This window comes from Hordeum vulgare, chromosome 2H (assembly GCF_904849725.1).
Source record: "Hordeum vulgare subsp. vulgare chromosome 2H, MorexV3_pseudomolecules_assembly, whole genome shotgun sequence".
NCBI lineage: Eukaryota > Viridiplantae > Streptophyta > Magnoliopsida > Poales > Poaceae > Hordeum > Hordeum vulgare.
The window spans coordinates 167,828,498-167,900,586 of NC_058519.1; positions in this window are offsets into that span (position 1 = coordinate 167,828,498).

Below are 72,089 nucleotides of genomic sequence, written 5' to 3' on the forward strand. Positions count from 1 at the left end.
GTGATGGACTAGACCCAAACTAATAGACGTAGCATGTTGATCGTGTCATTTTGTTGCTACTGTTTTCTGCGTGTCAAGTATTTATTCCTATGACCATGAGATCATATAACTCACTGACACCGGAGGAATGCTTTGTGTGTATCAAACGTCGCAACGTAACTGGGTGACTATAAAGATGCTCTACAGGTATCTCCGAAGGTGTTAGTTGAGTTATGGATCAAGACTGGGATTTGTCACTCCGTGTGACGGAGAGGTATCTCGGGGCCCACTCGGTAATACAACATCACACACAAGCCTTGCAAGCAATGTAACTTAGTGTAAGTTGCGGGATCTTGTATTACGGAACGAGTAAAGAGACTTGCCGGTAAACGAGATTGAAATAGGTATGCGGATACTGACGATCGAATCTCGGGCAAGTAACATACCGAAGGACAAAGGGAATGACATACGGGATTATACGAATCCTTGGCACTGAGGTTCAAACGATAAGATCTTCGTAGAATATGTAGGATCCAATATGGGCATCCAGGTCCCGCTATTGGATATTGACCAAGGAGTCTCTCGGGTCATGTCTACATAGTTCTCGAACCCGCAGGGTCTGCACACTTAAGGTTCGACGTTGTTTTATGCGTATTTGAGTTATATGGTTGGTTACCGAATGTTGTTCGGAGTCCCGGATGAGATCACGGACGTCACGAGGGTTTCCGGAATGGTCCGGAAACGAAGATTGATATATAGGATGACCTCATTTGATTACCGGAAGGTTTTCAGAGTTACCGGGAATGTACCGGGAATGACGAATGGGTTCCGGGGGTTCACCGGAGGGGGGCAACCCACTCCGGGGAAGCCCATAGGTATTTGGGGGGGTCACACCAGCCCTTAGTGGGCTGGTGGGACAGCCCACCAAGTCCTATGCGCCAAGGAATAAAAATCAAAGGAAGAAAGAAAAAAAAAGGAAGAAGTGGGAAGGGGGAAGGACTCCCTCCCACCAAACCAAGTAGGACTCGGTTTGGGGGGGGGGAGAGTCCTCCCCCCTGGCTCGGCCGACCCCTTGGGGTTCCCTTGGACCCCAAGGAAAGGTCCCCCTCCCTCCTCCTATATATATGGGGCTTTTAGGGCAGATTTGAGACGACTTTCTCACGGCTGCCCGACCACATACCTCCATAGTTTTTCCTCTAGATCGTGTTTCTGCGGAGCTCGGGCGGAGCCCTGCTGAGACAAGATCATCACCAACCTCCGGAGCGCCGTCACGCTGCCGGAGAACTCTTCTACCTCTCCGTCTCTCTTGCTGGATCAAGAAGGCCGAGATCATCGTCGAGCTGTACGTGTGCTGAACGCGGAGGTGCCGTCCGTTCGGTACTAGATCGTGGGACTGATCGCGGGATTGTTCGCGGGGCGGATCGAGGGACGTGAGGACGTTCCACTACATCAACCGCGATCTCTAATCGCTTCTGCTGTACGATCTACAAGGGTACGTAGATCACTCATCCCCTCTCGTAGATGGACATCACCATGATAGGTCTTCGTGCGCGTAGGAAATTTTTTGTTTCCCATGCGACGTTCCCCAACAGTGGTATCAGAGCTAGGTTCATGCGTAGATGTCTTCTCGAGTAGAACACAAAAGGTTTTGTGGGCGGTGATGTGCGTTTTGCTGCCCTCCTTAGTCTTTTCTTGATTCCGCGGTATTGTTGGATTGAAGCGGCTTGGACCGACATTACTCGTACGCTTACGAGAGACTGGTTTCATCGTTACGAGTAACCCCCTTTGCTCAAAGATGACTGGCAAGTGACGGTTTCTCCAACTTTAGTTGAATCGAATTTGACCGAGGAGGTCCTTGGATGAGGTTAAATAGCAACTCATATATCTCCATTGTGGTGTTTGCGTAAGTAAGATGCGATCCTACTAGATACCCTTGGTCACCACGTAAAACATGCAACAACAAAATTAGAGGACGTCTAACTTGTTTTTGCAGGGTATGATTGTGATGTGATATGGCCAATGATGTGATGTGATATATTGGATGTATGAGATGATCATGTTGTAATAGAAATATCGACTTGCACGTCGATGGTACGGCAACCGGCAGGAGCCATAGGGTGGTCTTTATACTAACATATGTGCTTGCAGATGTGTTTGCTATTTTGCTAGGATGTAGCTTTAGTAGTGATAGCATAAGTAGCACGACAATCCCGATGGCGACACGTTGATGAAGACCATGATGATGGAGATCATGGTGTGGCGCCGGTGACAAGAAGATCGTGCCGGTGCTTTGGTGATGGAGATCAAGAAGCACGTGATAATGGCCATATCATGTCACTTATGAATTGCATGTGATGTTAATCCTTTTATGCACCTTATTTTGCTTAGAACGACGGTAGCATTATGAGGTGATCTCTCACTAAAATTTCAAGACGAAATTGTGTTCTCCCCGACTGTGCACCGTTGCTACAGTTCGTCGTTTCGAGACACCACGTGATGATCGGGTGTGATAGACTCAACGTTCACATACAACGGGTGCAAAACAGTTGCGCACGCGGAACACTCGGGTTAAGCTTGACGAGCCTAGCATGTGCAGACATGGCCTCGGAACACATGAGACCGAAAGGTCGATCATGAATCATATAGATGATATGATTAGCATAGGGATGCTTACCACTGAAACTACTCCCGACTCACGTGATGATCGGACTTGGGATAGTGTAGGTGGATCATGAACCACTCAAATGACTGGAGAGATGTACTTTTTGAGTGGGAGTTTAGCATGTAATTTGATTAAGTTAAACTCTAATTATCTTGAACATAGTCTAAGTCCACTTTGAACATATTTGTGTTGTAGATCATGGCTCACGCAAGTGTCATCCTCAATTTTAATACGTTCCTAGAGAAAGCTAAGTTGAAAGATGATGGAAGCAACTTTGTAGACTGGGCTCGTAATCTTAAGCTAATCTTACAAGCTGGAAAGAAGGATTATGTCCTTAATGCTGCGCTAGGAGATGAACCACCCGCTACGGCTGATCAGGATGTTAAGAACGCTTGGCTAGCACGTAAGGAGGACTACTCAATAGTTCAATGTGCAGTCTTGTATGGCTTAGAACCGGGACTTCAACGTCGCTTTGAGCGTCATGGAGCATTTGAGATGTTCCAGGAGTTGAAGTTCATCTTTCAGAAGAACGCCCGGATCGAGAGGTATGAGACCTCCGATAAATTCTATGCTTGCAAGATGGAGGAAAACTCGTCTGTCAGTGAACATGTGCTCAAAATGTCTGGGTACTCAAACCGTCTAGCTGAACTGGGGATTGAACTCCCGCAAGAAGCTATCACTGACAGAATCCTCCAATCACTGCCGCCAAGCTATAAAAGCTTTGTGTTGAACTACAACATGCAAGGGATGAACAAGTCTCCCGGCGAGTTGTTTGCGATGCTGAAAGTCGCAGAGTCTGAACTCTGTAAAGAACATCAAGTGTTGATGGTGAGCAAGACCACTAGTTTCAAGAGAAACGACAAAGGCAAGAAGGGCAATTCGAAGAAGAGCGGCAAGCCTGTTGCCAATCCGCCGAAGAAACCCAAGGCTGGACCTAAGCCTGAAACAGAGTGCTTCTATTGCAAGGGTATGGGTCACTGGAAGCGCAATTGCCCCAAGTATCTGGCAGATAAAAAGGCGGGCAAAGAAAAATCAGGTATATTTGATATACATGTTATTGATGTGTACTTAACCAGCTCTCGTAGTAGTGCCTGGGTATTCGATACCGGTTCTGTTGCTCACATTTGCAACTCGAAGCAGGAACTGCGGAATAGACGGAGGCTGGCGAAAGACGAAGTGACGATGCGCGTAGGAAACGGTTCCAAGGTTGATGCAATCGCCGTCGGCACCGTGTCACTTCAACTACCATCGGGATTAGTGATGAACTTAAATCATTGTTATTTAGTGCCTGCGTTGAGCATGAACATTATATCTGGATCTTGTTTATTGCGAGACGGTTACTCTTTTAAATCTGAGAATAATGGTTGTTCTATTTCTATGAGTAACATCTTTTATGGTCATGCACCGAATGTGAGAGGATTGTTCATATTGAATCTCGATAGCGATACACATGTACATAACATTGAGACCAAAAGAGTTAGAGTAAACAATGATAGCGCCATATTTCTGTGGCACTGCCGCTTGGGTCATATTGGTGTAAAGCGCATGAAGAAACTCCATGCTGATGGACTTTTGGAGTCACTTGACTTTGATTCACTTGACACGTGCGAACCATGCCTCATGGGCAAGATGACTAAAACTCCGTTCTCTGGAACAATGGAGCGTGCAAGTGACTTGTTGGAAATCATACATACCGATGTGTGTGGTCCAATGAGCGTGGAGGCACGCGGCGGATATCGTTATTTTCTCACCTTCACTGACGATCTAAGTAGATATGGTTATGTCTACTTGATGAAGCACAAGTCTGAAACATTTGAAAAGTTCAAGCAATTTCAGAGTGAAGTGGAAAATCATCGTAACAAGAAGATCAAGTTCCTACGGTCTGATCGTGGGGGTGAGTATCTGAGTTTCGAGTTTGGTACTCACTTAAGACAATGTGGAATTGTTTCGCAGTTAACACCGCCTGGAACACCACAGCGTAATGGTGTGTCCGAACGTCGTAATCGTACTTTATTAGAAATGGTGCGATCTATGATGTCTCTTACTGATTTGCCGTTATCGTTTTGGGGTTATGCATTAGAAACAGCTGCATTCACTTTAAATAGGGCACCATCGAAATCCGTTGAGACGACACCATACGAACTGTGGTGTGGCAAAAGGCCAAAGTTGTCGTTTCTTAAAGTTTGGGGATGTGATGCTTATGTCAAAAAGCTTCAGCCTGAAAAGCTGGAACCCAAAGCGGAAAAATGCGTCTTCATAGGTTACCCAAAAGAGACAGTTGGGTACACCTTCTATCTCAAATCCGAGGGCAAAGTGTTTGTTGCTAAGAACGGAACTTTTCTCGAGAAGGAGTTTCTCTCGAGAGAATTGAGTGGGAGGAAGATAGAACTTGACGAGGTTGTCGAACCTCTCATCCCTCTGGATGGTGGCACAGGGCAAGGGGAAACCTCTTTCATTGCGACGCCGGTTGAGGAGGAAGTTAATGATGATGATCATGAAACTCCAGTTCAAGTTTCTGTTGAACCACGCAGGTCGACGAGATCACGCGCTGCTCCAGAGTGGTACGGTAATCCCGTCTTATCAATCATGTTGTTAGACAACAATGAACCTGCAAATTATGAAGAAGCAATGGTGGGCCCAGATTCCAACAAATGGCTAGAAGCCATGAAATCCGAGATAGGATCCATGTATGAGAACAAAGTGTGGACTTTGGAGATACTGCCTGAGGGCCGCAAGGCTATTCAGAACAAATGGATCTTTAAGAAGAAGACGGACGCTGACGGTAATGTGACCGTTTATAAAGCTCGACTTGTGGCAAAGGGTTTTTCACAAGTTCCAGGAATTGACTACGATGAGACTTTCTCTCCCGTAGCGATGCTTAAGTCCGTCAGAATCATGTTAGCAATAGCTGCATTTTTCGATTATGAAATATGGCAGATGGATGTCAAAACGGCGTTCCTTAACGGTTTCCTTAAGGAAGAGTTGTATATGATGCAACCCGAAGGTTTTGTCGATCCTAAAAATGCTGACAAAGTGCGTAAGCTCCAGCGATCCATTTATGGACTGGTGCAAGCATCTCGGAGTTGGAACAAACGCTTTGATGAGGTGATCAAAGCATTTGGGTTTATACAAGTGGTTGGAGAATCTTGTATTTACAAGAAAGTGAGTGGGAGCTCTGTGGCGTTTCTAATATTATATGTGGATGACATATTACTGATTGGAAACAACGTAGAGCTTTTGGAGAGCATAAAAGGTTACTTGAATAAAAGTTTCTCTATGAAGGACCTAGGAGAAGCTGCTTACATTCTAGGCATTAAGATCTATAGGGATAGATCAAAACGCCTGATAGGACTTTCACAAAGCACGTACCTTGATAAAGTTTTGAAGAGGTTCAAAATGGAACAGTCCAAGAAAGGGTTCTTGCCAGTGTTACAAGGTACGAGATTGAGTAAGACTCAGTGCCCAGCAACTGATGAAGATAGAGAGCATATGCGCTCCGTCCCCTATGCTTCAGCCATAGGTTCTATCATGTATGCGATGCTGTGCACTAGACCGGATGTTAGCCTGGCCATAAGTATGGCAGGTAGGTTCCAGAGTAATCCAGGAGTGGATCACTGGACGGCGGTCAAGAATATCCTGAAGTACCTGAAAAGGACTAAGGAGATGTTTCTCGTGTATGGAGGTGACGAAGAGCTCGCCGTAAAAGGTTACGTCGATGCAAGCTTTGACACAGATCCGGACGACTCTAAGTCGCAAACCGGATACGTATTTATTCTTAATGGGGGTGCAGTAAGCTGGTGCAGTTCCAAGCAAAGCGTCGTAGCAGATTCTACATGTGAAGCGGAGTACATGGCTGCCTCGGAGGCGGCTAAGGAGGGTGTCTGGATGAAGCAGTTCATGACAGATCTTGGAGTGGTGCCAAGTGCACTGGATCCAATAACCTTGTTCTGTGACAACACTGGTGCCATTGCCTTGGCAAAGGAACCAAGGTTTCACAAGAAGACCAGACACATCAAACGACGCTTCAACCTCATCCGCGACTACGTCGAGGAGGAGGACGTAAATATATGCAAGGTGCACACGGATCTGAATGTAGCAGACCCGCTGACTAAACCTCTTCCACGGCCAAAACATGATCGACACCAGAACTGTATGGGTGTTAGATTTATTACAATGTAATTCACATGGTGATGTGAGGGCTAGATTATTGACTCTAGTGCAAGTGGGAGACTGTTGGAATTATGCCCTAGAGGCAATAATAAATGTATAGTTATTATTATAATTCCTATATCAAGATAATAGTTTATTATCCATGCTATAATTGTATTGAATGAAGACTCATTTACATGTGTGGATACATAGACAAAACACCGTCCCTAGCATGCCTCTAGTTGGCTAGCCAGTTGATCGATGATAGTCAGTGTCTTCTGATTATGAACAAGGTGTTGTTGCTTGATAACTGGATCACGTCATTAGGAGAATCACGTGATGGACTAGACCCAAACTAATAGACGTAGCATGTTGATCGTGTCATTTTGTTGCTACTGTTTTCTGCGTGTCAAGTATTTATTCCTATGACCATGAGATCATATAACTCACTGACACCGGAGGAATGCTTTGTGTGTATCAAACGTCGCAACGTAACTGGGTGACTATAAAGATGCTCTACAGGTATCTCCGAAGGTGTTAGTTGAGTTAGTATGGATCAAGACTGGGATTTGTCACTCCGTGTGACGGAGAGGTATCTCGGGGCCCACTCGGTAATACAACATCACACACAAGCCTTGCAAGCAATGTAACTTAGTGTAAGTTGCGGGATCTTGTATTACGGAACGAGTAAAGAGACTTGCCGGTAAACGAGATTGAAATAGGTATGCGGATACTGACGATCGAATCTCGGGCAAGTAACATACCGAAGGACAAAGGGAATGACATACGGGATTATACGAATCCTTGGCACTGAGGTTCAAACGATAAGATCTTCATAGAATATGTAGGATCCAATATGGGCATCCAGGTCCCGCTATTGGATATTGACCGAGGAGTCTCTCGGGTCATGTCTACATAGTTCTCGAACCCGCAGGGTCTGCACACTTAAGGTTCGACGTTGTTTTATGCGTATTTGAGTTATATGGTTGGTTACCGAATGTTGTTCGGAGTCCCGGATGAGATCACGGACGTCACGAGGGTTTCCGGAATGATCTGGAAACGAAGATTGATATATAGGATGACCTCATTTGATTACCGGAAGGTTTTCAGAGTTACCGGGAATGTACCGGGAATGACGAATGGGTTCCGGGGGTTCACCGGAGGGGGGCAACCCACTCCGGGGAAGCCCATAGGTATTTGGGGGGGTCACACCAGCCCTTAGTGGGCTGGTGGGACAGCCCACCAAGTCCTATGCGCCAAGGAATAAAAATCAAAGGAAGAAAGAAAAAAAAAGGAAGAAGTGGGAAGGGGGAAGGACTCCCTCCCACCAAACCAAGTAGGACTCAGTTTGGGGGGGGGAGAGTCCTCCCCCCTGGCTCGGCCGACCCCTTGGGGTTCCCTTGGACCCCAAGGCAAGGTCCCCCTCCCTCCTCCTATATATATGGGGCTTTTAGGGCAGATTTGAGACGACTTTCTCACGGCTGCCCGACCACATACCTCCATAGTTTTTCCTCTAGATCGTGTTTCTGCGGATGGTAGAACAAAGTATTGTAAATCTGAAATAAAAATGACAAAAAGCAAACATGAAACAAAACTTAAAGTAAACGGTGTTCAATGGTGGAAAACAAAGCCTAGGCTTCATACTTTCACTAGTGGCAACTCCCAACAACATTAACATAATCTAATCGCATGATATTTCCACTAAAACATGCAATGGAGACGTACTTGAAGGTCATTCCTTTGTGATCAAGAGAGGACGAGAATTATGTAGGGCTACAAAAGCACACCTCAGAGGTCGTAGTTCTCATCTATGGATTTCCCAATGTCACCGCGGCCATCCAAAGAGAGTACCACAATCACCACAACATATCTCAAGGATAGTCAAAGACAAGCACCAAGATACTCTCAATCTTCAATCAATTCACAAAAGAGGAAATCACTCATGAAAATATTCTTCTAATCCATGTCCAATAGGCCGCTCTCACCATGGTCTCGGGCATTATACTAGATAAAATCAAGTAAGTACATCAATCCAATACATAGAAGAAGGAGAAAGATCATGAGATCACCGTATAATAACATAGCATATGATCACAATCAAGATCACATCATGGGAGATAGAGATGACCACACAGCTACACGTAGAAGACCTCAGCCTCGAGGGAGACTACTCACACATGGCCATGGTGAGCAAGAGGTTGATGGAGAGGTGTAGTCCGGATAGGAGACGACGGCCGATGGCGGCCACGGCCCTTGGGGCCGGCGGCCCTTGTCACCCCTTCATCCTTGGAGATGATGCTGGTATGGAGGTGGTTCTCCACCCCAAGGCGGCTCCCTCGGAGGAGGAAATCTCGCAGCTCTTGGTGGCCCTCCAGAAATAAGGTTTTTGCTCTCCTTATATGAGTCGGGACGATCATCCTTGGCCCTCTGATGGATGCCCCTTTGATCCAAGGGCTCTTGGGCACCTCTAGAACCTTCCTAGGAACCCCTCTCAGCCCTAATGAGGTCCCCAAGTCGTGGCTTGGCCGAATCCATCTAATATGTTAAGAGTTGGACTCAATCACGTCATCGATTTCCGTAATCCTGTAATCAGATATTTGTCCTCCGGTTAAATGGGATTTCTGGAGCGTCTGAACATCAAATGGGCCGAATTCTATATCTAGAATTATCAGCATAAAATTCCACACAACTTTCACATCTATTATTCTTTCATTTGACGTCATCGTCAAGACGGAAACAGACGATCTCTAAAATCTGTAGGGGGGACAGATTTCAGGAAAGTCAGAGTTCCACTTCAACAAGGTTTCCTCTTTTATTTTTGATAGTTCCTACACATCAAAGTGTAAAACAAGAACATTGTGCACTTTTGCAACTATTAGTAGGTTAGTCCAAATAAATCATAAACTAAATATAAAAACAATTATCAAAAGCATAAAAGTAGCATGACACCATAAAAAATTATAGATACGTTTTGGACGTATCAATGATGAATAAAAATGTAGCTTCAAGTGACATAACGATGGATTGAGATGAAAGAGGGGAAGCCTTCGAGGGAATCCCCAAGCTTAGACGCCTGAGTCTTCCTAGAATATTACCTTGGGGTGCCTTGGGCATCCCCAAGCCTAGGCTCGTGCTGCTCCTTATTCCACTGTCCATCGCGATAACACCCAAAATTTGAAAACTTCAATCACGCAAAACTCAACAAAACTTCGTGAGATCCTTTAGTATAAGCAACACAAAAAAAATACTTAGGTACTGTTGTAAATTGATTGATATTTCTTTATTGCATAATAGGTACTGTATTCTAACTTCTTCATGACTTATGACCTCCGATACAATCCATAGCATCATCAAAACAAGCAAACTATGCAAGCAAAAACAGAATCTATCTAAAATAAAACAGTATGTAGTAATCTGTAATGAACCTATACTTCTTTATCTCCAAACCTTCCAAAAAATCAGGACAACCTGAGGAATACGTTTCGGTAAAATCAAAGAAATTTTGCACTAGACATCAAAGTTTCTGTTTTTGCACCGTATCAATTATACTTATCATACAAGTCATCCCAAAGGCTTTAATTGGCACAAACAATAATTTAAACACAAAAACAAAATCATTACATAGGCAATAATAATGTCATTACACCATAGCATAAAGTAGAAAGCAAAAAAAGTAAGATAACTATTGGGTTGCCTCCCAACTAGTGCTATTGTTTTATGCCCCTAACTAGGCATAATGCATATGATGAAGTGTCAGACCCCTTCATGCCTTTCAAAATTAGTTCCTCCAAAATTTTACATAATAAATCACCTTTGTAAAACCTACTTGAAGTGCTCAAGTGCTCATAGGGATTTATACAATCATTGCTCACGTCACTATCATCTAAGGGTTCTTCATATAAGACATGGATTTAATCACTAATAGGTTCCCTAACAGTGTTTTCTTGCCAATCTTCACTAAACCCTTCATTAATTCCTTTAGCAATCAATTCAAATTTATCACAAGTGTGGAGAAACAAAGATTGTTTTAATTCTTCGGGAAGCACATTCCTCCTCATATTCATATCAAATCCGTGATAGTCATTAGATTTCAACCTACGCATATCATCTTTATTAGGGAGGATTGCTTCTATGGGAGGACATTCATATTTTATTCCATAGAAGGTAAAAATTTATTTTGCTTCAGGCAAAATATAATCAAATATATGCATAAGGATAGTGATAGCAATTTCTTAATCTCGGGATCATGCAAGCTAGGGAGTCCCAAGAATATCCTTTGAAGCATAGGATGGAGATGCACAAGTTTTCTTTCCATTTTCAATATAAGCATGGTGATAGCATCCATATAAAAATTTGTTTGATCAAGTATAGATCATTTAATGAGAGGTGAAGCTAAATAATACTCAAAGAATTCTTAGATGACATGATTTCCAACAATGTTCCCACTACCCAACATGATAAATTTTAGAATTTAGAGTCGTGTGAGTGTTAGTAGTAGGGACTTGATCCATAGGAGGATCATGAGTGGAATGAATAAATTTTAGTCTCTCTTCATCCAAGTCACTGGTGCTATCTTCACTAGCGTCTCAACAATAACTTTGTCAAATTCACACACGGTAGCAACTCTCAAGCAAGCGTGACAAGCTAAGCAAGCAAAGGTAAATATTTTTGTATTTTGATTTTTCTTGAACCAAGCAAGATATAACAACAAATAAAAAATAAGAACAAGTGAATGATAATTTCTGTGAAGTTACTTGATAGTTGGTGATGATATTCCCGAGCAACGACGCCACAAATCCTTCCTGATACTTGTGATCTTGGTTGGGTTTTCCGTGAAGAGGAACGGGTTATCGAAGAACAATGCGGGTAAGTTTTACCTCGTTTATGAAACCAAGGTTTATCGAACCAATAGTAATATCAATCCTCAAACGTCTTCAGTGGCTGCACCCAAAAGAGCAAACAAATTGCACCAAACACGGGCAAGAGGGTTGTCAATCCCTTGATCTCATTATTTGCAAGCGAATGAGGTGTGTAGATAATTGTAGATAGTTGTGACTTGCAAAACAAAATAAAAGACAAATAATAACAGCATGAAATTATAAGTTTGCTGAATATAAGTGAATAGACCCGGGGGACACGGTGTTATCTAGTGGCATCTCTCATGAAAGCAACATATGGTGGGTAAACAAATTACTATTGGGCAATTGATAGAACAACTAATAGTTATGCGATTTTCACGGAAATGATCATGTGTATATAGACATCACCTCCATAATCAAATAGGTCGTCTCCTGTATGGACCTACTATTATTACTCCACCGATCGACCGCTATCCAACATGCATCTAGAGTATTAACTAAAACAGAGTAATGATTGGAGAACAATGACATGATGTAGACAAAGTAAGCTCAATCAATATGAATAAACCCCGTCGTTTTATCCTTAGTGGCAGCAACACAAAGACGCATATTATCTCCTTCTGTTACTGGGACATAGAAATTCGCCAGGTTGAACCCACTACAACGCACATCTACCACTAAAAAAGATCAAACTACTTGGCCAAAGCAATTCAATAGATCGAATAGATTTACGAAGCTATGATTTTCATGCAACTAAGAATCATAAAACTCAGAGAAGATTCAAATACTTTTCATGAATAATCTCAACATAATCCCACAATTCATCGAATCCCAACAAACGCACCATACAAAAGAATTACATCAGATAGATCAAAGCGAATATGTGATGATCATTGTATTGAAGATCAAGATCAAGAGAGAGAGAGAAATAGCCATCTAGATACTAACTACGGACCCATAGCTCTGTGTTGAACTACTCACACATCATCGCAAGGGCATAATGGTTTATGAAAAGGCCCTCTGTGATCGACCCCTCCCCCCTCCAGGAGAGTGCCGGAACAAAGCTCTAGATGGTGTCGCCATGGAACAAAGACATGTGGCGGCATAAAGAAGTGTTTCATGGATATCTTTAGGGTTTCTGGGATATTTGGGAATTTATAGGCCAGAGAACGATGCAAGTGGGGCCATAGGGAGGCAACAAGGCATCAAGTTTCCTCCCGAAGCTTCGAGGTCTTCTTTTGGTCCAGAAAAATCATAAAGAAGTTTCATGGCAATTGGACTTCGTTTGGTACGAAAAACCTAACAAACAAAAAAACACGCAGAAAACAACAACTTGCAGTCGACACTGGGTTAATAGGTTAGTGCTCAAAAATAATATAAATTGGCGCATTATGACCCAAAAGGTATCTTAAGATAATAATATAACAACATGGAACAATCAAAATTTATTGATACGTTGGAGACGTATCAAGGTACAAAGGAGTCCCCGACTAAGGGGTCTGAGCCGAGGTGGCTTAGTCCATGGGCTGGACTGGGGGCCATCAAGTAGAAAGACTTTAGAGGACTTATGACGAAGTGTTGACACCTCTATCAAAGGCTTAACATGCACTCTAGGGAAAGGATCACTTGTTCGACATGTAATCTATAGCTCGCAACCAACATTCATGTAACCCTAGATACCCCGAGTGCCTATGTAAACCGTGGGGTTTAGCCCGTAGAACATAACCATACACACAACATCATAATCCTTAGGGTTCTACCCCACGATCTCTCGATTTCGAGGTAGATCAACTATGTAATTGCTACAACATCAATACAAAAAGAGCATGACGTAGGGTATTACCTCCGTCTAGAGGACCTCATCCTTGGTAAAAGCCCCGTGTTGTTTGTTTCGTGTTACCCTCGATCCGATCTCACAGCTCAGTCCCCCTACCCAAGAACCGTCGGTTTTGACACCGACAAAATGTCACCACAAGGATCCGTGATTCAACTATACGATGTGCATCAAACAATTTTAGATTCATCGTATTCGATCCAGCATAAAGAACTTCAACGAGTACCCAAGATTTATATCAAATAAAGTAGGACAAGAACATGTATCAACCATATGCATAGATTACCCCATTGTCACCTCGGGGATCTGCAAGTGGAGGACCAAAACATATATAAAGTGAATCAATAGAACACCCCATAGTCACCATGGGTATCCACATGCAAGGCATACATCAAGTGATCTGTGATCCAATATTCAATCCGACATAACAAAACCTCAAAGGGAAAGACTCAATTCATGACGTCAATATAGCAAGGGAAGAACACCACATGATCCAACTATGTTAACAAAGCCCGTGATACATCAAGACTGTGCCATCTCAAGAACACGAGAGAGAGAGAGAGAGAGAGAGATCAAATACATAGCTATTGGTACATACCCTGAGCCCCGAGGGTGAACTACTCACTCTTCGTCATGGAGAATGCCTCCTCCGGTAGGGTGCGAGAATAATGCTACATATGGGATCACTTCGGAACAAAGGCTTTCCATGGTGGAGCGGGTGTTCTAGGTTTATTTCTGAGGGTTTCTCTATTTATAGGATTTTTCACTATTGGAATCACACTAAACATAGTTATGGGGTGGTCCTAAGGTAACAGGGTGCACCCTAGGGCGTGCACACACTGTTGCCTTGAGGGAAACTAGTGGACTCCCCCCTCTCGTGGTTCTTCGCTCCAGTATTTCTTATATGTTCCATAAAAAATCTCAAAAAGTTCCGGGCGATACCGAGAACTTTTATTTTCTGCCCAAAAACAACACTATGGTAATTCTGTTGAAGATAGTGTTAGTTGGGGTTAGTTTAAATTAAATCATTTAAGCCGCATCAAACCATATAAAAGTATTGTAAATGTGGATAAATATGGAATGCATACTTTATAAATTATTGATATGTTGGAGACGTATCAGTGTGCTTCGCGTGCAAAGAAATTAAGCGTTGCAAGACAACACCATAGGTTTCCTAATCACTTTGTCTATTTGAGACACTATGGTGTGTGATATTGATGATTCACACGAAACGTCTCTAGTTCTTGAACAAATTCATCGCCATGACACTACTTTTGATCCACTTGATCCACCACTCAACACCAACTACGTCACCTTGGTTTCACCACCATCTTCATCAATGGCTCAAGGGAATGTTTAGATATCTTCATTTCATCGACCGTTTATATTGGTGGGGGCTATATTTTCTATGTTACAACTCTCATTGTTCTATTTTTATTTATTGTAACATGTTTTAAACTTATTGTCTGGTGGCTCTTTGAAACTTCCGAATGGGCTATTTCTTCATGATATATTTATAGTTAATTCTGTATGCATGATGATATTTGTATAATCCTCTTTCCATTGTGCATTGGTATTACTTCATGCTTAACCTTTGAATGCACTTTGTTGGATTCGAAGATACATGGAAGTTTACCATAATTTCATCATGCCATGTGCATTTGCGGTTAAATACAAAATTATTCATATGCACATCTTCCGTGGAAGATCATTCTATATCACGTAGTTTTCAGTTTCACTTATTATTCATCATGTTGGAAACTTTTACTAGTTTTGTTATCAATTACCAAAAAGGAGGAGATTGTATGTACATATAGTGCCCCCTTTGTGGTTCTGGAATAGTGATGAAAAATTTGATTAAGGAACTAATGTGTTTGTGAGTATATACAGGTGAAAGCTCCTCAAGATTTTGTTTAACTCTCATAAGTGACACCCCCTTGAAAATTGAAGGAAACAATGAAGAATTAGGTGCGGCAGATATGAATAATTAGATGAAGAACTAGATCGTCAAGACTTGGTTTATTCTTCATTGAGTCATAAGGCACAATGTACTGTTAGGAGAGGAGGCAGGTGATACAAAGACAATATTTCTCAAGTGTGCTCAATCCAACCTATTTTTTCGAGTGAAGATTTTGGAAATCTCTTGAAGCGTAATCTTTTACTCCAATGTCCGAGATGTTATTCTTTGGACTTTCAAGACAAGGTCCTCCATGAAGATTTAGGAAACCAACATTTTGGTTCTCCTGGCCGTCGCTCACTCGCGCGAGCTTGTTGGCGGGTCCATGCCATTCAACGACCACCTCGAGGCCTAGGGTTGTGACCCTGGCTATAAATAACCAGCTCCTCCAACTTAAGTTGGTTGGCTATTCCATGATAATTTGCTCAAGTGTCGTTAGAGCAAACCATTCTCCTAACCAACATCCTAAAGCATTTGCGTGAGTCCTAGCGAGTAAAATCCTCAAGTATCCAAAACCAAAGTTATGAGCACCACAGAAGAATCTATTCTGAGTGAACCTAAGACTTACCAATGTTAAATGTGATCTTCCAAATAGTTCGACGTCAGTTCACAACATTCAAGACTCAATGTACATTGCTGAAAAATAAGTATATGAAAATTTCAAAGATCAATTTGGAACGCCCATCTCGAGTGACTCGGCGAGGTCTAAGTGATCTGTGCCTAAGAAAAATAGGGTAAAGGCTTGGTCTTTCGAGTTAAATCTCAACCTCCACCGGATATTGATTTGTCACAAGGAGCGTTGGGTGCGACTATGTGTCTCTTAGTGCGAGACCAAACAAGGTCTCGCCTGAAGCAGACGACATTGGGCCAAACCATCGCGCTCGAGGTCCACAAGACTTGAACGGTAGTTTTTTACATTCTTTTGCTTTCTAGTTTTATTTATTTATTGTATATTCTAAATAATAAACATGTAAACTTAAAAAAGAAATTTAGATAACTTTCTAATTAATGCTAATCATACATTTGAATCTTTTTAAACATGTATAATTTTTTATGTATACAAAAAATCTATAATGTGTATGAAAAAACATCAAAACATATAAAGGATTTTTTTTTCAAAAGTGTATAAAAATGTACATGGTGTATGAGAAAAAATAGACATCAAAAAATATATTTTATAAAGATTTTAAAAATGTATTAGAGTATATATTTTTTCTTTTCGGGAAAGCGCAAAAGCTTTGCGTTTCATTTCATTGAAAAGGAGGATAGTAAAAACTGTACAAGGGTCCGAGCTTGAGGCTCAATCAAAAAGAAAAAAATACTAGGCTAGTGAACATCCCAGGTGATCGGCAGGACTACCCCGAGGCCGACAGCCCCAGCCCGAGCCCAAAGGGCTACCTCCTCTCTGATCCTAGCGGTTAGGAAAGCCATGGAGGGCTGTTCGCCGTCGAACACACAGGAGTTGCGGTGCTTCTAAAGTAGCCACGCCGTGAGGTGGGTGATCGTGGCCAATCCCTTGCGCATGGCCTTGGGTGTCTCTCCCATGGCGTGCAACCACGAGTCATTAAGCGTTGCCTCATGGTCCGGAAGCCGACATGTCATCCTTAGCCAGGAGAGCGTCTCGTGCCACACCTGTCGTGAGAAGGGGCATGTGACGAGCAGGTGGCGCATGGTCTCGGGCTCCTGGTCGCAGAAGACACAGCGCTGATGGTGCTGTAGGCCGTGGCGGCGCAGCCTATCCGCAGTCCAGCACCGGTCCAAGCTGACGAGCCATAGGAAGAACTTGACGCGCGGGGGAGCCCAGCTCCTCCAGGTTAGTTGCGAGGAGTCGCACGCAACGGAGCCGTGGAAGGTCGCTAGGTAGGCGCTGCGCGCGGAGTAGGTTCTGCTTGGGGTCCATCTCCACATGAGTTGATCCGGCTGGTCGTGAAGCGTGACGTTTTGGGCGGTGCGCCAGAGCAGCAGGTACTGGAGTATATTGAACATGCAGAAAAATTGGGTTTTCATGTATAGAAAAAAGTACAATACATAAAAAATATTTGACTATACAAAAAATGTTTAATCTATAAGAAAAAAGTAGACATCCGAACATATATCTAAAAATATGTTAATTATGTACTTGAAAAATGTTCAACGCATATAAGAAATTGTAGTCTTGTATTTAAATTTTTTTAATCTGTATAAAGATGTTCCTACTGTATAGAAATATGTAAAATCTTTAAAAATAATGTATTTGAAAATATACAATTCATTTAATAATGTATTAAAAATATATAAATGATTATAAAGTGTTCCATATGTATAAAAAATGTAATGCGTATGAAAATAAAAATAGGTATCATAATATTTATTTTTAGAAATATTAATCATGTATTTGGAAATTTAAATCATGTACTAAAAAATCTGATGTATAGAAAAAACGTAGACTTGTGTTACAAACACAAAGAAAACTAGAAAAGAAAAACAATAGGAGGCCAAGAAAGAAACCAAAGAAAAAACTAAAAATACAAACTGAAAGAAAACATAGAAACCGAAATAAAAATAAAACAACGAAAAAGGATGCAGAATGCAGAAACGTTGCTACAGTCAGAGGCTGCTGGCGAGGGGAGGGTATATGTTGGTCTAAGCTGCTGGCGAGGGGAACTGTCCGGCTGCCCAAGACATATATCGATATTTTTCTTTTGAAAAAATATATATCGATCTCATGTCGGCGGGGCCATGTAGTGCGAGATTAGTATTTAAGAATCACTTTTTGTAAGGTCATTTTTACCATCTCATGTTGTGGCAATTGACGCATTGCATGTGCATTACTTGTCTTAAAAGATTTTTTTCATAGATTTATTTATTTAAAATATTCTATTTTTAATGTATTCAAATTTTGAATCGTTTTTGTTGTTGGATTTATCGCGTAGAAACTTTTAAACTAGGTATCATGTTGATAGGCTTTAATAAAAAAAAAACCATATCTCTCATGAAAAAAGAAAAATACACTTTTTTTTAGGAAGCACTGCTGCTCGTCTCGCGGAAGCAAATCCATCCCTCTCGTCATGCAGTAGGCCGAAGACCGAATTATTGTGCTACGGGCTGATGCGGACCACGGTGCGACCTGTATGAACGCGAAAAAGTAGGCGGACAGCTCAGCGGCCATCCATGCCGATGGACCGAACGAGCTCCCGGGCCCCGGAACGAGCTCCCGAGCTTCCGTGCGCGAGGACAGACTGTCCGCACCTAATTGCACGAGCTTCTTTTTTTTTTTCTCTTGGCTCCCTGTCATGCGCCATTTGTATCTAGTCCATTGTTATGTAGACCATCCGTCCAGTCCATGTTGACTGTTTTAAACACTCGATTTTATTTGGCTCATTCTTAATACTTTTTCCTTTTCGGTTTATAGCGTTTATATTTTAAAAAACCTAATACATTAGGCTTCTTTTGAGTCTAGATGAGTTGAAGTTCTTTCAATCTCACATCATATCCAATTCATAAAAAAAAAAGGCTATGAATGCATTATTTTCTACATGCATCATGCAAGACTAATAAAAATAAAATGCTATATTTACTGTTTGAGAAATCAAATATGTAAAAAATATTTAATTGGTTAGTTAAAACTAATGACATTCATTCATAATTCACTTTGATTGATGAAATTTAGATTTAAGCTCTATAAGCCAAAAAAAAAAAGATGTATATTTTTCACAAAAAGTCCAATGTTGATCCTTGAAATCACCATCATGGGCGTCTTATCTGATTGACTTGTTTGCACTTAAGGGATTATTTGTCTCAAAAACAGGAAAACAGGGAATGCAACATCCAACTTGGAACAGTGCTGACATGTTTTTGCTCCCTGAATATAAACGCTATATACCGAAAAGTCGAGAAATTATTTTGACACGGAGAAAATAGTACCCTTGGAGTATAATAATGCGTTCACTGTGTGTGCGGTATCTCCGAATCTCTCTCCGCTTGCGCTCTGGCGATGCCATCTCGGCTCCTCGGTAGAAGTAATTCATTTCCGTTAACTGTCCTATAAGCTAAACTGATTTGAACTTTGTTTGCCATAGGATAGCACATATCGGCAACCAGACAAGAGGTTAACTTGGCACTGAATTAAAGTGCAGTTTGGCTGGCCGTCCGGCACTCTTGAGTTTCTAGCTCTTGCTTTCAATCTTTTTGCCGGATGCACTCCAACTTCGACATCAGTTCACGTGTGGAGGATACCGCCCATGATACACTGCAGGACCCTTTGATCTACAGCATTTTCACAGCGCCAGCTTATGTTACCCACATAAGAAATATATCTCCAGCCATATATGTCCGAACAAAAAGGGTATACAACCAGGACGAAAAATATTCCAAGGGAATCACACTTTTAATCATCAGGGATGGAATATAATATCATTATCCAAAAAAGTTGCTCTTTTAATAATTTAATACTTCTCTCGTCTCAAAATAAATGTGTCCATTTTATGCTAACTTTCTACATATGCAGTATTAAACAAGGAAAACACTTATTTTCAACCGACTGATAACGCACAGACTTTATCCGTTTGGGCAGCCGTTGGATCAAGCTACCATCAACGCGCACGCGAAGCAGACCGCATCCTATCTGACTCTCTCCGCATGCACCTCTGGCTGTGCAGCGTAGCACCAGTTGCTGCAAGGCAGGAGAGCAGGGTAAGTGGGTAACTATGCTGTCGGGCGTTGTGAGGAGTCGCCATAGCTGCGGGTCGTCGGGAGCTGCGAGGAATCGCGGGGCCGTGCTGCAAGCTACCGCGCCCAAGGCCCAACCAGCGCCATGCTCCTCCCCAAGGGGACCCGCGGACAGAGTCGGGTGGCCGCTGCTATGAGACGTTGGGCGACGGTGAGCCGCCGCCGACCGCTGCTGCGACGGGAAGCAACGTTGTTGTGAGGTGTTGGCCGGCGATGCTGCCCGAGGCTATTGTATTTGTTGCACGGGAGAATAGGGATTTGTGGAATAGTTGATGTATTGCTTGAGCCTTGTGGGCATATATATAGGAGTACATGATCATCTTGGGGTACAAGTCAAGGCAGGAACAAATCCTAGTCTATCCATGCTTTCCTAAACAATCACGTTACTCAACATCCCCTGGAGTCACAACGGTAACGACGCAGACGATGAGACTGGAGAAGAATCCGAAGGTAAGCTCGACGGCGGCGGCGGGCGACGCAAAGCGATCTAAGATCGGAAAACCAAAAAAAAAAACGCCGATCAAAGTGACCGACGGAAGAGAGAAAACCATGGATCAATAGATCGGGAAAAGACTCTCTAGGGCAGCTGGTCAACACGACCGGCGAACGAACCCTAGGTACGGGCGGCGCGGCCCCTGGCGGCGGTCATGGAGGCCGACCGCCCCGGGGGCGGCGCGCGGTGCGGATGCGGCGGCGGCGGCTAGGTCAAGGACCTTGCGGCAGATACCATGTTGAACGGGAGAATAGAGATTGATGGAATAGTTGATGTATTGCTTGAGCCTCGTGGCATATATATAGGAGTACATGATCATCTTGGAGTACAAGTCAAGGCAGGAACAAATCCTAGTCTATCCATGCTTTCCTAAATAATCACGTTACTCAACAGTATTGTGATAGGCTGATGGCTCATAGGCGCGCTCTAAGAGTTGCTTCCCATGCTCTTCACACGTCGGGCGGTGCGGCAATAGAGCATCGTCGGAGTTCGCCGGTGCTATGACGGAGCTTTGTTGTGGTCGGCCGGTGCTACAACGGAGCATGAATGCATGATCGAAGGCCGTCGGTCCTGCGTGGAGCATCATCCCGGTCAGGCGGAGCTGCAAGGGAGCATCGTCGAAGGCCGCCGCAATGGAGCATCATTGGATTGAAGGTCGACGGTGCTGTGACGGAGCATCATCGTGGTCGACTGGTGCTACAAGAGAGTATGATCGGAGGTCGTCGGTGCGGCGAGGGAGCATTGTCATGGTCGGGCGTTGCTGCAAGGGAGCATTCTCGGAGCCCGCTGCAATGGAGCATCGTTGTGGTCGACCGATGCTGTAATGGAGCATCGTCGGAGGCCTTCGGTGTTTCGACGGAGCATCGTCGCAGGCCGTACATGCTATGGCGGAGCATCACTGTGGTCGGGTGGTGCTTCAAAAGAGCATCATCGGAGACCATCAGTGCTGCGACGGAGCATCGTCGGCTACGAAGGAGCATCGCCAGAGGTCGTCCGTGTTGTGACGGAGGCGGAGCATCGCCGTGGTCGGGCGGCACTGCAACGGAGCATCGTGAGAGGCCGTCGGTGCTGCAAGGGAGCATCGCCGTACTACGACGGAGCATCGCTAGAGGGCCTTCCGTGCTGCGACGAGGCATCGTCGTGGTCGGGCGATGCTGCGACGGAGCATCGGTGAAGGTCGTTGGTGCTAAGACGGAGCATCGTCGCGGTCGGACAATGCTGCCATGGAGCATCGTCGCAGGCCGTCGGTGTTACAAGGATAGTAGGGGTATCATCCATGACGGCTGCTGCGCTAGGCTGCTAGCTTCGAGTTGTGGGAGATACTATCTAGAAGGATGCTAAAAGGAGCATCGACTAGGAAGCGCCGGCTGCACGTACTACGACTGTGCTATACAACTTGTGCTGCGAGAAGGTGAAGACGATCGGACGGCTCTGATCTAAGTCATCTAACGATGGACGAGGCGGCTTATGTTTGGCTCGCATCAGTCGGATGACCGGTAGCAGCGTCCATTAAACAATAGCCACAATTTAGAGGAACCGCGACTCAAATGGACGCACCTTCTCTTCGTCTTTTATTCGTTTGGATCGTCACGTTCGCCCTTTTTTATAAAAGGGTTGGTTGTGCTTTCAATGGAACATCCATTTTTCGTCTGCGCACAACAGTTATTTTTGTAAAAAAAAGCCCGCAACCACAGATCATGTCAGTTGTCATGTCAGCGCCAAAAGTTCACGCCAACGATATGCCAGCGACCCGGCATACATACGCCAGCCTCCAAAGAAGGTATGTAGTTCATGCTCGTTGCACTTGCGAGCGGCCGACACACATGCCCACACAAAATGAGACTATAGTTCGACCAGGCCATCTCGGTTGTGGTCATGCCCGCATTCATCATCGAGGTTGAGTATGTTGTCCTGCATCTTCTCGAACCAAGACCGCTTCTTTGGAGAGGTTGTGCTCAAGTTCACCTTCATTATCTCGGCCTCGTTCGCCATGCAAGCGAGCCATACTTCTCTTGCTCTGGTGGCCTCGATCTCTAGCATCTTCGCTTGCTTCTCCGTCTTCAACGTGCGCTCCTTTTTTTGTATCTCCATAATGGCCCTAATTTGCTCCTCCTTGTCTTGCCCGTGCTTCTCCTCTCTTGAATCCTTGTTGGTGATCATGCCTTGCAAAGTACTCCCTCCGTTCGAAAATACTTGTCGGAGGAATGCATGTATCTAGATGCATTTTAGTTCTAGATACATCAATTTCCATTTATTTTTGTGACAAGTAATTCCGTACGGAGGTAGTAGTTTGCAAGTCAAGGGACGCCACCTCACGCTCATCCTCTTTCTTGGAGTTGGTCTTCTCCGCGGCCGCGACTTCTCCCCCTCACTATGCTCTTCAACAGATGCATTCCCCCCACGCATCTTGATGGCGGCGTATTGCGCTTTGAACTTCTCTTCTCCATTGATGATCATCCAACAATGAGTGATGTTGAAGGACTTGCCTTCATATTGGACCTTGAATGCTTCCAGAGGTTGGAAAACCTACAAATGAACATGCAACATTATGGAGGAGCAAACATACGAGGAAGCTTGCTACAGGACAATCAAATAAGCAAGCATGTTGGCATACCATGTCTTTGATGCGGAGGCCACTCACGGGACGAGCCTCGATGCTCTCAAATAAGCAAGCATGTCGGCATACCATGTCTTTGGTATGGTTTAAACTTCTTGCGCTGGTGCAACTCGCGATGCACTCTTTGCCAAAATCCTGAAGCCTTTTGCTCGGAGCCTATCTTGGGGTCTTGTCCAATGTCTCTCCAACATTCACAAAGGAGTTTGACCTCATCCTTTGTGTATGCTCTGGTCTGCTTGCTCTTTCGCTTCTTCTTTGCATTTGCTTGGGCGGGGATCTCTTCCTGGAAAAAATGGCTCTCCATCAATGTCCACTTCATCATCCTATTCGTCTAGGCCATAGTCTTACGGGAAATCGTGCTCTAGCGGGAAAGGCCAACCAATGCCGAGTTGATCCTTCATGAAAGGGTTGGTCAGGCCTACATTGTCTTCACCAAACAAGTACCCCATGCCATTGTGCCCGGTCATGAAGGGGGTGCAGCCATCTTGGCTTTGCATATCCTCGGGATCAAAGAGAATGCCACTTCCACCACCTTCGTAAATTATGCTCTCCATGAACACGCGGTTGGCCTCGTCTTCTGCAGCCGACATTTTGTCAAACAGGTTGCAGTCGTTCCCCACGGCGTTGGCTAGGAGCTCACGCGGCCATTTCCGTGCACCCCCGGAGAACAATCCACTGCCCAGAGGTATCGCATTGAGATCGATGCCATGGGTGCTGGCGTGGCAGGCATGACCATGCTCACCTCCACTGAACCAGAGCCAATATAGTTTGACAAACGGGATACTTGTGGGTGTTGCGGGTGGAAGCCATGCACCTGCGGCATGGTTAACATGCGCGGTGAGTTGGTAGTGGGTGAAAAAGGGGTGATGAACCGGTGATGGCTGCGTCCACAGCGGTAGCGATGAGCCAATGCGGGCCTGGGTTTAACCCTAGTATCAGCAGGGCCTGCCTTGTGGCCTCACGGACGAGCTGGCTGGTCTTTGCGATGATGACCTCTTTCTGTGCGAAAACGACGAGGGTGGACGTGGTCTCGACATCATTTCGGGCATCTTGCACATGCCGACGGTTCTTCCTCCTCAACGATTGGACGATGCGCTCCTCAGGGTCCATCACCTTCTTTTTCTTGGTCAGCGTCGATGCTTTGCAGGCACCGTGGGGATTAACTACTTTGGTGGAGACGGGATCGAGGGAGGCGAGGCCAGCGACAACATGGATGGTGAGCGGTCATCATCCATGGCACTCGCTCGAGCGGGCAGGAGCTGTTTGGGAAATTTGGGGGAAATGGTGGTGTTGTGCCACCGACTGGCGGGCTAGGGGAGAAGAAGGATGGACATCACGTGCATCCGCTTCGTGTCTATGTGGATGCAAATTCGGCCCAGATTTGAGCCTGGAACGTGTCGTGAGAGGATAAAAACGAACATGCATCCGTTTGGGTCACCGCGTTGGGCAGAGTTTTGTGTCTGTAGCAACCTAAACGGACAAGCACGAATGAAATGAGTGATCCGGTTGGAGTTGCTTGGATATCTCAAATGCTCACCTCCCAAACCAAACATCTTATACGTCTGAACACCGGTGAGGACTAATCCACAAATAACGACATAGAAGCCGAGCATCCAAAGCTAGCTACAAAATATCCACCTAGTTCCGGTCAATTTAAAATTCCAATGTGTGGGGTCACAACCAAAAAGAGACAAGTATGCATAGTTTTGACATGCCTGGTCATAAAAAAATCAGTCCGACACTACGTGAAAAAATGGATTTTCTGCCTAGTCAAGGACGCTAACTCTGTCGTCACCGCATTCTCAGCCGTCTTCTTCTCCTCCTTCGTCTTTGCCTCCAGGTGATCCTTCTTCCGCTTCAACATCTTGCAACAAAGGGCTTGCACGATCATCCTTGCATCATCGTTCAAATCATTCAGCTTGAAGTTTAAAATCTTCGCCTCTTCCCAAATGGTTGCGATCTGAACCTTCTTCCCTCGAGTATGGAAGTCTTTGTTCAACCTTGAGATTTTCTTGGTCGATGGCATCAACATGTTTAACCTCCCGGTCTTACATGCCTCCTTGATGTCGGAGCGCTTGACATATGCCTCCTCCTTCTTCGTCAAGATATCCTAGAACCTCTCCCTCATCTTAGCCATCTCCCCTTCTTGCTTTGCCTTTTCCTCCTCTAATTTTTCCTAGAAACCCTCTTCTAACCTTCTTGGGCGAATATTTTGTTGGGTTCACTGGATCACTCATTTCTTACTTGGTGCTGATGACGGCAGTCTTGGCGGAGTTGGCAATGAATAAATTCCAATTGGTTTGCTCGTTCAAATTCAGCCAACAATGCACGAGGACAAAGTTCTTCTTCACCAACTTCAAGAACAAATTACGTGCATGGGAAGGCTACAAAGAAAACCACTATCAACCATTTTTATATCTGATCCAATCAAATGGCTAAAATATATAGCATTTTCGTCTAACAAGTTTCATATACAACCCACAATTTTCATATCCGACCAAATGATCAACAAACTTACCTGCTCGGAGATTTTGGCACCACTTGGCCACCATCCAATGAGTTGCTTCAAATGACCGCAATACTTGGAGACGGATCTTGATGGTGCGCCATCGATGGTTGAGAGACTTCGCCGAAAGGTGGCAGATGAGTTCATTGGCGTAAGGCTCAAAATGTCTATGCTCATGGAACCAAATGTGAATGTCGGACCAAAATGTTGAGCCCTTTTGCTTCATGCCATGGATCGGATCGCTGCTAGTGTCCAACCACACACCACACAACAGCTCGTCCTCCCTCATGTTGAAGCTTTATTCTATACCCTTTTTCTATGGAGCGAATGAATATTCATCCAGATTAGGGCCATCGCCAGCATCCTCCTCCTGCTCCTCATGCCTGGTGGCCCAATCCAGCTGTGTGTCGGGTTGGGTGTACGTGCCCAGCTTTGAGTCGTTCAACTTCCCTTCCTCGTAGCATCCATCGCCTCCGCCTCTCATACATCTCCAACGTATTGATAATTTATGAAGTATTCGTACCATATTTGCATATGTTTACAATACTTTTATATTCTTTTGATGCACTTTATATGATTTATTTAGAATTAACCCGTACCGATAATCTTTTGAGCAGAATTATCGTGATATTGTTTTTGTGTAGAAAATAATAGTTCTCGGAATCACCTAAATTTTTTTTCCTTGGAAAAATAAGAAATACCGGAGCGAAGAACCACTATAAGGGAGCCACCTGTGGGCCACAAGCCAACATGGTGCGCCCACCCACCCCCCTAGGCGCGCCTTGTTAGCTTGTGGGGCCCACTTGGCTCCGACTGATGTGATTCCAAAGTTGAAAAATCCTATATATCCATAACCCCCCCTAAAGTTAACCTAGAACTTTGCATCCGCCACCGCAACTCTCTGGGTAGAAGAAATCTCGTTCGAAGCCCTTTCCAGAACCATGCCAGAGGGGACAATCATCATCGGCGGCCATCTTCATCACCCTCGCGGTGTCCATGATGAGGATAGAGTACTTCACCCTCGGGGATGAGGGTATGTACTAGTAGCTATGTGTTCGATCTCTCTCTCGTGTTCTTGAGATGTCATGATCTTGATGTATCACGGGCTTTGTTAATATAGTTGGATCATATGGTGTTTGTCCCTTGCTATCTTGATGTGATGAATTGAATCTTCCCTTTGAGATTTTGTGATGTCGGATTGAATATTGGATTTGAGATCACTTGATGTATGTCTTGCATGTGGATACCCGTGGTGCCAATGGGGTGTTCTATTGATTCACTTGATATATGATTTGATACTCAACTTGCGGATTCTCAAGGTGACGTTGGGGTAATCTATGCATAGGGGTTCATACAAGTTCTTGTCATACTTTGTCCGTTAGAAATCTTGGGGGACTATTTGAAGTCCTTTGCGTTGGATTGAATATGATGAATCGGAAATTGTTTGATGCATGTCGAATAATTAACCCACAGATACTTGAGGTGACATTGGAGTGTCTAGGTGACATTTGGGTTGATTGATATGTATCATAGATGTTATTCTAGTACAAACTCTAGGGTTGTTTGTGACACCTATAGGAATAGCCCAAAATATTGATCGGAAACAATAACTTTGAGGTGGTTTGCGCCCTACAACAACTTCTTATTATGTTCTATGTTAATAGGAACTTTGGAGTGATTCTTTGTTGCATATTGAGGGGTGACCATGTGATTCTACTATGTTATCATTGTTGAGAGATTGCACTAGTGAAAGTATGATCATAGCCTTATTTCCAAGCATTAATAACACTTTGCTCGTTGTTTACTACTTGTTACCTTGTTGTTTTTATTTGTCGGGCCTTTGGGGCTGGGGGTACCCAGGCTCGTCTACCTGTGGCTCAAGACAGGGCACACGTCGTGGGCCATGGAGGGCCCACCATCAGACTTCGCGAGGTGAGGCCGTCGCGAGGTTGCCCCCACTTTGTGCGACGCATGTCAGCATAAGTCGGGAGGAACCACGCATTGCCCCCTCATGAAGGCGCCTCTTGAGGTTTCCCTCAAGGCCTTAGCGGGACAGGCTAGACAAGGGTGGCTCGACGGAGTCGCGCGGTCCCAAGTTGTCACGTAGGTGACCTGCGCCGTCCAAATCAGCGCCAGAAGCCATGTCAGCAGGCACGGATGTAAAGGCTTTCCTCTCTTGTGCCAAGAGAGTGGGGCCAACGCTCATTCCCAAGGTAATCCCTAAAGGTTTCCCCTTCGGTGTAAGAAGATCAAGACTTGGGGCTCGTCAGGACGAAGGTCATCCCCGATCCCGCCAACGCATCACGGGAGGAAGCTTGTGCATGCTAAGATCACTTTAATCATGATAGGGTACAGTCTTCTCCCCCTTCAAAGTGGTCGATGTGATAACCCTTCCCACCGGGTGTATTCGAGGGAAGAGGGCCGAGGATAGTATAAGAGAAAATAGGCTGCCACCATAGAGGGGGTCGAAAAACACAAGCAAGAACCACCCTTCTACTCTGTCTGTCTCTGTCTTTGTCTCTGTCTCTGTCTCTGTCTCTGTCTCTCTCTGTCTCTCTCTGTCTCTCTCTCTCTCTCTCTCTCTCTCTCTCTCTCTCTCTTGTTTTTGAGGAATCAACACAAGCAGGAGTAGGGGTTTACACCGCAAGGTGGCCCGAACTTGGGTAAACTGTCGTGTCCATCATTCTTCCTCCTTATCTTCGGCTTGCCAGAGAGTCATCATGTGGTTGTGCCGTAGAGCAGGGCAGGAGGGCCTACACACCTCAGAGTTTGAACCTCAAGGATACCAGGAGTCCCGATTCTGACATTTGGTGCGCTCAGTAGGGGTGAGCCATGGCTCCCCAGCTTCGGCTTGACTCCATCTTTGTCAACCCCATGGCGGGCGCGTGCCGAGCACCGAGCATCCTGCGCCGCCTAGGCCAGGCCAGCGGGCCGCGACAGCCACCTTTGTCCGGACGGTGCCAAACTCGAGCCTACCACATACCCTGTTTCCCACGGGTAGCACAACTCTTCCTCGCACCCCTTTGTGCAGTAAGGCAGCTGCACCACCCTGGTGTCCCCCACTCGTGCTCGCGATGACCGCGTGGACGCGCAGACCATGCCGCTCCGGATGCACGGGTCGCTTCGCCACCACCCGGGGGGTGCAGTGTGTAACGCCCGGAGGGTCCCTGCCGCCAAGCTCTTCGCCCCCCGGGGCAGTCCTGCGGCCACGCTCGGTGGCGTGCATCCTCGGGGGGGGGGGGCAAGTCCCACCTAATGGCCCCACTCCAAGTTGTCATTCTACGAGGCAAGCACCGCCCTCCCGGAGCGTGGGTCTGCGTCGCCGCATGGTTGGGCGCGGAGTGATTTCACCTTCGACGCCAGGGATCATCGGCCGCCGCGGGCGCGCTCCCCATGTTGTGCACCCCCATCATGAGCAATGTCGCAGTCACTAGGACCCTCCTTGATGGAGGTGCTGGAGTTAACATCATCTCCATCCCCACCTTTGAGGCGCTCCAGGTACCCAGCGACCTGCTGAGGCCCACCAGGGCCTTCTTCGGGATGGTTAGCGGGGTCGCGACCCTGCTAGGGCAGATACGCCCACGTGTCACTTTCGGTATGCGTCGCAAATACCGCACCGAGCTCATCGATTTTGACGTGGTGCACCTTGGTTTTCCATACAAGTTCATGGCGGTGACCTGGTCAGGCTACAACGTTGTCAAGATCCTTGTGTTCGATGGCATCATTACCGTCAAGTGCGACGAAAGGGACATGCTCAACATCCTCAAGTATGTATGCCAAGCTGCGAGGGCCACACACCAAGCAGATGGAGATGAAGCGGCTCCCTCCAGGGCAGCACCAGTGAAGAAAAACCAATTGTTCTCTCAGGACCACACGGTGATGAAGAAGGTGTCGTTCAATAGAAGTGCTTCCGACCCCACATTCACCATAGGAAACGGACTCTCCACCCGTCGGGAGAGCGCGCTCGTCACTTTCCTCCGAGAAAACGCGGACGTGTTCGCATGGAAGGCAGTTGACTTGTCAGTAGTCCCGAGGGAGGTAATCGAGCATCACTAGGCGGTGTGCCCCGGCGCGTGTCCCATCAAGCAGAAAGCACGGCGCCAGGCGCCTCATAAGAAAGAGGTTTTCAAGAGGTGCGAAAGATGCAACAGGCTGGGGTCATCTGCGAGGTGAGTCACACGATGTGGCTCTCTAACCCCCTCGCTGTTCTCAAGAAGGGTGACAAGGAGCAGATGTGCGTCGACTTCACTAGCCTAAAAAAATCCTGCTCCCATGACCCTTTCCTGCTTCCTCGCATCGACCAGATCGTGGACTCCACGGACAATGTGACCTGTTGTGCTTCTTGGATGCCTTTTCAGGGTACCATCAGATCAAGATGGCGGCGAACGATGTGGATAAGACATCATTCATCTCCCGCTGCAGGGTGTTCTACTATGTGTGCATGCCCTTCGGCCTGAAGAGCATGGGGGCCACCTTTAAGAGGTTAATGAGCATCATGCTCGGGGCCCTAACTAGGAAGGAATGCGGAGGCCTACATCGACAACATCGTGGTCAAGACGCACGAGGCCAGGACGCTCATCCAAGACCTAGAGGAGACTTTCGCCAACCTGCACAAGGTAAATTTGAAGTTCAACCCTCACAAGAGCATCTTTGGAGTCTCCTCGGGCAAGCTCATCCGCTTCCTCGTGTCTCACCGGGGGATCTAAGCCATCCCGAAAAATCTTAAGGCCATCGAGAATATGCGCCCTCCCAGAACCTCAAAGAGATGCAGAAGTTGGCAGGATGTCTGGCCTCCCTGGGGCATTTCATCTCCAATTTCGGCGAGCGGGCATTGCCATTCTTTAAGCTTATGAAAATGTCTGGCTTGTTCGCGTGGACCCCTGAAGCAGACACGACCTTGAGGATCTCACGAGGTACCTCACAAGCCCATATCATGGTTGCGTCGTGCCCCCGCGAGCGCATGTTGTTGTACTTGGCGGACACCCCCCACACACCAAGTGAGGCCCTCATGGTGGAGCGGGAGGAGAAGGTGTGCACCAAGAGAAATCCCGCGGGCTTCTGGAAGGCGTCGCCGGAAGCTGCCTGATTCCCAGCAGCGCTTGTCGGGGCCGTGCCTCAGGGGACCCCCATGCCCCCTAAGGAGGCCCTCGACGCCCCGCTTCCAGAGGTCCCGAGGCCTCTCATGTTGCGCCTCCGGGAACCCCCACGGCCCTGGCTCTCGAGCTTTCTGATGGGAAAAACTTGGACACCACGGTGACACACCACGTGGAGCATCCGGTGTACTTCATCAGTATGGTGCTGAAAGACGCGTGCGAGCGCTATCCCATGCAGCAGAAGTTCCTTCTAGCGTTCGTTGTCGCCTCTAAGGTTATTTCTTCCTATCCCTTGGTGAAAATCTTGCGCAGTCCCAACGTCGATGGTTGATTTGCCGAGTGGAACATCCAGTTGCGGGCCTTCCAGCTGGAGTTCAGCACCGCGAGGGTCATCAAAGGCGCAACCTTGCTGACTTTGTGGCGGAGTGGACAGACCCGGGCAAGGAGGATCCTTGCGAATATAAGTCCCTCTTGTGTGGGGAAGAGTCACGTGGCTACTCGGCCCAGTGATTTGATGGAGCCTTCTCCAGGCAGGGCGCGGAGGCTCGCGTCGTGCTCATGTCGCCGAGAGGAGATAAACTTTACTACGCGATCCACTTGTGCTTCGGGCAAAACGAGGACGTCTCCAACAATATCATGGAGTACGAGGGCATCTTTGCCGGCCTCAAGGCCAATCCGCCCTCGGCATCAAGCGCCTCGGTGTCAAGGGCGACTCACATCTCCTCATCAACTCCTCCAACAGAAGGTACAAACCCAAGTATGAGCACATGGCATCCTACCTGGAGGAGGTATACAAATGTGAAAAACGTTTCCTTGGCCTAGAGCTGCAACACATCTCGCACGATGACAACAGGGAGGCCAACGACATCGCCAAGCAATCGTCTCGGCGCGAGTACCATAGCCCTGATGTCTTGAAGGAAAGGCTCCTCAAGCCGCCAACCGTACCGCCGGCCATCGGTGCAACACTGCTGCATGAGGAGCTACCGCCTGCCCCACAAACGGGCGTGCCGGACTATGACCCGTCCTCAGGAGACCGCCTGTTGTTGGTGCTGGAACCTTAGGAGGGCGGTTGGTCTGTGAAGTTCAAGGCGTACTTGCTTCACAGCAACCCCTTGAAAGAGGCACACGCAGAGCGCGTCGCCCGGCAGGCCACCGCTTACTGTCCATGGGACAGGAAGTTGTACCGCAAATGGCCCAACGACGTCCTACTATGGTGCATTTTTGAGGGGTAGGGGTGGGAGTTGCCCGCTAACATCCATGGGGGGATCGCGGGCACCAGTCCTTGTCGCGCACCCTTGCTGGTAAGGTATCATGCATCTATTTTTATTGGCCCACTATGCTCTGCGATGCTACAAAACTGTTCAGGTCCCTTGAGATGTGTCAGTTCCACGCTAAACAGATCCATCAATCCGCACAAGGGCTACAAATGGTTCCTCTCTCATGGCCCTCTGCGGTGTGGGCGATGGACATACTAGGTCCTTTCCCCGCACAGCAGGAGGATACCGCTTCCTCTGCATTGTAGTCGAAAAATTCATCAAGTGGACGAAGGTCAAGCCGGTGCGCACCATCCTGGCTGGCTCGACCTTCAAGTTCATAAAGGGCCTCGTGTGTCAATTTGGCGTCCCCAACCGCATCATCACTGACGACGGATCCCAGTTTATGAGTGGCCTTTTCAGATCATACTATGCTAACAGTGGTACACAGATAAGCTACGCTTCTATGGCGCATCCACGAAGTAACGGCCAGGCCGTGCGTGCCAATGCTGAGGTCCTCAAGGGACTCAAGACCAGGAGCTTCAAGAAGAAGCTCAAGGCTTGTGAAAAGGGTTGTTTGGATGAACTACAATATCTGTTGTGGTCCATCCGCACCATCGCAACTAAGCCCATTAGCGAAACCCCCTTCTTCCTTGTCTATGAGGCTGAGGCGATCCTTCCCTCGGAGCATAAGCAAGGTTCCCCATGGGTCTTGCCATTCGATGAGGTGCGTCACTACGACTCGTAGGGGATTGATCTTTTGGTCCTCGAGGAGGCCCGCCGCCACGCCGCCCTTCATGCCGCAAGGTACCAGTAGGCCTTGTGGCACTACCACGGTCGCCACATCCGCCCTCACATGCTCGAGGTCGGGGACCTCGTTCTACGTCGGATCCTCTCGAGGGAGGGCATCCACAAACTCTCGCCCATGTGGGAAGGCCCCTTCAAGGTCACCCATGTTTCCAGGCCCGATGTAGTACGCCTGGAGACGGAGGGTGGGGCGCCCTTGCCCAATGCATGGAACATCCAGCATCTCCGCAAGTTCTACCCGTGACCCTCTCACGTAAGAATGAGGTGGGGATGTACATGCCCTGGAGCCTCCCAGAACGCCACCTCTTGGCCTCGGGAGGGCTCCCGCCCACGCCCAAGTGGAAGCCCCATGCTCCATGCTAGCGGAAAACAGTTGAATCACAACAATGCCCATGCCCAAGTGGAAGCCACATGCTCCGCGCTGGCGGAAAAAGGTTGAATTGTAACCATGCCCACGTGCAAGTGGAAGCCCCATGCTCCGCGCTCATGAAAATCGGTTGAATCGCAACCATGCACACGCCCAAGTGGAAGCCCCATGCCTTACGCTGGCGAAACAACCAATGAGGTTACACCTCATTTTGCGTGTAAACAATCCACCATCTCTTCAAAATGAAAGCTTTTGTTTTTGGGTCTTGTTGCATTTTCTTGGTTTCTTTTCGCTAGGTGTGTGCCCCTGATGTCTCCCTCTTGAGCATGACACGAGCAAGGGTTGGGCACAGTGCCTACGCCAGGACCTGCCCCAACGGCGTCAGCTCCAGGCCATGGGCTCATTCCTGTGCGTGCCACCTCACCAAGGCCTTGGTGGCTAGTCTCCTCGCACTACGCACATGAGCAAGCCGGCGAAAGCACGTCGTTCTCCCAAGGTGGAACCTTGTGGGTGCGCGGACTGTTTTTGGCCTAAGATCGGCTTATCGAGTGATTTGCCGCGAGAGCCCATGCCTCGAGGTCCTCATTCAAGCATCATGACCTGACTCACTAGCGACGGTTGAGACTGGCGTATAAGGTATGCTCTGATAACGCACGGAAAGGAAGCAAGCATAGACGGAAAGCGGGCGTTGAAGGAAGCCCCAAAAGAGCACATGTACTCACTACACCAAAGCTAAGAGAAACAAAAAAGGTAATCTAGGGAGACGTGTCGCTCCCCTAGCTATCATCGCATTCAGTCTCCTCGTCTCTCTCAGGGTACTCGTGGCCATAAGTGATGAACTGTGAGATCAATGCATCCACATGATCCTCCGCTGCTTCAGGCAGGGTACCCTACATCGCCTCAAGAACAGAGTCCGTCACGACCTTGAAGTTGAAGCGGTGGTCGACGTGGATGAGGTGGCTGAAGATTTGTAGCAATGCCTAGCCAAGGAGGTCATGGTATTCCTCCTCAATGATCATGCCCACCTTCTTGGCGCTTGCTTCAAGGCGCTTCATGATCTTGGTGAAAAAGTCGAGGTAGCTGGCATCGTCCGACACGAGGGGGCTAGAAATGGTCTCTTTGGAGATAGTGCCCAGGGCATGCTGAGCCCGTCGCTCGAGGCTTTGAAATATCTTGTACCGCGTATGTTGCTACCCCCGGGCATGGTTCACGGTGTCCGTCACCCTCTTCATGAGGGACGTGACGCTGCCCACCTCCTCCTGAAGGGACTCCAGTTCGACCTTGGCAGCAACTTGGGTTTTTAGCACGGCCTCCTATTGCCCTTCCACCTCGGACAACACCTTCTTGAGGGCATCTATGTCATGATATATCTCACTGCACCGTGTTTTGAAGCAGTCCTAGTGCAACTTCAGCTTCTTGCTATAGTCTGGAGAGGGCCTTGCGGGCTTGCTCGATCCTCAAGTCGACATCCTCTTAAACCTTCTTCTCCTTGGTTGCGAGGTTCACGTTGGCTTTCTCCATGCACTGGGCATAAGAGGCCGCGACAGCAGCCACCTCGTGGTCCTACATCTCCAGTTGTTTGGAGTCCAAGCTCTAATCCGTCAATGTTAGGGCAAGCTCCTATTCGACGGCCCGTAGGTTTGCCTCGTGCATCGCTAGTCTTTCGTCACAAGAGGAGAGGGCGCTCCTCCATTCATGGAGTTGCTACTCCAGGAGGACGCACGAGGCCTCGAGCTCCCGTTCGCAGGCCTCGGCTGCTTCACGGCGGTAGTCCACTTCCGTAGCCTCCTCAAAAGCATGCTGGCATGCTTCCCCCGCAGCAGTAGTGGTCTTTTCGCCCTTCGAGCACGCTGCTTTGTGTTGATGGCGACCTCAAGTTGATGCCACCCATGAGCCAAGCATAGTAGTTCCTTGGTTAAATGCGGTTCAGCGCCCTGGAGCTCCATCCCGAGCTGTCCCAACACGTCCATAGCGTTCTATAAAAGGTTGCGTCGGATCGGTGTCCTAGAGTTCACGAGCACCAGAGCTCACTCCGGGTCAGGCCCCATACCTCCATCCGTTGCTCAGTCCCTGGGGGCTCCGTTGTCGCCCGACGAGGGATGGGGTCTGGCGTACACTTATTGTGCCCCTCCCAGGCAGGACGACAAGCATTGCGAGCTCGGACCCCCTCCGAAGCGACGGGATTCCCGAAGCTAGCCGTGACGTTGGCCTGAGTAGTCATAGCGGCAAAAACCTCCACTGCCATCGACTCGATGACCGCCTCGACAACAGGCACTCTGGAGGCTCGGGACTGGCCTCCCAAGGGTGCCTTCAGAGGGTTTGCTGGCACGCCCCGCAAGCGGAGACCCCTTCTGGGGCCAAGGGGTTTGATGTCATCCCGCATCCTATGATCCCGGCACAGGGGGGCGGAGAGGCCTCCTACCCAGACGTGTCTCCTCTGCCTCGACGGGACACACCCTCCACGTGCTCCGAGAACTTGACATACGGTGGGGGAGGGTGCGCCGGCCCGAAGGCCCCACAGCCTTCTTGCTTGAGGGAAACCTGCGTGAATGGAATGGTGAGACATCCCGAGTGCATAAGGGGCCGACAGGGCGAAGGAGTGGGGCTTATTCATCCTTATGGGTCCACTTCCTTTTCTTCAATGACTTAGGCAGCACACCGGCGTTGCCCTTTAGCTGGGTCTTATTCTTACAACCGGTCCCCGCCTCCCTCGCAAGGGGACCGCAGGGATCGCTCGAAACTCCCTCCTCAGGGGAGCGTGGCCCGAGGACCGTCATCCCGGGGCACTCCATGCCGGTCACCTGCCTGGTGAAGCGGCTGCGCCCTCGAACGGGGCCGTGCTGCTCGTGCCCACAAGCGCGAGGATAGGTTGGCCGTGAACCTATTGAGATGGGTGCCCTCCGCCTCCCGCTGCTCCGGCTGGGAGCTCCAAGCCCGTAGGCCCCCAGGCTCGGGGGTCACTAGTAGGGGGTTGTCCCGTTTCCCCTCGTGGCATGCTGGGAGCAGACCCAATTGATCAAAGCGGGGCATTCCCTAGCGAAGGCCACCTTGTTTGTGTAGTTATACAGGGGGAGCCCCCTCTCGGAAAGTTTGCCATCTTCTTCGCTAGTTAGGATTTTGAGCACCCTACTTAGCACGTCATGTGGCAAGCGAGCCGCGCGGAGCTGCATGGGGTTAGTCTAACCTCTGTAGGCCCACATCGGGCAAGAATGGCACTGGAGGGGGTGGTCCGCCGTCCGAGGAACTCCCTCATGACCATTGACGTATTAACCTTAATGCCCTCAATGTTGGCAATATGCCCTAGAGGCAATAATAAATAGTTATTATTATATTTCCTGTTTAAAGATAATTGTTTATTATCCATTCTATAATTGTACTGAATGAAAACATAGATACATGTGTGGATAAATAGACACAACAATGTCCCTAACAAGCCTCTAGATGGCTAGCCAGTTGATCAAGGATAGTCAAGGTTTTCTGACTATGTGCAAAGTGTTGTTGCTTGATAACTGGATCACATCATTAGGGGAATCATGTGATGGACTAGACCCAAACTATGAATGTAGCATATTGATCGTGTCATTTTATTGCTATAGTTTTCTGCGTGTCAAGTATTTGTTCCTATGACCATGAGATCATATAACCCACTAGCACCAGAGGGATGCCTTGTGTGTATCAAACGTCACAACGTAACTGGGTGACTATAAAGGTGCTCTACAGGTATCTCCAAAGGTGTCCGTTGGGTTAGTATGGATCAAGACTGGGATTTGTCCCTCCGTGTGACGGAGAGGTATATCGGGGCCCACTCGGTAATACAACATCACACACAAGCCTTGCAAGCAAGGTGACTAAGTGTAAGTCACAGGATCTTGTATTACGGAACGAGAAAAGAGACTTGCTCGTAACGAGATTGAAATAGGTATGCAGATACCGACGATCGAATCTCGGGCAAGTAACATACCGAAGGACAAAGGGAATGACATACGGGATTGCCTGAATCCTTGACACTGAGGTTCAACCAATAAGTTATTCGGAGAATATGTAGGATCCAACATGGGCATCCAGTTCCCGCTATTGGATATTGACCGAGGAGTACCTCGGGGCATGTCTGCATAGTTCTCGAACCCGCAGGGTCTACACACTTACGGTTCGGCGATATTTTAGTATAGTTGAGTTATGTGTGTGGTTACCGAATGTTGTTCAGAGTTCCGGATGAGATCACGGACGTCACGAAGGTTTCCGGAATGGTCCGGAGACGAATATTGATATATAGGATGACCTCATTTGGTTACCGGAAAGTTTTCGGGCATTACGAGGAATGTACCGGGAGTGACGAATGGGTTCCGGGTGTTCACCGAGAGCGGCTAACCCACCCGGGGAAGCCCATAGGCCTTAGGGGTGCCGTGCCAGCCCTTGGTGGGCTGGTGGGACAGCTCAAAAGGGCCCTATGCCATGAGAGAGAAAATAAAAGAGAAAAGAAAAAAAAGGTGGGAAGGAAGGGAAGGACTCCACCTTCCAATCCTAGTTGGACTAGGATTGGAGGTGGACTCCTCCACCTTCTTGGCCGGCGGATCCTTGGGGTCTTGGACCGCAAGGCAAGCCTCCCCTCCCGTCCTCCTATATATAGTGGAGTTCTAGGGCTCATTTGAGCCAACTTTTGCCACGGCAGCCAGACCACAAAACCATGTGTTTTCCTCTAGATCGTATTTCCGCGGAGCTCGGGCGGAGCCCTGCAGGAGTAGATCCTTCACCACCACCGGAGCATCGTCACTCTGCCGGAGAACTCATCTACTTCTCCGTCTTGCTTGCTGGATCAAGAAGGCCAAGATCATCATCGAGCTGTACGTGTGCTGAACGCGGAGGTGCCGTCCGTTCGGCACTAGATCAGAGCGGATCGTGGGACGGATCGCGGGACGGTTCGTGGGACGGTTCACGGGGCGGATCGAGGGACGTGAGGACGTTCCACTACATCAACCGCGTTTCTTAACGCTTCCTGCTGTGCGATCTACAAGGGTACGTAGATCCAAATCTCCTCTCGTAGATGGACATCACCATGATAGGTCTTCGTGCGCATAGCAATTTTTTTGTTTCCCATGCGACGTTCCCCAACAATGGCATCATGATCTAGGTTCATGCGTAGATGTAATCTTGAGTAGAACACAAAGGGTTTTGTGGATGGTGATGTTCGATTTGCTGCCCTCCTTAGTCTTTTCTTAATTCGGCGGTATTGTTGGATTGAAGCGCCCCGAACCGACATTATTCGTACGCTTACGAAAGACTGGTTTCATCGCTTGACATGCAACCTCGTTGCATAAAGATTGCTGGAGGGTGTCTGTTTCTTCAACTTTAGTTGAATTGGTTTTGACCGAGGCGGTCCTTGGAGAGGTTAAATAGCAATTTGCACATCTCCGTTGTGGTTTTTGCGTAAGTAAGATGCGATCTGCTAGATACCCATTGCAACCACGTAAAACATGCAACAACAATTAGAGGACGTCTAACTTGTTTTTGCAGGGTATGCTTGTGATATGATATGGCCAATGACGTGATATGATATATTGGATGTATGAGATGATCATGTTGTAATAGTTAATATCGACTTGCACGTCGATGGTACGGCAACCGACAGGAGCCATAGGGTTGTCTTTAAACTAACGTTTGTGCTTGCAGATGCGTTTACTATATTGCTAGGACGTAGCTTTAGTAGTAATAGCATGAGTAGCATGACAACCCCGATGGCGACACGTTGATGGAGATCATGGTGTGGCACCGGTGACAAGAAGATCGTGCCGGTGCTTTGGTGATGTAGATCAAGAAGCACATGATGGTGGCCATATCATGTCACTTATGAATTGCATGTGATGTTAATCCTTTTATGCACCTTATTTTGCTTAGAACGACGGTAGCATTATGAGGTGATCTCTCACTAAAATTTCAAGACGAAATTGTGTTCTCCCCGACTGTGCACCATTGCTACAGTTCGTCGTTTCGAGACACCACGTGATGATCGGGTGTGATAGACTCAATGTTCACATACAACGGGTGCAAAACAGTTGCACACGCGGAACACTCGGGTTAAGCTTCCTGCTGTGCGATCTAGGGACGGTTCACGGGGCGGATCGAGGGACGTGAGGACGTTCCACTACATCAACCGCGTTTCATAACGCTTCCTGCTGTGCGATCTACAAGGGTACGTTGATCCAAATCTCCTCTCGTAGATGGACATCACCATGATAGGTCTTCAAGCGCGTAGGATTTTTTTTGTTTCCCATGCGACGTTCCCCAACACTTAAGGAAACTAGTCTTTTCATCACTCGGCGCAGCCTTAGGTCGTCAAGCCTTTCATGTCCCCATCCAGAGCTTGGTACCGCTGAAGATGACGAAATCGACAGCAGGGGGCTGTACTGAGCCGCATCCACGTACATGCACTATCGCCTGAAGCCCCCCATTTCAGGTCTGAGCTCCATGTCTATGCATTCACTCGCGGTCGCGCCCATGGCGAGGAGCGACACGCACCGAGAGCATTGGTTGGGTGCGGTCAGCCAGAGGCAGAAGAAGTGTCAAAGCGGTGCCACCGAGGGGGCTACTCCTACTTTTTGAGCATGCGTTGGTTTTCCCTTGAAGAGGAAAGGGTGATGCAGCAAAGTAGATAAGTATTTCCTTAAGTTTGTTGAGAACCAAGGTATCAATCCAGTAGGAGGAACAAGCAAGGCCCCTATCTTAGAAACTACACAAATAATCAAACACTTGCACCCAACGCTAAAAAGGGTTTGTTAGGCCCTTCACGATTATTTTCAAGGATGAGATCTGATAGAGATACATAAATTATTGCTAGAACTAAAAGTAAAATAAATGTAAATAAATGGCAACAATATATTTTTGGTATTTTTGGTTTATATATATGAAAGTATAATATGGAAAATAGACCTGTGGGCCATAGGTTTCACTAGAGGCTTCTCTCATGAAGGAAAATAATAGGGTGGGTGAACAAGTTAGTGTCAAGCAATTGATAGAACAACAAATAATTTTGAAGATATCCAAGGCAATGATTACGCATATAGACATCACGTGCGTGTCAAGTAGACCGAAACGATTCTGCATCTACTACTATTAGTCCACATATCGGCCGACTCCTGCCTGCATCTAGAATATTAAGTTCATGAACAACATAGTTACACATTAGGTAAGATGACATGATGTAGAGGGATAAACTCAAGCAATATGATGAAAACCCCATCTTTTTATCCTCGATGGCAACAATGCAATACGTGCCTCGCTACCCCTACTTTGTCACTGGGTGAGGACACCGCAAGATTGAACCCAAAACTAGGCACTTCTCCCATTGCAAGAATTACCAATCTAGTTGGCCAAACCAAATTAATAACTCGAAGAGACTTACTAAGATATGAAATCATGCATATAAGAATTCATAAAAGATTCAAATAATATTCATAGATAATCTGAACATAAACCCACAATTCATCGGATCTCGACAAACACACCGCAAAAGAGTATTACATCGGATGGATCTGCATGAAGATCAGGAAGAACATGGTATTGAAGAACAATGAGAGAGAATAAGCCATCTAGCTACTAGCTATGGACCCGTAGGTCTGTGGTGAACTACCACGCTTCATTGGAGGGGCAATGGAGTTGATTTAGATGCCCTCCGTGATCAATTCCCTCTCTGACAGATTACCGGAAAAGGCTCCTAGATTGAATCTCATGGGAACAGAGGCTCCCGGCGGCGGAAACATATTTTTTTGGTCTCTCTTCGGTAATGGGGGGAATATTTGGGAATTTATAGGCCAAGGATTAGGGTTAGGAGAGATGCAAGGGGCCCACAAGCCAGGGGCACGCCCTGCACGCTTGTCGTCTCCTCGCATGTCTCCTACCCCCTTTTCCAAGTCTGGCAGGTTTGTTCTGGTCCACGAAAAATCATTCTGGAGATTTTATTCCGTTTGGACTCCGTTTAATATTCCTTATCTGCAATGCTCAAAAACATAGAAAAAACAAAAACTCACTCTAGGCTCTAGATTAATAGGTTAGTCCCAAAAATAATATAAAATATAATATTAATGCATATAAAACATCCAAAACAGATAATATAATCGCATGGAACAATAAAAAATTATAGATACGTTGGAGACGTATGAAGCATCCCCAAGCTTAATTCGTGCTCGTCCTCGAGTAGGTAAATGATAAAAACATAATTTTGATGTGGAATGCTACCTAACATATTTATACATGTAATATTATTTATTGTGGCATGAATATTCAGATCCATAAGATTCAAAACAAAAGTCTAATATTGACATAAAACAAATACTTGAAGCATACTAATAAGCCAATTGCGTCCTTTCGAAATAACATGGCTTAGAAAGTTATCCCTACAAAATCATATGGTGTGGCTATGCTCCATCTTCACCACACAAAGTATCTAAATCATGCACAACGTCGATGAAAGTCAAGCAACTGTTTTACAATTTTTATGTTCTCAAACCTTTCAACTCTCACGCAATACATGAGTGTGAACCATGGATATAGCACTATAGGTGGAATAGAATATGCTGGATTTTGCAAGAGAAAAAAAGGAAAAGATAGTCTCACATCAACTAGGCGTATCAACGGGCTATGGAGATGCCCATCAATAGATATCAATGTGAGTGAGTAGGGATTGACATGCAACAAATGCACTAGTGCTATAAGTGTATGAAATCTCAAAAACAAAACTAAGTGGTTGTGCAAAAGATGAAATTCCACTAGTTATATGAAAGTGACAAAATATGAGACTCCCTATGAAGAACATGGTGCTACTTTGAAGCACAAGTGTGGAAAAAGATAGTAGCATTGTCCCTTCTCTCTTTCTCTCATTTCTATATTTATATTTTCCTTTTTGGTGGGTGTCTTTGGCCTCTTTTTTTATGGGCTTCGCTGTCCTCTTTTTTTTTGTGAAGTCCGGAGACTCATCCCAACTTGTGAGGGAATCATAGCTTCCATCATCCTTTTCTCACATGGGACAATGCTCTAATAATGCAAATCATCACACTTATTTTTTTACTTATAACTCAAAGGTTACAACTCGATATCTAGAACAAAATATGACTTCATAAGCAATATGGAAGTGATGGTGCGTATCACAAAAAATAGGACGATGGTGTTGCATGGCAATATATCACGGAATAGCTATGAAAATGCCATAATAGGTAGGTATGGTGGCTGTTTTGAGGAAAGTATATGGTGGCTGTTTTGAGGAAGGTGAGTTTAATGTACTGGCGAAAGTTGCGTGGTACTAGAGAGGCTAGCATAGGTGGAAAGGTGAGAGTGCGTATAATCCATGAACTCAACATTAGTCATAAAGAACTCACATACTTATTGCAAAATCCTATTAGCTATCAAAGCAAAGTATTAGATGCATGCTCCTAGGAGAAGGGTTGGTAGGAGTTAACCATCCCGAGATCCCGACCTCCACACAAAGGTTGTCAATCATTAAACAAATCATGCTCCGACTTCATCACACAACAGTTCACCATACGTGCATGCTACGGGAATCACAAGCTTTAACACAAGTATTTCTTCCAATTCACAATTACTTACTAGCATGACTCTCATATTACCATCTACATATCTCAAAACTATATGCAAGGAATCAAACTTCTCATCATATTCAATGCACTAATATAAAAGTTTTTATTTTATCCCTCTTGGGCGCCCATTATATTAGGACTAAATTCATAACCTAAACCAATTACCATGCTATATAAAGACTCCCAAAATAATATAAGTGAGGTACAGTGTTTAATAATTTCTATGAAATAAGACATTGTCGTGCTATAAAAGATATAAGTGAAGCACTAGAGCAACATTGCCTAGCTCAAAAGATATAAGTGAAGCACATAGACTATTCTAATAAATTCATGGTTCAACGTGGCTCTCTCAAAAGATGTGTGCAGCAAGGATGATTGTGGCAAACTAAAAAGTAAAGACTCATATCATACAAGACGCTCCAAGCAAAGCATCATGGGTAAGTGGGGGTGTCTCGCGCCCCGTCGTGTGCCACGTGTCGTGCCTGGGTCGCAACAACGTCAAGAAGAATAAAGTTGCGTAGTAGACATGAAACTCTTTCCTCGCGTTGTTGCCGTGGAGGTGAGTGCTTGAAAGTATATCTTTAGATATTGAAATTGAATCTCTAGTTCTTGTTTTTCACTAGTTTGGTTTTATAAAACAAAACTACAAAAGAATGGATTTTGGGTCGCCTCAATACTTCGCCTTTTTAATGTCTTCCGTGAAAATGATGGTTCAAAAAATTATGCTTAATTGTTAGAGGAAGAATTTACAAAAATGCTTAATGTGAATCCTTGAATGATGAGCATGATAGTAATATTGTTAGTATGGATTATCTGAATATCCATGATGCTAATGATATGCAAAGCCACAAGCTTGGGGATGTTATATTTGATGAAAATGACATTTTTGTCCCCCAAGTTTTGATGAGACTATTTATTACAGATAGAATTTATGCTCCTAGTTGTGCCACAGTCGACAGGTTTACACATAGTTTTAGAAAACACTCGTTCCTGTCCAAACGAGTTTGCTTCGCTTAGGATTTTGCCTTATGACCGTTTGACCGTCACTTTGAAAACTTCATAAAATATTCATACTAACTCAAAAGAAATCAAATAACCTATAAAAATGTTCACAAAAACATCACCTATATGTGCATGCCATTTGCATTCTTGACAAAACTGTTGGCAAGTCCCCATTCTTGACTTAAAAATAAAACATAAATGGGGTCTTCCCAACATTTTTGTTGTGAATGCAAATGACATGCACATATAGGCTATGTTTCTGTGAACATTTTTATATCTTATTTGATTTTTTCTGAGTTAGTATGACTTTTTTATGAAGTTTTCAAAGTGATGGTCAAACGGTCAAAGGGCAAAACCATAAGAGAAGCAAAGTGGTTTGGATGGGAATGAGGTTTTTTTAGAAACTAGGTGTAAACCTGCCGAGTGTGACCATACTAAGGGCACCAAATTAATTATACCAATTTATTATGATGAAAGCATGCCTCCTATTTATAATTATTATATTGATGAAAGTGAGTTTGTAAGAGTGTCAACTCGAGGTACTAATGATGCCACTATTTTGGAGGGTGTTAAATCTTATTGGAATAATAATTAAAGTGGATTTGGAGAGGTCATGACTTTATTTAGTGATGATTCCACTATTTTGGAAGAGGTTCCAATTGATTATGAGAAAAAGTTGCTATATATGATAATTATGGTGATGACATGTATGCTATAAGGAGTAATAATAACCATGAAACTTGTCATCATGATTTTAATTTTCAATTGGATTATGCGGATCAAGTATCACATGATAGTTATTTTGTTGAGTTTTCTCCCACCACTATTATGAATGATAAGAAGTTTGCGTGTGTGGGTAGTAATTACAATTCTATGTTTATGTATCATGAAAAGAATGCTTTATGTGATAGTTATATTGTTGAATTCCTTCATGATGCTACTCAAAATTATTATTAGGGAGGAAAATACACTTGTAGGCATTACAATAATATCAAGTTTCCTATCTATGTATTCAAAGTTTTGACGTTCTCCTTGTTTTGCCTCCTTGTGCAAGTTTACTCTTGTTAAAATATTTTTTTCTTGCAAAGTACCTATGCATAGGAAGTGGTTTAGACTTAAATGTGCTTGTCATGTGATTCATGATTCTCTATTGCATATTCCAAATACTATTCTTATTTGAGCATCATTGAAATCATCATGTCTAGCTAAAAGGCATTAAAGCAAAGCACTTGTTGGGAGACAACCCAATACTTTTAGTTTTAGTTTTTGAGTGTTCACATGTTAATATACTATATTAACATGTTTTGTGTCTTTTATTTCAATAAGGTGCCAAGTAAAGCCCTTGGGATAGTATGGACACTTTTTGTTTGATTTGGTGCAAAAACGAAAACTTTTACGTACAATGCAGAATTTCTATGATTTTACTCAAGGGACAAAATTTCTGAAATTTATAAACATTTTTTATATGCAAATTCTCTGTGTTGTCCTAATTTTACAGTATTTATAGAGTCACAGAAGTATGGTGTTCATTCAGATCTTCACAAATTGTTCTCTTTTTGACAGATTCTGTTTTGCATGCATAGTTTGCTTGTTTTAGTATTTCCATAGCTCATATAGAGTGATATAAATTATTGGAATGATATAATATAGTAGGTATTATGTGAAAACAATTATGAATCTTGTCTTGACAATACCTAAGTGAACGATCTATCTTTATTACACTAACCCATCTCACGAAGTTCCGTTAAGTTTTGTGTGATTCAAGTTTTCAAGTTTTGGGTGAGATACCGATATGAGGAGAATAAGGAGCAGAAATAACCTAAGGATGGGGATACCCAAGGCTCCCCCAAGGTAATATCCAAGGAAGGCTCAAGTGTCTAAGCTTGCGGATGCCCCAGAAGGCGTCCCCTCTTTCGTCTCCAACACTATCGGTGTATCTTACTTAGAGATATATTTTTATTCATCACATAATATGGATTTTTATTGGAGCATCAGTTTATTTTGTTAAACTTTCATTTCTGGTATTTACAATCTTGTTTCAGGAATACTTGAATTGCATGTGTGATGTGTGATGTACAAAATCATAAACTTTGTTGAAGTATTTGAAATATGGGATTTTACTCGAACGTGGAAAGTTTATGAAATTTAAGTAATTTCATACAATTTTTTTATCATGTCCTGAATTTTGAGAATCTCTAGAGATACATAAGTACACTTTTGAATTAATTGCTATAGACTGTTTTGTTTGGACAGACTGTTGTCAAAGTTTTGTTATCTAATTATCCTAGAGTTTTCAAGGCTTACATTGGTAGATATAAATTGTGGAAATGATAGTATACATACATAAAGTTCTAAAATTATTATGCAACTTGTCTTGGTACTACATGAAGTGTTGTTTTATTCTTATGTGTACTAAAGTATCTCACAAGTTCTTTTCGAGTTTTGTGTAGATTAATTTTTTAAGACTTAGGTGAAACCGGTATATGAGAGGATTTAATGCGATACAAAATCTCAAGATTGGGGATTCCCAAGGCACCCCAAGTAAATACTTGAAGAAGTATCAAGCATCAAGCTTGGGGATGCTACATAACCCACCTTTCTTCATGAACAAATATCGGTTAGCCTATGTTGAGCCTCAGTGTTTATTTGTCCACATGATTTGTGCTATTATTGGAGTGAATTTTTGTTTTCTTTGATGTTTGAAATAAATTGTCAGATCTTAAAATATTTATTGAGAGAAAGAGTCCTCACATAGCTAATTAATTTTTTGACTACTCATTGTTCTTCACTTACATCCTTGGGAGTAGTTTGATGTTTACTCTTGTGTTTCACTTATATCCTAAGAGTAAATTGTGAATGAATTGAATATCATAAATCGGAAATTATCAATGTGCTTTATTCTTAGTAGTAGCTTCACATTCGGTTTATAAAGTAAAATATATTGTAGTTCGACAATCACAATATTGGTCATACAAACAATTCATGAATGAATAGTAGAACAAAGAAAACTTTGACATACAAATATATTCTCGACAACCACCATATCTACCTCAAAATAGCCATTATACCTACCCATCAGGTCAATTCTATAGCCATTTTGACATATATTCCCATGCAACTTCCATCATTTGTATGACTTGAGCATCCATAGTCATTTTTCTTTGCATGATCATATACCTGGCATTATATATGTGGCATAGCTACCGTTCATTTTTGTATACATGTTATGCTAGTATAATTGCACATCCTCATACAATGCCAGAAGAATTCATATGTAGTCATGGGGTCTATTCAGTTTCATTGTGTTGTAAAGTAAATTAAAATGTATGATCATCATTTTACAGCATTGCGAGAGTGAAGAAAAATGATGATGGAGACTAACAATCCCGTCAAAGAATGAGGATCAGGTTATGGACTTAAAAATAAAAAATAAAAAAAATAAGAGAAAAAAAGAGAAAGAAAAAAAGAGAAGGGGCATGCCACTATGCTCTATTACATTTGTACTTAAAAGTACCACCATGTTCTTAATATAAGAGAGTCTCCATGTTTTGTCACTTTCATATACTTGTGGGAATGTTGCCTTGTATAACTTGTCTTGCATATTCTGATGATGGGCTACCTCAAATGCCTAAATTTTGAGAAAGCTAGCTAGATGCATATCCCGCTTAGTTCCACTAGAGAGCTTTCATAAACATACAACTTTAATGCATCAAAAGTTGCATGGAAATCCCTACTCCTCGCACTAATATCGATTGAAAGACATCTCCATAGCCTAACAATATGCCTAGTTGGTGTGAGACTATCCAAAATTTTGACTTACCTTGTTTATCCCTATCGTCATTCTATTACTCCCATGTGTTGAAAGTCCATAGCTCTCGCTCACATATTGAGTTAAGTTGAAAAAGGTGAAGTGCATGAAAAGTATGAGTCAAATGCTTGGTTAGGCACCGGGGTGATCATGATTTATACTTGACATTAGGAAGACAGAGTTATGCTGTTTTCTTACATGATTAAATGAATTAGGGAATAACATTCTTTAGTGTTATTATTTTTAAAAGCAATTTTCATTTGCTAGCATTCATCTTTATTATAATTTTGATCTCGATTGAGTCATCATTTCACAAGATTTATACCATAAAGAGATCACATGATAAACATGCTAGGTAGAATTCAATATCAAAATTGTCGTTTTATCATTTACCTACTCGAGGACAAGAAGGAATTATGCTTGGGGATGCTTGATACGTCTTTAATATATCTATAATTTTTATTGTTTCATACTACTTTTATATCAATCTTATATACTTTAGAGGTCATTTTATATCATTTTTGGGAACTAGCCAATTAACCCATTGCCTAGTGCGAGTTCATGTTTTTGCTTGTTTTTTCATTTTATGGAAAATCAAACCAAACAATGTTCAAACGTGAAGAAACTTTAGAGTAATTTTTATGGATCAGAAGGGACCTTAGGAGGTGCGGGGGGACTAGAAGACCTACACGAAAGCCACAAGCACACATGGCACACCTTGGGGGGTAGGGCGCGCCCCTTGAGCTCGTGATTCCCCTGTAATGCTTCCTAACCTAATTCCATCTCTATCTATTCTCAAATATTCCCAAAACATCACAGGGAATCCCAAAATAATTTTTTTGCCGCCACAAGTGTTTATTTCACCGTGAACCCATCTCGAGGCCCCCGTTGGTACTCTGCCACAGGGGGAATCAATCATGGAGGCCATCTACATCAACCTTGCTTCCTCCATGCTGATGTGTGGGTAGTTCACCAAATACCTACGGGGCCATAGCTAGTATCTAGATGTCTCTCTCTTTGATCTTCAATACCATGTTGTCCTTGATCTTCTTGGTGTTCTATCTAATGTAATCTTCTGTGCGGTGTGTTTGTTAGGATTCGATGAATTGTGGGTTTATGATCAGTTATTCATTGAAAGTAATTGAGTCTTTTCTACACTTTATTGTGCATGATTATTATAGCTATGTTTCCTTTTAGATTTATGAGTCTTCTTTGGCCAATTCGATGATTAGACCTTTAGAGGGACTAGTGCATAGTAGTGGGTTCAATCTTGCGATGTCCTCACCTAGCGACAGAAGGGGTAGCAAGGCTTGTATTTGTATTGTTGTCGTTAAGGATAAAACGATAGGGTTTGAACATATTGCATTTGGTGTTTTTTCTACATAATGTCATCTTACTTATGAACCTAATACCTAGAGAGGCAAGCATAGAAGAGCTCTCAACGTGGAGTAATAGTAATAGATGTATAATTGATACGTATCCGCCGTATCTATAATTTTTGATTGTTTCATGCCAATATTCTACAACATTCATATACTTTTGGCAACATTTTTTATTACTTTTGGGACTAACTTACTTATCCAGTGTCGAGTGCGAGTTACTTTTTGTTTTGTTTTTGTTTCGGAGAAATTACATATCAAACAAAGTCGAAACACGATAAAAAATTATGGAGATTTTTTGAAAAATATGTGAATTTTGGGAAGAATAATCAACACAACACGGTGCGTGCGGGAGACACGAGCCAACCGGGCACGGCGAGGGGGGTGACTGCACCCTGTTAGATTGTTCCTCCCCTTAAGTCGGTTGGGGTCCTTCTTTCCCTGCAAGAAACATATTTTTCCGATACAAATCCCCTAAAAATTCCAGCCTGATCGGAGTTGTGTATCTCCGGATATTTAAGAAACGGTGAAGGGCTAGAAAACATGAGCGAAAACAAGAGAGAAACAGAGAAAGAGATCCAATATCGGAGGGTATCTTACCCTCCAAGAGCCATGACAGCCATGGACCAGAGGAGAAACTCTCCTACCATCTAGGGGCGAGACCAAGGAATAAGAATAAGGATGGGGGGCTCTCTCCCGCTCTCTCCCAGTGATACTGGAGCGCCGCTGGGGCAACCATCGTGACGTTGATCTACACCAACAACTTCGCCGCCGGCACCACCAACTCTCTCCTCCTCTATCTAGCAGTGTAATACCTCTTTTTACTACTATAATATCTACTTAAAAATGGTCCTTAATTCTATATATTATTATCCAATGATGTGTGGCTATCCTATGATGTTTGAGTTGATCTCTTTTTTCCTATGGGTTAATTGTGGTATGGTGTGATTGATATGAGTGTTGGGGAACGTTGCATGGGAAACAAAAAATTTCCCACACACACGAAGACCTATCATGGTGATGTTCATCTACGAGAGGGAGATCGAATCCACATACCCTTGTAGATCGCTAAGCGGAAGCATTAATAAACGCGGTTGATGTAGTGGTACGTCTTCACAATCCGTCCCACGATCCATGCCACGAACTGTCTCGCGATCCGTTTCGATCAAGTGCCGAACGGACGACACCTCCGCGTCTCGCACATGTACAACTCGATGATGATCTCCGCCTTCTTGATCCAACAAAAGAGACGAGGAAGTAGATGAGTTCTCCGGAAGCGTGATGGCGCGCCGGTGATGGTAATGATCTATTCCTGCAGGGCTCCGCCCGAGCTCCGCACAAAACCGATCTAGAGGAAGAACTACGATCTTGAGGAGAGGCCAGCACGTCGCAAAGTTGTGTCTCAAAAGCCCTAAACCTCTAGTATATGTAGGAGGAGGGGGAGGCAGCCTTGGCGCACCAAGGAAGGCCTCCTTGAGTCGGCCGAAGTGGGGAAGGGAGGAGTCCTCCTCCAATCCCACTTGGATTAGGACTCCTTCCTTATTTTCCCACCTCTTTTGGATTTTCCACCTTTTCCTCATGGGCTTTCCTTGGATGACTTTGTGAGCCCATTATACCTTATTGCACATCCAATATACCCACGTGGACCCCTTGGGGCGTGGTGGGCCCACCCAGTAGGCACTCGGAACCCATTCGTCACTCCCGGTACACTACCGGCACTGCCCAAAAACCTTCTGGAATCCAAACACCAACTTCCTATATATCAATCTTCGTTTCCGGACCATTCCGGAACTCCTCGTAACGTCCAACATCTCATCCGGCGAACAAAACTTCGTTTCCGGACCATTCCGGAACTCCTCGAGAACTATGTAGACATGACCTGAGACACTGTCTGGTCAATAAACAACAGCCGGACCTGGATGTCCATATTGGTTCCTACATATTCTATGAAGATCTATATCGGTTGAACCTCTATGTCAAGGATTCATATAATCCCGTATGCTATTCCCTTTGTCCTTCGGTATGTTACTTGACCGAGATTCAATCGTCGGTATCTCTATACCTAGTTCAATCTCATTGCCGGCAAGTATCTTTACTCGTTTCGTAATACAAGATCCCGTAACTAACTCCTTAGTCACATTGCTTGCAAGGCTTGTTGTGATGTTGTATTACTGAGTGGGCCCCGAGATACCTCTCCATCACACTGAGTGACAAATTCCAGTCTTGATCCATGCCAACCCAACAAACACCTTTGGAAATACCTGTAGAGCACCTTTATAGTCACCCAGTTACATTGCGACGTTTGATAACCCACAAGGTATTCCTCCAGTATCCTGGAGTTGCATGATCTCATGGTCATAGGAACAGATACATTGACATGCAGAAAACAGTAGCAATAAACTGACACGATCATATACTACGTTTATAGTTTGGGTCTTGTCCATCACATCATTCTCCCAATGATGTGATCCCGTTATCAAGTGACAACACTTTCCTATGGCCAGGAAACCTTGACCATCTTTGATCAACGAACTAGTCAACTAGAGGCTCACTAGGGACTGTGTGTTTTCTATGTATCCACACATGTATTTGAGTTTCCAATCAATACGATTCTAGCATGGATAATAAACGATTATTTTGAACAAGGAAATATAATAATAACTAACTTATTATTGCGTCTAGGGCATATTTCCAACAGTCTCCCACTTGCACTAGAGTCAATAACCTAGTTCACATTTGTCACATCCCTGACCCCTTAATCAAGTTAGCTTGTGCTCATGTTTTCTTTGCATTGCATCTAGGAAAATATCAACAAGAACAAAGTAAGTGGTGAAGGAAAATCCTAAAACCCTAGCCACTTCTTAAAATGAGGGAAAATTCAAACTAGTTAAAATCAATGAACCCAAAATGGCCTCAAGAAAAGTTCAAACTTTCTGATAAATCATGAAAGTATATAAGCAACGAAGAAAACCTTTTTCTTGACATTTTAAGAATTTTATTTAAGTGCAAAAAGCTACTGGTTTCAAGTTTTAAATTTGAAATCAGAAACTTTAAACTTTCAAAAATATTGAAAACTTTGGGAATGGTTGGAAATATTCCAACAATTATTCTGGTGTGTTTAAAATAATTTTTTACAAACTAGTTGGGAGCTGAAATAATTAGCAAGTTATTGAAATGGCCAAAACAGAAACAAATCAGAAAAAATGGGAAAACCCTTACCTGACGTTCACCTGGCCGGCCCATCTGCTCCTGTCGTCTTCCTCGTCGCCAGTAGGAGCAGGACGTGGACGCCGCGTCGCCGCGCGCCTCAACGCAGCTCCCTGGCTGCCTGGCCGCCGCTTCGCGCTGGCAAGCACGGGGATAACCTCCCCGAGCTCGTCCCTATCCATCCCCGTGCTCATTCTCCCCCTCTGCCCCATTTCTTGCTGCCGCCATTGGAGCCCGAGCAGAGCTCGAGCTCGCCGTCGTTCTAGCCGACCCTTCTCCCTCCTGAGCCACGAAGTAGGACCGCCACATCTCCCTGAAGCTTCCTAGCCCCGAGCCCGACGCCGAGACGCAGTGAAACGACGGGACGCAATCGTCTTCTTCCTCGGGTCACCGAAGATCGTCGCCGGCGTTCTTCCTCTCCAGGCCGTCCCCGAGCAAGCTAGCGCCACCACTGCACTCCTCGTGAGCTTGCTCGTTTTCCCCTAAGATCTCTCCGTCGATCCCCTCCTCTAGGCCTAGTTCCATCGGAGCCCGACGAGATCCGCCGCTACAGCTCATCGCCGGTAGCCCTCCGGTGACCAGCTTGTCCTTCTGAGGCCACCAGTAGCTTCAGGCCGTCGCGTAGGTGCTGTAGGAGCCGAGTCCCGTGCGTAGTTCCCTCTGTATCAAAGACCTCAATGACGCCCGAACCTTGGCCGCCGCCAAGCTCGTCGCCGGCGCCATCTCCGGCCAGATCAGCCCCAGCCAAGTGCCAAAATGAGCCCGCGGGAGAAGTGCCGTTCCTCTGGTGGTCTCCGCGCTGAGTTTGGCCCCCTGTGCGCCGTTTCCGAGCCCCCCCGACGTTCTGATGGTCGCCGGAGGCTTCCCGCCGGCGAGGACGACCTCGCCGCCGGTGGAACTCAGCTGGCCTGAGCCACTGACGTGTGGGGTCAGCCTCTGGATAGTTTAGAAATAATAAAAATAAATCAGATAAATTAATAAGACACTGACATGTGGGTCTAGTAAGATTAATCAGCTAATTAAGTTTTATTTTAATCTAAAACTGACTAGAGACACTGACCAGTGGGTCCCACTGGTCAGGTTTGACTTTCAACGGCCAGTTGGACCTGCTGATGTCATGCTGATGCAGTAAAGGGATTTTCCAGTATAAAAATAATTCCAGAAATGTTTAAAACTTCAAAAATTCATAGAAATTAATCTGTAACTCCAATGAAAATAATTTATATATGAAAAAGTATCAGAAAAATTCAAGGAATCAGAATATGCTATTTTCAATCATGTTTGAAAAAGTTACAGAACCCAAACATGTAGATTAATGAATAAATCAATTCTTATAAATATTTTATAAATGGAATATGGAAAATAATTAATTTTCTTTATGAATGACATGATCACACACTGTTCTAATTATAAACCAGCAACTTAACATGTCATCCCATGCATGTTAACATCAAGTTGATCCGAGCATCAGGTCGAATCAATTAAAATGGTATCCGAGAATACCTCGTTTGAAGTGATATTTGAATATGATTCAAATCAACTTCAAACCTAATATATGCTAACTATATTAGTTTGTCACCTTGCATTCTCATGCCATGCTCATGCATCATCTTGATTGCATATGTTTGATATTCATTGTTGTCATTCCTTCCGGTAGGCTCCGCTCCCCCGGATTCCAGCGAATATCCGTCTGACGGATATTGTCACTCCTCTGAGCAACAAGGCAAGCAACCATTTTGATCATCCCGATAAATCCCATGTTCTTGATCCTGCACTTATTTATTGCATTAGGATCAAATGCTTCAACTGCTTTTGCCACGTTAGTTGAACCCACTTCCTTTGCATGACCTATCCTTGTCACAGTAAATAGCCGAACCTTGCAACCTAGCATACCTGGTAGTTTCTTGAGCCATGATGTGCCTTATCCTGCTATGCATGCTATGCTTAGAGTTGTGTATGGTCTGTCATCTGGGAGATGAACAGAATTGTGAGAATGTGTTCGGTAAGCAAAGGTTGTGTGTTGAATCTGATTTGGTAAAGGTACCGGTGAAAGGCTGTGTAGGAGTACATGGCGGGTTGTTTCATTGGAACCGTCCTTAGGAACTGAGTTCCGTGTATGTAATCCAAGACTAGATACTACCACACGTTGGGATACTTAATTGACCCTCTCGACTTATTAATCGCTTAGTACTCGGTCCAGGAGTTGCAAGTAGTTTCTGGTGTTTATAGTCATGCTGGAGGCCGTGCATGGTGCTGACCTGAGAGGTGGGCTGTTATGCGGTAGGCAGTGGCACGGTGTACCAAGTGGCACCCGGATGGTGGGCTTGGGAACCCTGCGCACATCGTTTGAGGCCGTGGCGGAAACCTCGGCCGGACTTCCGTACGGGTTACTCTCAGATAGGCGATAAACCTGGACTAGGTACTAGTGTGGTTAGCGATCGTGGCCGACTCCCTCGCTGGGCTTCCGCTTGAAGGTTGCCGAGGTGCATGACGTGCACATGGCGATAAGTGCCGAGAGCGTGTGTGACAAAGTACACCCCTGCAGGGTTATGATCTATTCGAATAGCCGCGTCCGCGGATATGGACTACTTGGAGACATATGTTGTTCATAGATAACTTCAATGGCTACTCATAAAATTGTCAAGATAAGCGTGAGTGTCGTGGACGGCATTTCCATATGGAGACGGAATGATTCCATGATGGTGTATTGTTGTGGTGTTAGTGGACTCGTGTGCGAGAAATCAAGTTGTCAAAATTATTTAAAAATGCAAGTTGTCTAGCCATGAGTCAAATGCTGGCTTTCCGCATGAAACCCCACCATACCTTGTTGATACATTGCATGAGTAGATAGTTATCCTAAAGTCTTGCTGAGTACCTCCGTACTCATGTTTGCTTAATAAATGTTGCAGAGGTTGCTAATGACCCTAATGGAGGGTTCTTCGTAGACATCGACGACGACGAGTAGCTGGTGTCCCAGCTACGATCTGGCCCTACGTTGGGTCTGTAGTATAGTCAGGCCATGTGCCTTCTAGTTGCACCTGTCTGTACTCAGACAGTTTTAAACACTTCCGCTGGCTTGTAACTGAATGACTGCTATTATGGGTCATGAGACCCTTACTGTGTAATATTATGTGTGTGGCTCCTCTGAGCCTCTTAAATAAAGTTTGTATGTTTATGGTTATGTTGTGATGCCATCGATGTATCTATACATATCGGTATGCCATGCGTACGTGTGTCGTACTTGATATGTATGGGGTTCGATTACCTAGTCGTGAATTTTAGTAGCACTCCTTACAAGGAAATGCCCTTTTGTGATCCAACGAGCCATGGTAGCTCGCTACTGCTCCGGACACATTGGTTGACCGGCATGTGTCCTTCTTAGCTGCTGTGTCTGTCCCCTTTAGGGAAATGTCACACGATGTAATGGAGTCCTTGTAGCTTGCTACGACTCGTCTACACTCGCTGGTGACTGACACCTGCTTTGTTGGGTCACGTATGCCTGTCCTTGTGCGGTACTGCCACTTTGGTTTATGACTAGACTTGTCGATCCGGGTTCTTTGACATTGGAATGCTAGCGACACTATTGCATACGTGAGTCAAAAGACGCAAACGGTTGTAGCGACCCGACTCAAGACGAGTCAAGCCTCTGGTGTTTCCGTACCATCCCAAGACCATGCTGGTACACACTCAGTACATAATGTATATATTCAAGAGTTCAATCACACAGCTTTATTAATCGAAATATCATAAAGAGTACTTTATTACAATAAAGGATTACAATAAAGTGGCTGAAGGCCATCTCATGAGATATCTAACGAAGACTAGCGGAAGCATCAGGTAGATGAGTCCATCCGACTCCAAGGGCATGTCGCTGAGCGTAGAACGTAGCCTCACTCCTGGTCGGAAAAGTACTCTGCAACATGATACGTTGCAGCCGTGTAGGTCAGCATATTGAATATGCCGGCAAGTCATCAAGGAGAGGAGTAAAATAATAATCAACTATCTCTACATGCATTTTTGGCCGGTGGGGCTAAGTTTTGCATGAAGCCAGTTTTATCCTACAACAAGAGGGTTGGGAGCAAAATATTACTACATTGTTTGTTGTTAACGAGATGGTTCCGCCAACCAATTCTCGTACCCGAATAGTTGTTAACACCCACATCATTATTAAGTTGTGTCGAGAGTTCAGGGGAATTTCAATGCCTTCGGCTCAAGTTGTCCATGACCGTGGACACGGCTAATCGATTAGGTTGGGCACCCTGTAGAGTTTTGCACACGTTGCCCACAAGATTTGATCGCCTCCGGGTTTGTCCTCGCACTTCAGGGTGTTTGAAGACCGGATGATCAAAACATGGTCTTTCAACGGGTCCCTCTGAATCCCTGTCGGTGCCCATACATTCCTACTGTTCTTCTACATCTGCTAGCACCGCCTGTCCAGAGTCGCCGCGTTGTCCAACCAAGCCAGAGCCCATAATGACTTGTGGCTGTGCAGGTAAGCCTTGAGTCTTGAAGTCTCCGTCCGTCTCTTCGAGCCTGGGTGAAGCTTTCCACAGGATGTCATGGCCTCTCCAGCATCCCGGGCATCCACTGGTTTCTCCAGGGAGCCGTTCAACCGTCCTTCACCCAGAGTTGCATTGCGTCCGAGGTCTTGAAAATCTTGTCTTAACCGGTCTTGATTATTTAATCAACCTCGCATCACTCATGTTATGCACTCAACCGAAAACCCGTCTACTCAAGCATAGCATTAAGAAAATTGTCGTCCCGGGGCCAAGTATCGGGGTTGTTGTGTGCCTACCACATGATACTACAACTTATACTAAAGTTTCCAAGTACCTAGGCAGCATGCAATTTGAGCAAAGGAAGGTGAACTACCATGCATCGAAAACATAGGAAAATAACATGATCAAAATGACTTGCCTTGATGATAGTTGTCTTGATCGAGCGCTTCTAAGTAACACGCTTCGCACTCCGGATGATCTACCGATACAAACACAAAACACACCATAAGCAGTACAATCAAGCAACAAGTAAAAAATAACATCATAAGTAAGGATTTGCTAAGGCCTAAGTAAAAAGACTTCAACACGCGTTACTAGGGCAGAAACTTGTTTCTGTTAAAAACACCAGTACAAATACATTAAATTTTTTGAAACTTCTACCACAGTAAGATATAGTCACTAGGAAGCAGTAGCAAAAAGAATCAACTCAAAATCATTTTTTAAACTCCTGGAATAGGCAAAACAAGGTTTAAACTAAATCTGATCTAACTTATATTTGAAAATTTCAAACATAGACAAATTATATGTTTTTGAAAACTACAAAAAATTGGAGTCTACTGGAACAAAAATCAATATCATTGGACTTTGGGATCAAAAGTTATGGCCAAAACAAAACAGAAACTTTTCTGTTTTTGCTACTAGACAGAAAAAAAAGAAACTAACTAGCTAACTAACAGGGGGTATACGTGGCGCGCTGTGATAGGCTGCGGGGGTGTTTGTTGCAATCGTTAGGAGCAAACGGTCGTGAGCTAACAGAAACCACTGGCTAATGAATAAGTGAAAATAAAATCGACGATTTTCTGATCTAAACCAAACAGGTATCCTACTTCTAATCTACACCATCTAACAAAAATCTAACGGATGAGAAAAGAGGGGAGAGCTCACAGGGGAACTCACAGGAGGGGGAGACCTTACCGTGGCAGTGGCTGGCAACTCCGGCGAGGGGTGGTGTCGCTGGCGAGGGGAGGGGGCCGGGGTGGCGACGGGACGAGGAGGGGCGGCGGCGGTTTCCTCTGGCGAGGGGTGGTGTCGGCCGAGTCGGGGGTGGCTCGGGGTGGCTGCCCTCGGGGTGGCCGAAGGTGCTCGGGCTGCTCGCCGACACAGCTGCGGCAGGGGCTCGGGTGGGCGGCGGCTCAACGTGGGAGGGGTGGGAACGGGGTGCGGCCGGGGCTAGGGGCTTATATAGGCCGGGGAGGGGGCCGGGGAAGGAAGGAAGAGAGGGGCCCGAGGGGATCCCGGTTCCAGGGGAGCTCGGCTCGGTGTCGGGCACGAGATTAGGAAGGGCGAGGTGGGGGTGACCGTGGGGGAGGAGGGGTCGTACAGGGGGCCCTGCGTGGCAGTGGGAGGAGGGGGCTGCAGATGGGAAGGGTGGCCGAAATTTAGGGATTTCGGATCCCGGGCTGTGGGGGTGGCGGCCCACAGCTATTAAACGCTCGGGCGATCGCCTACTAAAAAAGACTTTCCTAATAAAATCTTTTCCGAAATAGAAAAACAAAAGTGAAATAAAAGGAAATAAATAAAATATTTAATATAGAGTATTATATACCATAAAAATCAGAAAAATATCCTCTACCCGAATAACATTTTTCCAAAGCAAAAATAAAAACTTAAAAAAAAATGTTTTTTTCAGAAATTCCTCAAAATGCTTTATTTTCTTTTTGCAAATATTTTTGCAAATGATCTTTAGATTTCTTGGCTCCAATATTTCAGAAATTGCCCGCACTTTGGAGGGTCATTTTCCTCCGCTCTCTCTCTCTTGCGTGCACGAGAGTATTTCCCCGGGCATTTCTCCTGCGAGGAAAAAGATGGAAAATGCAAATCAAAAGACGAAAGAATTCAAGTGCCAAATTTATTTCAATCAATATGCATAGATGCTTAGCTACAATGTAAAACATTCCCAATTAGGAAAATTGGGATGTTACAAACCTACCCACCTTAAGATGAATCTCGCCCTCGAGATTCGGGTTGGCTAGAAAACAGGTGCGGGTGGTCTCGACGAAGATCCTCTTCTCGTTCCCAGGTGGCTTCTCCTCTAGGGGCACTTTATATCTCAACGGAACATCGGCCATCTCAGCGTGGCATTTCTTCAACTAGGAAACATGGAAGACATCATGAACTCCGGACAATCCTTCCGGCAGTTCCAGTTTATAAGCAACTTCGCCTCTACGTTCAAGAATTTTGTAGGGGCCAATGAAACGAGGTGCTAACTTTCCTTTCACACCGAATCTCTTGATTCCTCGAAGTGGAGACACCCGAAGATATGCTCGATCTCCCACTTCGTACGTTACTTCCTTGCGCTTGCTGTCAGCATAACTCTTCTGCCTGGACTGAGCTATATTGAGTCGGTCACGAATTAGCTTGACCTTCTCTTCAGAATCTCGGATAAGGTCGGGACCAAAAATTTGTCGGTCTCCAACTCCATCCCACATCAACGGTGTTCTGCACCTCCTTCCGTATAGAGCTTTGAAAGGGGCCATCTTCAGACTCGTCTGGTAGCTGTTGTTGTATGAGAACTCGGCATAAGGAAAATTGTCATCCCAACTAGACCCATAGTCTAGTGCGCAAGCTCTCAACATGTCCTCCAGAATCTGGTTGACTCTCTCGGTCTGTCCATCTGTCTGTGGGTGAAAAGCTGTACTCAACTCCAATCTCGTTCCCAAGGTTTCATGCAATTGGTGCCAAAATTTGGATGTGAACCGAGTCCCTCTATCCGACACAATGCTCTTTGGTACTCCGTGCAGACATGCGATCCTCGTCATATATATCTTGGCCAGCTTGGCACTCGTGTAAGTAGTCTTCACCGGAATGAAGTGAGCTACCTTGGTCAAACGATCGACCACAACCCAAATAGAATCATAGCCAGAACGGGTCCGAGGTAATCCTGTGATGAAGTCCATACCAAGCTTTTCCCATTTCCACTCGGGTATCGATAGAGGTTGGAGCAAACCTGCTGGCTTCGGATGCTCGGCTTTTACTCGCTGACAAACATCGCATATTGCTACGAACTCGGCAATGTCTTTCTTCAATCCTGTCCACCAGAAACTTTCTTTCAGATGCAGATACATCTTGGTGTTGCCGGGGTGTATCGAGTACGGGGAATCATGAGCCTCCTGAAGTATCAACTTCCTGAGTTCGGGGTCATTGGGCACATAGATGCGATCCTCAAACCATAAAGTTCCGTGTTCATCCTCACGAAAACCTTTAGCCTTCCTGTCTTCCATTTTCTGCTTAATCTCAGCTATCTCCTTGTCTGATTTCTGTGCCTCGCGGATCTTTTCTGTCAAAGTAGACTGAATTTCCAGAGTGGCAACAAATCCTCTTGGAACTATTTCCAATTTGAGCTCTCGGAGGTCATCGACTAACTCCTGGGGTAATCCTCCAGCTGTGAGTGTGTTCACATAACTCTTGCGGCTCAACGCGTCGGCTACAACATTTGCCTTGCCTGGGTGATAATGCAATCTCATGTCATAGTCCTTGATCAACTCTAGCCATCGCCTCTGTCTAAGGTTCTACTCCTTCTGCGTGAAGATGTATTTCAGGCTCTTGTGATCAGTGTAAAGATCACAACTATTTCCGATCAGGAAATGTCTCCAGGTCTTGAGAGTGTGCACTACGGCTGCTAGTTCCAAGTCATGCGTGGCATAATTCAACTCATGAGGTCTGAACTGTCTGGATGCATAGGCTACAAGTTTGCCTTCTTGCATGAGCACTCCTCCGAGTCCTTGACGAGAAGGGTCACAGTAAACCTGGAAATCCTTCCGAATTTTCGGCAATATCAGCACTGGGGCTGTAACAAGACGTTTCTTCAGCTCTTGAAAACTGGTTTCACATTCCTCAGTCCAAACATACTTGGATTCCTTCTTCAATAACTCTGTCATGGGCTTGGCGATCTTTGAGAAATTCTCAATGAACCTCCGGTAATATCCGGCAAGTCCGAGGAAACTGCGGATCTCCTTGACTGAAGTGGGTGCTACCCATTCGGTGAGTGCTGCGACCTTGGCAGGGTCCACTGCTATTCCTTCTCCTGAGATGACGTGTACGAGGAATCCGACTTCCTTCAACCAAAACTCACATTTGCTAAACTTTGCATACAGCTTATGCTCTCGAAGGTTCTCCAGAACTAGACGCAGATGTTCCTTGTGTTCCTCTTCGTTCTTGGAGAATATCAGTATGTCATCGATGAACACCACGACAAACTTGTCCAAGTATTCCATAAATACCTTGTTCATCAGATTCATAAAATATGCCGACGCATTAGTCAGTCCAAATGACATGACCGTGTACTCATACAAGCCGTACCGAGTGGTGAAGGCTGTCTTGGGTATATCCTGTTCACGAATCTTCAACTGATGATACCCGGATTCGAAGATCGATCTTTGAGAATACGCGAGCTCCAACTAACTGATCAAACAGCTCATTGATCATCGGCAAGGGGTACTTGTTCTTGATGGTCACATCGTTCAATGCACGATAATCGACAACCATTCTCAAGGACTTGTCCTTCTTTTCAACCAAGAGCACTGGGGCTCCCCAAGGTGAAGAACTTGGGCGAATATACCCTTTGTCCAACAACTCCTTAATTTGCTTCTTGATTTCTACCAAGTCATTTGCGTGCATCTGATAGGGTCTCTTGGATATCGGGGTTGTTCTGGGTAATAGCTCAATCAAGAACTCAATCTCTCTATCAGGTGGCATGCCCGGCAATTCCTCCAGAAATACATCTGGGTACTCCTGTACAATCGGTACTTCCTCCTGGACTACTCCCGTGAGAGAGTTTACTCGCTTACTCCGTGTCGGGCGCTGAGACACGTACTTAATCCGCTTCTGCTCGGGGGTGGTGAGCAAAATAGACTTAAGGGCACAATCAATATTCCCTTCATACTTGGCCAACCAATCCATGCCTAGGATTACATCCAATCCCTGGGACTCTAATACGATGAGGTCGGTGGGAAAATTATGGTTCCCGATGTTGAGACTCAAAGCATGGCATCCTATCCCGGCAGTCATCATGCCTCCTGGGGAACTGACCTTAATAGGCTGGCTGAGGGTTCTAGTTGGCAAACTATACGTTTCCACAAGTACCCTTGATATGAATGAATGTGTTGCACCAGAATCAAAAAGTACCAATACTGGACGTGAATTTAGCAAAAACTTACCAACCACAGTATCGGGGTGATCATAGACCTCTTCAACATCAATGTGGTTCACCTGAGCTCGAGGAAAAGGATTGAGCTTCTTTGCTGCAGAGTTGCCGTTGCCGTTTCCATTTCCCTGCTTGTTCTGGGGACATTCAGTGGCATAGTGTCCCGTCTTCTGACACTTGAAGCAGGTGATGTGGTTCAGATCCTTCTGAGCATGAGCTGAATGCTGCTGGGTGCCAGTACCGCCATTCTTGAAGTTGTTGTTGTTGCTGTGGTTCCCATTTCCTCCATGGTTGTGGCCTCCATGGTTGTGCACTGGGTGGTTATGCTGGACGTGTCCTCCAAACTTACCGGATCCAGTCCCGGTATTCCCTGAATAGGGGGTGTAGCGAGGCTTCTGCTGAGTGCCGGAGTTGAACTTTCCAATCCCATACTTTTGCTTGCGGTTCTCCATCTGCTGGTGTTTCCCCTCCAAGATGAGGGCCTTATCAACCAGCTCCTGGTAGTTGTTGAAGGTGGCTACAGTCAACTGAATGCTCAGCTCATCATTGAGTCCCTCCAAGAACTTTTCCTGCCTGGCCGCATCATCGGCCACATCTCCAGGTGCATAACGGGCGAGCATGCTGAATTCATCGACGTACTGGGCCACAGAGCGATTCCCCTGGCGTAAGTTGCGAAACTCACGCTTCTTCAGACTCATTGCACCAGCTGAGACATGTGCGGTACGGAAGGCTTGTTTGAATTGCTCCCAAGTGACTCCAGCAATGGGGTAAGTGGTGGTGTAGTTCTCCCACCAAGCAGCTGCAGGGCCTTCAAGTTGATGCGCGGCAAAACGCACCTTCTCAGCTTCAGTACAACCAGCAGTGATAAGTTCACACTCCATCTTGCGGAGCCAATCATCTGCCACAATGGGCTCAATGCTGCTGGAGAAAGTTGGAGGGTTCAACCTCAGGAAACGGGTGAGATTGTCGGCCTGGGGTGGATGATGGTTGTTGTTATTGTTCTGGTTCTGGATGATCAGCTGCATCAGGGTGTTTTGTTGCTGGATCAACTGGGTGAGTTCCGGCGGAAAGTTGGACTCAGGGGCGCGTCTCGGAGGCATTTGATGTTTGTAGAAGGGTGAGATTAGCATAGAACAATGGTCTAAGAGTAATTACACTACCCATATGAAATGCAACAAACAAGTATCACACCACACATTTATTGAATACCATCACAAAGGTTCACACGAGGATACAAAATTCGATAATCCTAAACATCGGCCTAAAACGTATAACGATAAAATAAATTTGGTGGTCTAGTCTAAGTGTCCTCCTCAGAAAAGCATGGTGGTGGGTCCTTCGGTGGAGCTTTCTTCATAGTCCTCGTCGTTGCTGATCAAGGGGGCTACGTCTCGTTCGGGATGAAGGTTCTCGCCCATGTCCAGTTCCTCCTTCAGGTATGCAACTCGAGTCTTCAGCTTCTCGATCTGCTCCAGAAAGTCCTTCACCTCCAGTTCGTGTTCATAGTGGGCTTCCTGGGCTACTTCTTCGAGTTCAAGCTCGCAAAGTGACAGTTGCTTGATCTTCTTGGCGTCCTTGATCACACGATGCTCCAGAGTCCCGCTGTGCTTCTCCAAGGTCTGGGCATAAGACAAGAGAGCGTCCTTGGTCTTGCTTGAGATGATTTCTCCGTCTTCGTTTCTCCGGGATACGGTGAATAGGTCTGGAGAAATAGGGCAGCCTTTGTATTCTTCCTTGATACGTCCGAGGGCACAATGGATCGCCATGTCCCTTTCGAGAATCCAGTTGGGTGCGATGAACTTGAAATCCACCGGCTCAGTGCGCGGCTGGAATGTCCTTCCGGGAACGTGCACCTCGATCCTGTAGCGTGAATCCTTCAGGTAAGACGAAGTTGTCTTCCCTGTGATAGTCGGCAGAGAAATCCTCAAGTCCTTGGTGATCTGCACCAGCTCCTTTCCGAACGGCATAGTGGGGCCGGGCTGGCAAAACTCCGTGAACTTAACAGGGATGAAGGTGGCCATCTAAAACATTGGAAAATCGGAGAGAAGTCAGAAATGATTAGAAGAGGAAATAGAAGATTATAGACATGAGAAAATAGTTTTCTTCCTAAGGCTTTTCCATTCCTAGAGGTTACGTCCTAAGGTCAGCGTGTGCTCTGATACCATTTCTGTAGCGACCCGACTCAAGACGAGTCAAGCCTCTGGTGTTTCCGTACCATCCCAAGATCATGCTGGTACACACTCAGTACATAATGTATATATTCAAGAGTTCAATCACACATCTTTATTAATCGAAATATCATAAAGAGTACTTTATTACAATAAAGGATTACAATAAAGTGGCTGAAGGCCATCTCATGAGATATCTAACGAAGACTAGTGGAAGCATCAGGTAGATGAGTCCATCCGACTCCAAGGGCATGTCGCTGAGCGTAGAACGTAGCCTCACTCCTGGTCGGAAAAGTACTCTGCAACATGATACGTTGCAGCCGTGTAGGTCAGCATATTGAATATGCCGGCAAGTCATCAAGGAGAGGAGTAAAATAATAATCAACTATCTCTACATGCATTTTTGGCCGGTGGGGCTAAGTTTTGCATGAAGCCAGTTTTATCCTACAACAAGAGGGTTGGGAGCAAAATATTACTACATTGTTTGTTGTTAACGAGATGGTTCCGCCAACCAATTCTCGTACCCGAATAGTTGTTAACACCCACATCATTATTAAGTTGTGTCGAGAGTTCAGGGGAATTTCAATGCCTTCGGCTCAAGTTGTCCATGACCGTGGACACGGCTAATCGATTAGGTTGGGCACTCTGCAGAGTTTTGCACACGTTGCCCACAAGATTTGATCGCCTCCGGGTCTGTCCTCGCACTTCAGGATGTTTGAAGACCGGATGATCAAAACATGGTCTTTCAACGGGTCCCTCTGAATCCCTGTCGGTGCCCATCCATTCCTACCGTTCTTCTACATCTGCTAGCACCGCCTGTCCAGAGTCGCCGCGTTGTCCAACCAAGCCAGAGCCCATAATGACTTGTGGCTGTGCAGGTAAGCCTTGAGTCTTGAAGTCTCCGTCCGTCTCTTCGAGCCTGGGTGAAGCTTTCCGCAGGATGTCATGGCCTCTCCAGCATCCTGGGCATCCACTGGTTTCTCCAGGGAACCGTTCAACTGTCCTTCACCCAGAGTTGCATTGCGTCCGAGGTCTTGAAAATCTTGTCTTAACCGGTCTTGATTATTTAATCAACCTCGCATCACTCATGTTATGCACTCACCGAAAACCCGTCTACTCAAGCATAGCATTAAGAAAATTGTCGTCCTGGGGCCAAGTATCGGGGTTGTTGTGTGCCTACCACATGATACTACAACTTATACTAAAGTTTCCAAGTACCTAGGCAGCATGCAATTTGGGCAAAGAAAGGTGAACTACCATGCATCGAAAACATAGGAAAATAACATGATCAAAATGACTTGCCTTGATGATAGTTGTCTTGATCGAGCGCTTCTAAGTAACACGCTTTGCACTCCGGATGATCTACCGATACAAACACAAAACACACCATAAGCACTACAATCAAGCAACAAGTAAAAAATAACATCATAAGTAAGGATTTGCTAAGGCCTAAGTAAAAGACTTCAACACGCGTTACTAAGGCAGAAACTTGTTTCTGTTAAAAACACCAGTACAAATACATTAAATTTTTTGAAAGTTCTACCACAGTAAGATATAATCACAAGGAAGCAGTAGCAAAAAGAATCAACTCAAAATCATTTTTTAAACTCCTGGAATAGGAAAAACAAGGTTTAAACTAAATCTGATCTAACTTATATTTGAAAATTTCAAACATAGACAAATTATATGTTTTTGAAAAGTACAGAAAAATTGGAGTCTACTGGAACAAGAATCAATATCATTGGACTTCGGGATAAAAAGTTATGGCAAAACAAAACAGAAACTTTTCTGTTTTTGCTACTAGACAGAAAAAAAGAAACTAACTAGCTAACTAACAGGGGGTATACGTGGCGCGCTGTGATAGGCTGCGGGGGTGTTTGTTGCAATCGTTAGGAGCAAACGGCCGTGAGCTAACAGAAACCACTGGCTAATGAATAAGTGAAAATAAAACCGACGGTTTTCTGATCTAAACCGAACAGGTATCCTACTTCTAATCTACACCATCTAACTAAAATCTAACGGATGAGAAAAGAGGGGAGAGCTCATAGGGGAACTCACAGGAGGGGGAGATCTTACCGTGGCAGTGGCTGGCAACTCCGGCGAGGGGTGGTGTCGCCGGCGAGGGGAGGCTGCCGGGGTGGCGACGGGACGAGGAGGGGCGGCGGCGGCTTCCTCCGGCGAGGGGTGGTGTCGGCGGAGTCGGGGGTGGCTCGGGGTGGCTGCCCTCAGGGTGGCCAAAGGTGCTCGGGCTGCTCGCTGGCGCAGCTGCGGCAGGGGCTCGGGTGGGCGGCGGCTCGACGTGGGCGGGGTGGGAATGTTGGAATTATGCCCTAGAGGCAATAATAAATGTATAGTTATTATTATAATTCCTGTATCAAGGTAATAGTTTATTATCGATGCTATAATTGTATTGAATGAAGACTCATTTACATGTGTGGATACATAGACAAAACACCGTCCCTAGCATGCCTCTAGTTGGCTAGCCAGTTGATTGATGATAGTCAGTGTCTTCTGATTATGAACAAGGTGTTGTTGCTTGATAACTGGATCACGTCATTGGGAGAATCACGTGATGGACTAGACCCAAACTAATAGACGTAGCATGTTGATCGTGTCATTTTGTTGCTACTGTTTTCTGCGTGTCAAGTATTTATTCCTATGACCATGAGATCATATAACTCACTGACACCGGAGGAATGCTTTGTGTGTATCAAACGTCGCAACGTAACTGGGTGACTATAAAGATGCTCTACAGGTATCTCCGAAGGTGTTAGTTGAGTTAGTATGGATCAAGACTGGGATTTGTTACTCCGTATGACGGAGAGGTATCTCGGGGCCCACTCGGTAATACAACATCACACACAAGCCTTGCAAGCAATGTAACTTAGTGTAAGTTGCGGGATCTTGTATTACGGAACGAGTAAAGAGACTTGCCGGTAAACGAGATTGAAATAGGTATGCGGATACTGACGATCGAATCTCGGGCAAGTAACATACCGAAGGACAAAGGGAATAACATACGGGATTATACGAATCCTTGGCACTGAGGTTCAAACGATAAGATCTTCGTAGAATATGTAGGATCCAATATGGGCATCCAGGTCCCGCTATTGGATATTGACCGAGGAGTCTCTCGGGTCATGTCTACATAGTTCTCGAACCCGCAGGGTCTGCACACTTAAGGTTCGACGTTATTTTATGCGTATTTGAGTTATATGGTTGATTACCGAATGTTGTTCGGAGTCCCGGATGAGATCACGGACGTCACAAGGGTTTCCGGAATGGTCCGGAAACGAAGATTGATATATAGGATGACCTCATTTGATTACCGGAAGGTTTTCGGAGTTACCGGGAATGTACCGGGAATGACGAATGGGTCCCGGGAGTTCACCGGATGGGGGCAACCCACTCCGGGGAAGCCCATAGGCATTTGGGGGGGTCACACCAGCCCTTAGTGGGCTGGTGGGACAGCCCACCAATCCCCTATGCGCCAAGAGAGAAAAAATCGAAAGGAAAGAAAAAAAAGGAAGAAGTGGGAAGGGGGAAGGACTCCCTCCCACCAAACCAAGTAGGACTCGGTTTGGGGGGGGGGGGGGAGAGTCCTCCCCCCTGGCTCGGCCGACCCCTTGGGGATCCCTTGGACCCCAAGGCAAGGTCCCCCTCCCTCCTCCTATATATATGGGTCTTTTAGGGCAGATTTGAGACGACTTTCTCACGGCTGCCCGACCACATACCTCCATAGTTTTCCCTCTAGATCGCGTTTCTGCGGAGCTCGGGCGGAGCCCTGCTGAGACGAGATCATCATCAACCTCCGGAGCGCCGTCACGCTGCCGGAGAACTCTTCTACCTCTCCGTCTCTCTTGCTGGATCAAGAAGGCCGAGATCATCATCGAGCTGTACGTGTGCTGAACGCGGAGGTGCCGTCCGTTCGGTACTAGATCGTGGGACTGATCGCGGGATTGTTCGCGGGGCGGATCGAGGGACGTGAGGACGTTCCACTACATCAACCGCATTCTCTAACGCTTCTGCTGTACGATCTACAAGGGTACGTAGATCACTCATCCCCTCTCGTAGATGGACATCACCATGATAGGTCTTCGTGCGCGTAGGAAATTTTTTGTTTCCCATGCGACGTTCCCCAACAGTGGCATCATGAGCTAGGTTCATGCGTAGATGTCTTCTCGAGTAGAACACAAAAGGTTTTGTGGGCGGTGATGTGCGTTTTGCTGCCCTCCTTAGTCTTTTCTTGATTCCGCGGTATTGTTGGATTGAAGCGGCTTGGACCGACATTACTCGTACGCTTACGAGAGACTGGTTTCATCGTTACGAGTAACCCCCTTTGCTCAAAGATGACTGGCAAGTGACGGTTTCTCCAACTTTAGTTGAATCGGATTTGACCGAGGAGGTCCTTGGATGAGGTTAAATAGCAACTCATATATCTCCGTTGTGGTGTTTGCGTAAGTAAGATGCGATCCTACTAGATACCCTTGGTCACCACGTAAAACATGCAACAACAAAATTAGAGGACGTCTAACTTGTTTTTGCAGGGTATGATTGTGATGTGATATGGCCAACGATGTGATGTGATATATTGGATGTATGAGATGATCATGTTGTAATAGAAATATCGACTTGCATGTCGATGGTACGGCAACCGGCAGGAGCCATAGGGTTGTCTTTATACTAACATATGTGCTTGCAGATGCGTTTACTATTTTGCTAGGATGTAGCTTTAGTAGTGATAGCATAAGTAGCACGACAACCACGATGGCAACACATTGATGGATGATCATGGTGTGGCGCCGGTGACAAGAAGATCGTGCCGGTGCTTTGGTGATGGAGATCAAGAAGCACGTGATGATGGCCATATCATGTCACTTATGAATTGCATGTGATGTTAATCCTTTTTGCACCTTATTTTGCTTAGAACGACGGTAGCATTATGAGGTGATCTCTCACTAAAATTTCAAGACGAAATTGTGTTCTCCCCGACTGTGCACCGTTGCTACAGTTCGTCGTTTCGAGACACCACGTGATGATCGGGTGTGATAGACTCAGCGTTCACATACAACGGGTGCAAAACAGTTGCGCACGCGGAACACTCGGGTTAAGCTTGACGAGCCTAGCATGTGCAGACATGGCCTCGGAACACATGAGACCGAAAGGTCGATCATGAATCATATAGTTGATATGATTAGCATAGGGATGCTTACCACTGAAACTATTCTCAACTCACGTGATGATCGGACTTGGGATAGTGTAAGTGGATCATGAACCACTCAAATGACTAGAGAGATGTACTTTTTGAGTGGGAGTTTAGCATATAATTTGATTAAGTTGAACTCTAATTATCTTGAACATAGTCTAAGTCCACTTTGTATATATTTGTGTTGTAGATCATGGCTCACGCAAGTGTCATCCTGAATTTTAATACGTTCCTAGAGAAAGCTAAGTTGAAAGATGATGGAAGCAACTTTGTAGACTGGGCTCGTAATCTTAAGCTAATCTTACAAGCTGGAAAGAAGGATTATGTCCTTAATGATGCGCTAGGAGATGAACCACCCGCTATGGCTGATCAGGATGTTAAGAACGCTTGGTTGGCACGTAAGGAGGACTACTCAATAGTTCAATGTGCAGTCTTGTATGGCTTAGAACCGGGACTTCAACGTCGCTTTGAGCGTCATGGAGCATTTGAGATGTTCCAGGAGTTCAAGTTTATCTTTCAGAAGAACGCCCGGATCGAGAGGTATGAGACCTCCGATAAATTCTATGCTTGCAAGATGGAGGAAAACTCTTCTGTCAGTGAACATGTGCTCAAAATGTCTAGGTACTCAAACCGTCTAGCTGAACTGGGGATTGAACTCCCGCAAGAAGCTATCACTGACAGAATCCTTCAATCACTGCCGCCAAGCTACAAAGGCTTTGTGTTGAACTACAACATGCAAGGGATGAACAAGTCTCCCGGCGAGTTGTTTGCGATGCTGAAAGTCGTAGAGTCTGAACTCCGTAAAGAGCATCAAGTGTTGATGGTGAGCAAGACCACTAGTTTCAAGAGAAACGGCAAAGGCAAGAAGGGCAATTCGAAGAAGAGCGGCAAGCCTGTTGCCAATCCACCGAAGAAACCCAAGGCTGGACCTAAGCCTGAAACAGAGTGCTTCTATTGCAAGGGTATGGGTCACTGGAAGCGCAATTGCCCCAAGTATCTGGCAGATAAGAAGGCGGGCAAAGAGAAATCAGGTATATTTGATATACATGTTATTGATGTGTACTTAACCGGCTCTCGTAGTAGTGCCTGGGTATTTGATACCGGTTCTGTTGCTCACATTTGCAACTCGAAGCAGGAACTGCGGAATAGACGGAGGCTGGCGAAAGACGAAGTGACGATGCGCGTAGGAAACGGTTCCAAGGTTGATGCAATCGCCGTCGGCACCATGTCACTTCAACTACCATCGGGATTAGTGATGAACTTAAATCATTGTTATTTAGTGCCTGCGTTGATCATGAACATTATATCTGGATCTTGTTTATTGCGAGACGGTTACTCTTTTAAGTCTGAGAATAATGGTTGTTCTATTTCTATGAGTAACATCTTTTATGGTCATGCACCGAATGTGAGAGGATTGTTCATATTGAATCTCGATAGCGATACGCATATACATAACATTGAGACCAAAAGAGTTAGAGTAAACAATGATAGCGCCATATTTTTGTGGCACTGCCGCTTGGGTCATACTGGTGTAAAGCGCATGAAGAAACTCCATGCTGATGGACTTTTAGAGTCACTTGACTTTGATTCACTTGACACGTGCGAACCATGCCTCATGGGCAAGATGACTAAGACTCCTTTCTCCGGAACAATGGAGCGTGCAAGTGACTTGTTGGAAATCATACATACCGATGTGTGTGGTCCAATGAGCGTGGAGGCACGCGGCGGATATCGTTATTTTCTCACCTTCACTGACGATTTAAGTAGATATGGTTATGTCTACTTAATGAAGCACAAGTCTGAAACATTTGAAAAGTTCAAGCAATTTCAGAGTGAAGTGGAAAATCATCGTAACAAGAAGATCAAGTTCCTACGGTCTGATCGTGGGGGTGAATATCTGAGTTTCGAGTTTGGTACTCACTTAAGACAATGTGGAATTGTTTCACAGTTAACATCGCCTGGAACACCACAGCGTAATGGTGTGTCCGAACGTCGTAATAGTACTTTGTTAGAGATGGTGCGATCTATGATGTCTCTTACTAATTTGCCGTTATCTTTTTGGGGTTATGCATTAGAAACAGCTGCATTCACTTTAAATAGGGCACCATCAAAATCCGTTGAGACGACACCATACGAACTGTGGTATGGCAAAAGGCCAAAGTTGTCGTTTCTTAAAGTTTGGGGATGTGATGCTTATGTCAAAAAGCTTCAGCCTGAAAAGCTGGAACCCAAAGCGGAAAAGTGCATCTTCATAGGTTACCCAAAAGAGACAGTTGGGTACACCTTCTATCTCAAATCCGAGGGCAAAGTGTTTGTTGCTAAGAACGGAACTTTTCTCGAGAAGGAGTTTCTCTCGAGAGAATTGAGTGGGAGGAAGATAGAACTTGACGAGGTTGTCGAACCTCTCATCCCTCTTGATGGTGGCGCAGGGCAAGGAGAAACCTCTGTCATTGCGACGCCGGTTGAGGAGGAAGTTAATGATGATGATCATGAAACTCCAGTTCAAGTTTCTGTTGAACCACGCAGGTCGA